At 39.0% G+C, this 72089-nt stretch overlaps 2 non-coding genes and 1 pseudogene across 2 annotated transcripts; all 3 read right to left on the reverse strand.

The window, feature by feature from the left end:
* Positions 1–5665: 5665 nt before the first annotated feature.
* Positions 5666–5772, reverse strand: LOC126008402 (U6 spliceosomal RNA). The gene has a single exon (XR_007495735.1). It is a non-coding gene; the product is annotated as a U6 spliceosomal RNA (small nuclear RNA).
* A 9805-nt stretch (positions 5773–15577) lies between these two features.
* On the reverse strand, positions 15578–38565 carry LOC126007215 (nucleophosmin-like; annotated as a pseudogene).
* A 10701-nt stretch (positions 38566–49266) lies between these two features.
* On the reverse strand, positions 49267–49429 carry LOC126008012 (U1 spliceosomal RNA). The gene has a single exon (XR_007495454.1). It is a non-coding gene; the product is annotated as a U1 spliceosomal RNA (small nuclear RNA).
* Positions 49430–72089: the final 22660 nt, after the last annotated feature.

Below are 72089 nucleotides of genomic sequence, written 5' to 3' on the forward strand. Positions count from 1 at the left end.
TATTCTTGAGGAAAAAGAATTATTTAACATTTTCATGTACAGTGACAAAAATCTAACAATTATCCCTTTCAGAGAGGGATAATCTCAGGGTGGAACCAGAGCTGGAGAGACAGTACAGGATGTAAAACAGTTGCCTTGAAAATGGCTGAGCCTAATTTGATCCCACTATCTCATATGGTTCTCAAGCACCTCCAGGAGCCACTGTCCAGGAATAGTCACTGAGGTATGACCCAAACTTTCCCAGCCCCAAAATAAAATCATGGGCTCACATGAAAATCCAAGGGGAAATCTGCCAGGCTTCAAACAGAGGGACATTATTTTTTTTTCATCATTCACTTTGTTAGACCTTATGTCTAAAGACCTCCCTGGGACAGCAAAATGACTGTAGGCAGTTTTGAATTTACAACGTCTTAGACCTCCTCTCCTGACATCTGTGTCAATCAAAGATCCAGAGGAACTGATATACCAATTGCCATCACTCTGCTGCCAGGACCAGCTAATCAATCAGATTGGATTATGTGTCTGCTCCCCTTAACAGATATGGTGACCACCCTCAATTGGTAGGTTGCAGGGAGTGCAGGAAAGGGAGTTCTGCAAAAAAAAAAAAAAAAAGGTAAAACAAAAAAAGTAACAGCATTATATCTATGTAACAGGAAATTGAAAACATGCGGGGGAGGTGGGATTTTGTCCTCACTTTTCTGAAGCCGGGTCAATGTTTTCCAGACAAATCCTCCTAGCAGCAGCAGACAAAGGGCTCCTAGATGCATTCCATATAGGTCAATGTTCCAATGCAGGGTACAGAAGAGGTATGTGAACTGAGAAAGAGTCATAGCAGAAGGACAATACCTACACATCATGTGGACCACCAATAGACATTTAATTGATGAAGCCAAGTCTTTCTCTTATATAAGGTCTTTCCTCAAGCATGGACCTCAGGTGGATTATACATACACCCCTCTTCTGCACGCGTGAGTGAACTGGGGGTGTGGGAATATGAGACAACAGGTTCAGAATCTGTAAAAAAAAATATTCTAGAGTTTAAACTTTGCAACCTATTAGTTGTAGGGTTTTGATTAAATGATCAAATTTCTCCGTGCCTTAACTTCTTTGCCTATAAACTGAGCATAATAGTAGTGACCTTCTATAGGCTTTGTGTGCTAGCTTAAATGAAATGTTTTATTAAAAGTGCTTGTTCCAGTGCATGGCACAGAATAGGAGCGCAGATAAGACAGAAGCTGATCCTGTCTCAACTACTCTGGTTGTTGTATTATAGTGGAAACTCCTGGTGATACTTCACATAGCTGGCCTGATAGTTCAGTGCAAAGACCTGGTCACACTGGGACCCACCAAAGTTACAATTAAAGGTCCTGAATATAGGAAGTGGGAGTAGAATAGAGGGCAAGCAGCGCTAGGAATGCAACTCATGCACCCCAAACCCTTTGATCTATTCTCAAAACTCTTTGAGCTAGTCTACAACAAAGGGATTCATCTGTCTCCCAAGATCAGGAAATGTTGAAAGCCAATCTATTCTAATGTCAATTTTAGTAAGAATACAAGCAAGAATCTATCTCTCTACATATACCCAGACTCGCTAGAAAATCAGACCCCATATGGCCCAAGCCCACATTTTAGGGGAGCATGAACTTCAAAGGCAGTGATGGAGACACTGGCATTTCCTCACATGGGAATCAGGTGATGCTTGCTAACTTCTAGCCTGTAATTGTCCCCAGAATAGGAAAGTATATTCTACAAATAACAGAGAATTACTAAATTATTTTTTCCAATTACAAAATATGTAAGTCTACTTAAGTTGTGATAACAATATCATCAGTTGAATGAGTCAAACAACAGAAATTTGAAGTCTCATGGTCCAGCTGGTCTGCTTTTCTGAGCGCTTTCTTCTGACACACAGGTGGACCTCTCCTCACCATGTTCTCACATGACCTGCCTTAGTGTGCTAGAGTAGAAAGAACACTCACTCTCTCTCCCCTTCTCCTTTTTCTCCATCAATTATTTCCTAGGGATCTAGGTTTCACTGAAATGGGGCCAAAGATATTAGGAGACCCAACTGCTAGTAAAGCCTAAAGATAACAGTTGTCCTCATCTTGTCATTTCCTCAAAAGCCTAGCCCTTGCTTTGTTTAAGTTTGCAGACTTAAAGGGTATGCCTCCAAGTACAGACCCACAAGGGAATTTATTGATCATTGTCATAGCCAGTGGTCTACAACATATTATTTCCCTATTTAAAAAAGTGCCACCCTTTTCTTTTTGTTTGGAAAAACCACTTCTCATGACCATGCATGCAAGATGGTTTCTTTGAGGACCCAAATCTGCAATCCTTCAATGTGCTGGTTTGTTACCAATAAAACTCTTTCTAGACTCAACCTCTGAACTAAACACTTGTCCCACTTGTCAGTGGTTATAGAACAGGATCTTTGGGGTTACAGTCAGATTAGGACCATGATGATCTCATTCAAACTTCTGAAAGCTTTATCTACAAACACAGCCACACTGGGGGTTAGGGCTTCTATTATAGATTCTGAATAATAGAAATGAGTTCTTAGTCCCAAATGATATAAAATTGTTGTTCCACAAGTCATCCAACTGTTCTAGGTTTTTCATACACTCACACAATATTTCTGCTTATCAAAAAATCCGCATTAAAAGCCAGAAATCTTTCCACAGCAGTAACACCACTTACCAATATATACATTCAATAGAAACGTGTCCATATACTCATAATGAGAAAGAATTTCCAGGGCAAAAATGATAATACTATAGGGAGGGTGCTTGCTTTACATGTAGTCAAACTGTGTTCCATCCCTGGAACCCCATATAATTCCCTGAGACCACCAGGAGTGAACCCTGAGTGCAGAACCAGTAATAAGCCCTGAATTCAATCAGATGTGCCATACAAATGAAAATACTGTTCATAACCCAAACAAAAATGCATTTACAGCAGATGGTAAACCAATATTCTTACAACAGAAGAGCACAGCAGAATGTGAATGAATCTCATAACCTAATGGAAAGAAGCCAGACAGCAAAAAGTACATATTGGATAATTCTATCAATGCCAATGTTGGGCAGAATTATGGTCAAGGATTCAAGATAATGGTTGCTCTTGGGATAAGCTATTATGACCAGCAAGGGCATTGAGGAGAAGGTCCTGGGATTCTAATAATGCTCTAAATTTCCATTTTGCTGGTTGTATGGTCATGCTCATGCTGGAAAAAATTCCTCATTCTGAATTTATAGTTGATACTATTTTCTTTTTTTTTTTTTTTTTTTTTGGTTTTTGGGCCACACCCGGCGATGCTCAGGGGTTACTCCTGGCTGTCTGCTCAGAAATAGCTCCTGGCAGGCACGGGGGACCATATGGGACACCGGGATTCGAACCAACCACCTTTGGTCCTGGATCGGCTGCTTGCAAGGCAAACGCCGCTGTGCTATCTCTCCGGGCCCGATACTATTTTCTATTTGTCTATTATGTTATATACATCCCAAGGTTCTTTGGCTGTTACTATAGAAATGGACATAAGGCCAAGGAAAAATTTTGGCTTTGATCGCATAGGGGATTGCAGGAAATTCCAGTTTTCTGTTTCTTCTCACATGGTCACCATTGGCTGCATTTCCTGTGGGGTCATTTTGTTTGTTTGTTTGCAGAACCAAAGAAAAAAAGAACAAATAGGAAAACACAAAGTATTGCATTAACCCACAGGAGTTTCAGAAGCTCCATATAAACAGAATGGTAAAGTAGAGGGAGAAATCAGTAGGGGAGCATGGTTGGAAGAACTATGGACTAAGAGCAAATATTGAGCAGCATAGGGAAAGACTATGTTTGTTTCAAAAGCAGATGATCTGGACTAAGTTGAAAGGAAAGAAAGGATTTGGTAGAATTATTTTAAGCTTCGAATATGTACATCATGGGATGTGGGGAGGGTGAAAACCAGGTTGGTTCATGGAGAAAGAATACAAGTAAGTATAGGCTGGCTTTTGCATTTGAACATTTCCATGAAAACATTTCCATGAAAAAAGATGCAAACATTTCATTCCATCCAGAAGATACTAAGACTAAGATATTAAAAAAAGATAATAAGATCTGCTTTTAACACTAAAGGATGAGATATTTCTTCCATAGAGTACAGCTACACTTTAGGCTAAACTGCCCACCAAGCCTCAACCTTTGTTTAGATGACAATCTAGAAATGTTATCCTTGTCTTTATATGCATAAGTACCAAGAAATAATTGATAATCTTCACAAAATTGGGTTGGACCATGTCAAATTGTGAATCCTGCCTCTAATACCTATTTAGAAATAAATGTGACCTGTTTTATACTTCCCTAGGAGCTCTGAGAATTTCATTTTATTATCCTAATCAATACTATATCCAGATCACTCACTAATCATTAGGCATTATTTTTATCAATCTTGTATGCATAATATACAATCCTTACAGCTTTTATGTTTTGGTGGGGTTTTTTTTTTGGCCACACACAGTGATGCTCAGTGGTTACTCCTGGCTATGCGCTCAAAAATTGCTCCTGGCTTGGGGGACTATATGGGATGCCGATGGATTGAACTGTATGGTCCGTCCTAGGCTAGGGTGATCAAGGCAGATGCCTTACCACTTTGCGCCACTGCTCCAGCCCCTTTGAGGGTATTCTTGATAGTGCTCGGGGGCTATTGTTGATTCTGTACTTGGGGACCATTACTAGTGGTATCCAGGGGACCATACAAAGCTAGGACCAAATATGAATCTCCTGGAGAAAAAGCATGAAGTGAATCCTCACAGCTATTTTTATTTAATAATATTTCAGAGTCATGTTCAAAGGAACTTAATAGCCCCTTACGAATACAGAGCCAATTTATGAGAGACTCATAAATTACATCTATGCACTGTGCTCTACACTTTCTGAGAAGGAGTTAAACTTTGCAGATATTGGCAAGATCAAAGTGAATCTAACAAAAGAAAAATCCCATAGGAAAGAAGTGATCTCCTAAAGGAAAAAGGCAGAAAGAAGAGTGAGATTTCAAATATTCTACTCAAAGACTTCTCTGCTCTAGCTGCCTGTGAAGGAGATTGTGAGGACTCTGAATGAGTTACAACCAAGAGGAAAGTTGGGCTTAAAGAGGTGTTTCCAAGAATCTTAATGATGTGTAATATAGTTGTTTCCTGGAACTAAACCCACTCCAGCTAGAACAGAAAAAACAAGCCCTAGAAGAACATTCCAGTAAATAGCTAGCAAGTCCTGCCTAAGACATTCACCCATCATGGGTGTCAAGCCACAGATATCTGCTTCAGAAAGTGCAAGATTAGGATGCTTCAGAATGTTCTGGATCATTAGAGATAATGAAAGGATCCTAGAGAGGATGGAAGAAGTAATCCAAGAAGAGACAGTAAAAAATGAATCTTGTGATTCAAGACCTAGCAGCAATTTCACATCATGAAGTTTGGTGATAGTTTAGAATAGAAACTGTCCAACTTATATATGGGCACAAGACAGATACAGACAGAGGCAGAATAGTGGAGGTGGAGAACCCCACCCCAAAGGCTCCTATTCAAGAACCCGCAAAGGATATTTACAATGTAATCAGGATTTTACCATTGGAAAAATTCCAATTAAGTTAATGGAATGCATTGACATCACTTCTCATTTTTTTTTAAATATGGAACGCTTCATGAATTTGTGTGTCATCCTTGCACAGGGGCCATGCTAATCTTCTCTGTATCGTTCCAATTTTAGTATATGTGCTGCTAAAGCAAACACCTCATTTCCTTTTTTAATGAATAATTATTCCATGTAGAAGTAACTCCCAGAAACAAATCTGAAATTCTATCAAGGGGTCAGGGACCACCCACGGCACTATGAACAAGTTCTCTAGTGTTGGAGGAAAACATCTGAATGAAGGAAAAGAAATAAACTCTAAAATGTTTGGAGTCATAGTGAATCTAGAAATGTTCTTATCATCAAAAGAATAAAACTGAAGTACAGGATTTTATTCTCATTAATGTTTAGTTAGTACTGGAAAGATAGCTCAACAGGATGGAAGGAATGCTTTGTATGTAGAAGGCCCGGGTTCAACCACCAGCACCATGTGATCTCTAAGCATCCCTGTATTCTGCAGGGAATAACCCCTAGAAGTCAAACCAAAGAGTCACCCCTAAATACCCTTGATTTCATCCCTCTTTCCAAAAACTATAATGAAAAACAAAAACAAAAGCATGTCTAATAAAAAAGGAAGCTCTCTTTTGTCAGGAATATATAATCAGTAATACAATATATACAACTATTATTTGATGTATATGTTTTATTTTTTATGAGAATTGCATGTAATGTATAACCCAAACCTAAAACAAAGTCAGGGTCAGCAATATGTCTATGTATGAAGTTGATACCTTTGAGCCAAATTATACAGCAGTAAGAAATCATTTCTGATGCTCCATGGCAGAGGAAAGATAGAACTGCTCTTTTCTCTGTAGAAAATATTGTAAAGTTTCCATCACATCAATAAGTGATTATAGAGTGTGCAGCCAAGGACTGAGGATGTGGCAAAGGTGATAGGGCACAGCCAAAAACAAGAAGTAATTAAAAAATAAAGAGTAAGCCACTCTAAAATTGAGTAAAATCAATGTAAAAATGTTATATAAAATTAAATACATTTTTTAAATTATCATTTTGGGGAGGTAGAGTTGAGGAACATCCAGTTTGTGCTCAGGGACTTCTGGCTCTGTGCTCAGAAGTGAGTCCTGGCAGTGTTCAAGGGGTAGGACCATATGTAGTCTTAGGAATCAAAACAGGATGGATTGAAGTGGCAAATGCAAATCAAATGTTTTATCTCCTATACTATCTCTTTAGTCCCTAAAATGTCACTTCGATTATTTTATGATGCTTATAATATCTGTTTCTAGTTAATCAGGGCATGCAGTACAAACTTGAAGTTTCAGTGTTTGGACACAGGGGTACTTACAGGAGATAAATTTTATTCCCAGTTCTGCTGGGGAGAATGGAATATGCATTTTGTGCTAGAGATGGAACTTGGGAACAAACAAATGTACAAGACATGAACATCAGTCCTTTGAACTATTTCACCAACACCCAGAAAACTTTTGTAATAGTATATATTTTATATCCTATAAAATATACAACAAGCTAGATACAGAGGGGACCTCTTATACTAGCAGCCTGGGGGGTAAAGGAGGGGCATATGGGATGCAAGCTGGGAATGGGAGTGGAGGGAGGACAAATTTGGTGATGTGAATCCCCTGATTCAATGTAATATGCACTTAAAATATTATTGTGAAAGATATGTAATCTACTTTGGTCAAAATTAAAATTATTATTATAAAATTTTAAAAATGCATATATAGCACATATCTGTCAATATAGTGTTCAGACTAAATTTCAAACAAAATGTCACAAATTTTATATATTAGATGTATATTTATACTTGTATCAAATTTTACAATTATATTTTTATCTTTATTTCTATAGAAAGTTATCTCAGATTGAGACAATTCAAACTTAATCCTCTTTCACTCTACTAAGACAGGCTACAGGGGATGTATTTGCAGAAAATTCACTCTGGTAAGTTTGTGAGCAGGAGCCCTTGATCAATCCAAAAGGAAAGAAATATGTCTGTTGGCTGACTCCCCACAGAGCAAGGCAGTTCATTGGTGGCTGTTCCTAAGCCTCAACTATGGCAACAGGCCAATTAACCTGTGAAAACTTTCCATATAATCTCTACTGATTTGTAGATTTCAGAAAGAGGTGGGAAAAAATACTTGAAGCTAAACCAGGCCTCATTTCCCAATAAAGAAAGTGATAGTTAAGAAAATTTGAAGAGTAGGAGATCAAACTTCTTTTCTAATATTATGGAGAAATCTTTGTATAATCCTATGGGGCACTGGCCTTTTAGTAGCTCTAAATAACTTTTGTTCTCAAGCTTAGGGATTTATTCCTTCCAAATTTTATCACAGACAGACACACAGTGACAGCAAGAAGAGCATATTGTAACCTATTATATCTTGACTTCCCTGAGAATTAGTGCTCAGGAACAATTTCAAATTAATTTTCTGACTACATTATGGTAGGATTAACCTTTAAAATGCAGCCAAAGAGCATACTTGGCATGATCTATTTAGTTGTTTTTAATAGTTATTATTTATAAGGCAAGTGGGAAGAAATAAATTACTGTTTACAGTTTTTCATGAGCATCAGGCTCAGCTCACAAAGAATAAAATTAACTTTATCTAAAGTATAGGACAGTTCAGGTATGCAAAGCAATAAATTAAATTACAAGGATAATTAACAGCCCTTCCCAAATATTTTGTCACATGAATCCAAAAAGTAAAATAATGAATCAATGAGTCCACCTTTTTCACCCTAGGATCCAAACAGAGACATTCCAATCTGATAAGCCCTTATGAGATATTTGGCAGGTATGTTTAATACACATTGAGATTGTTTGTTGAAAGATCTATCAGGATATATCTAAAATAGAAGGAATAGGCAAAAGAAAGTCAAATAAAAGTTAATTGAATTCTCCTAGCTTAACATTTCTTATCTAATTTTTTATTTGTTTCATTATGGACAGGACATTAAATATGCTTAAAAATAATACACTGTTAGCTCTTCCCACATTCTTGCTTTGGGGGCATGTGAGTTGGAAAAGGTAGAGAATGGAGGCCTCAGCCGAGTGCAACACACATTCTACCACCAAGCTCTGTCCTGGCCACTGATTCTGCTTTTAGAAGAAGCTAAAACTTAACAACTGAATAACTGGAATGTCTCTTCCAAGGTCTAAGAAACCTGTTGCCTCAGAGCTGTTATGGGAAAATTCCATAGAAAAGTTCTCAGAGAATGATTTTAGGAAGAGTTACCTTAAGCAAAGTGACCTTTCTGCATCTGAAAATTCTGAAAATTAAGATTGCACCAAGGGAAGATGATGAATGACAAATGGAAAAACAAATTATGTCATATTTAATAGCCAGTCATTTAATTTTTTTATTTTTAGAACAGTAGAGATAGTATAGCAACTAGGGCATATACTAGCATGTATCCAAGCCAGGTTCAGTCCCAATACTATCCCTGGAGGCTGATGAGCACTGTGGGGGTGACTAGTATGATCACTGGCACTAAGCACTTGAGTAGTAGCACATCCTCCAACTCTTTCATTAAATTACCAACACAGTGGCTGAGAATTGTTGATAGGACCTCCCGAGTCTCCTGAGTACTATTCTAAAGAGTCACCCCCTCCAAACTAGATTTTCTATGAATTTTTAAAACACAAGATAAAAGTGATTCTAAGAAGAATGGGGAGCTCAACCTAGTGAAGCTGGTAGTGAATGGAACTGGGACATGGGAGCATAGAGAACTAGGATTCATGTCCAATTGCCATTAACCACATGACTCTGAGCAAAAGCACACTATTTTTCTGATGGCCATGATTGTCATCTACAATTAAGGCCCATGTGGCATGCCAATCACAGCAGTAAAGTTACATGTAAACACAGCCCCACATGTCTTTGAGATTCAGTCTTACTGGCTGCATAACTCTGAATAAGGCATTTACACTTACTAGCTTCAGTTTCATTATCTATAAAATGGAGAGATCAGTAGAACCTACCCCACAGGACTGAGGAAACAAATGTATAAAGCTCTTTGCTCATAATGCTTGATGCATCGTACAAATTAGATCAAAATTGGCTCCAACAATCTGTAATGCAAGTTTTTATGCCTTAAATACAGAAAACCCACAGTTGGACAACATCATAATTGATAAGTCTGTAAACTGTCAACTCATAAAAAATATACATATATAAACATGGTAGAGGGTAGAAGAAAGAAGCTGGAAAGAATTGTACTCAGCGGAACTGTTCTAGGTTGAAATGAGGGGTATATTGGCAGGCAATAGAAGGAAACCATCATTGAAACAGTTGAAATGTTCTATTTGCCTTTCTCTTCTAAAGTGGTTGGAGAGTTCAATACTCATTTAATCAGAAACTGAAACTCTATGAAAAGTGGTTTTTCTGCCCTTATTTCTCCATGAAATAATCCCCAAGAAATAGCAATTGCCATTTACGATTACAGTTAGTGCTCTAGGGTCCTTGGAAAGCCATCCTGACAAAGTGATGAATCTGTTGTTTTGTAGCTCATCTGTAGCTCCTCATAGAAATCTTTTCAAAAGAGAAAGATGGTCCACTCTCTTCAAGGGATACTGGATGAACATTCTTCCTCAAGAAAATGTTCCTATTAGCTTTTCTCCAACTCAGCCTCAAGCATTTTTTTTAAAAGCCCATAAAAGAAGCCCTTCTTCATAAATCACATGGAGACACTCCCCATCAAACTTGGACTGTTTACTTCTTGAGAGTTTTAGTGGAGAAAGAGGACAAATAATCCTATTGCTTAGAAGTAACATGAGGAAGAAAAAATTATCAATTGAGTTAACAACAGGCAAAGTCACTTTCTCAGTGGCTTTAAATGCAGCTTCCTAGGTTTCTGTCTTCTAAATTAATGATCTCTTCACCTCATCAGGGAATTCTAAAGACCAAAGTCTCTATGATATCCTAACTATAGTACAACAAGAGCTTAGCCATTGCTTTTTAGATCCAGGTCAATGGATAGGGCTCTGTGGTCTCTTGGAGTTTTATAACAGCTCCAAGAAGGAATAACTTCTCCATGATCTAGAAGAAGACAAAGAAACTGTGAAAATATAAGAAACTTGTCGAAAGTGATGGCATTGATGAACATCAATAGTAGGATTTCAATTGCATTCCACTTGGCTCCAACTCTTCCAGAACAATGGTGTAACTCAGTGGTCCTCAAACTATGGCCCGCGGGCCACATATTCTATTTGTATCTGTTTTGTTTCTTCATTGCAAAATAAGATATATGCAGTGTGCATAAGAATTCATTCATAAGTTTTGTTTTTACTATAGTCAGACCCTCCAATGGTCTGAGGGGCAGTGAATTGGCCCCCTGTTTAAAAAGCTGAACAGTTAAAAAAAAAAGCTGAACAGTTACTCATGATGTCATTAGATACCTCACAGCTCCTAATTAATGAGCCATTTTTTCCAGAGTGGGTACCTCTTTCACTAAAAGCTTGATTGCCTATTGTATGCCCAGTATTGGGAAAAGTTTAAAAAGCCTTTGTATGTTCAGATTTACCACTCTCCAAAAGGTATGTCTTTGAGTAAAGTTAATGGACAGATGAGGTTTTTAAAAAGTTGAGTCCAACAATTGGAGAGATAATACAGGGGTAAATTTATCTTAAATAATACAGGGGGCAATTTATCTTGTACACAGTTGATCCCAGGCCTAACCCAAGCATCCTGAATATGGTCCCCTGACTGTTGCCAGGAGTGATTCTTAGGCACAGAGCCAGGCGTAAGTCAGGTGTGGCCCCAAAACAAAAACATAAGGAGTCCGTTTCTAGGGAAAAGATCCCTTTAAGAAGTAGGCCAGAGGATAAAATAATCCAAAACCAGAGTGTGTTTGTGTATGTCTCTGGAGAAAAATGTGGCTCACTTATTCCACAAAATGCCATCAAAAAGATGAGCAATATTAAGGCGAGAGAAGTCTATAGCTATTTATTCTCCCTAAAGAAGAGAGTTGGAAGAGATTCATTGGTGTGACATTCTCAATCCTCCAAAACATTTATACACGAGTTCTTGAAGATGAAAAAAGGGCCAATCCATCAGGCACATGGCATTTGAAGCTATCACACCATCCAAATCTGTAATGAGTCTGTGAATGCAGTTGCTTACTCCCCTCTGCTTGACATGCACCTACCAGGATGAGGACAGTGCAATAGCTAAATTCAGGATATTATAGGCGAGCTTCTTCAGCCTGAGGGCCCTTTGAAATCAGTATGTTCCTGCTCCAACAAGGGTGTTTTCTCTTCTTACATGTGAGACCAGCACTCCTCTGTGAAGGACAGATTTCTCCTCTTTTCAAGGGCCACTTTTCCTGCTGTTATTAACCGCACAGAATTCATAATATGATGTTGGAGACAAAGGCTTCCCCCCTTCCCCCATGTCTAATTGAGACTCCTATCTATCTTGGAGCTATGGAGGAATGTGCCAATTAAGTTTGAGAGAAAAATTCATATTATCATGCAACCAGAACATTATCCTTTCCACCCACCCCCAACTTGAGCTCTGCCAAAAACTTGTCCTGACCTTAAGATTAGTGATGCAGGAGGCAGAAAAGTCTTTTCCTTTGAGAAAGTGACTTATTCATATAGATCTGGGGCACTCTGTTCTCAGCCTGAAAGTCTTGTCCCCCAGAGCCCTGAAAGGAAACAACACATTTGTTCCTATCGTCTAGACTCAAAAGAGGAATAGAACTGAATTCAAACCTTTCCATTTTGTTTCTTACTCTAGTCCTCAGAAGACCCCAGAGTACCCAGGGCTTCTCCTGGTAATACTTGGCCTAGTGTTTCCCAGGTCTAGCTACCCAAGGGTCCAACAGAGCTAATGCAATGAAACTGGGGAAATCTGGAGGAGCCACATAGTGCTAGTAATTGAATCCACACCTGAGATATATCCGACTCTCAAGTCTTTGAGGTTTTCCCTAGTTTCTCTCAATTTCTTTTATTTTTAAGTAGTTTTGAAAAATTAATTTGTACTGTTTAAAGTCATCTACAAGTTTGCGAGCCCAACTGCACAGTATTTTATATATATATGCATATGTGTGCATACTTCTATACATGTACATATATGCCATGCTCCATGCCCCATTAAAATTCTAGTGTCTTTTCCACTATCAGACCAACTCTATTTACTCGTCCAACCTGATTTCCTTCTTCCCCTGTGGTGACCACTATATCTTTCAGAGTTATTTTTGTGGTGTTTTAACAGTTCACTTGCTTTATTTATGTTTGTTTCATATATGAGTGAAATAATTTTACTTTTGTTGTTCCCTTTCTGGTTTATTTCACTTAATACAATCCCCTTAAATTTCCTCATGGTGTTTCAAAAGTTAATTTGTTCGTTTGTCTTTTGGTGGCAAGAATTAAACCTAGAACTTTACTCATTCAAAGTTTTCCGGCACTAACAATAATTTCTAAAATTAGCTGAGCACTATTCTATGGCACATATACACAATAGTTTCTTGATCTAGCCATCTTGTTGATGGGCATTTAAATTGATTTCCTGTTTTGACTATTGGGAATAATGCTGCGATGAACAGAGAATTGTAATTATCTTTTCAAATTGGTATTTTCATTTTATTCAAATATGTAGGCATGGGTTTGCTGGACCATATGATTTTCTTATTCTTTAAATTTTTAAGGATTCTGTTGTTTCCATGGAGTTTGCATTAATTTGAAATCTCATCAACAGTATCTTTTTTCACACCTCACCTTCACTTGATGTTCTTATTCTTCTTCATATCAACCCTATTATAAATGTGAGGTCAAACCCTCCATTCCTTCCAGGCATCAAGAACTATTGAGAGTCTGGGGGAGTGGACATGCCTCATATTCAGAATGACTTGTTTACATGCTCAATCAGAGGTATTTGGATTCTGTTGTCAGGACTGGTAGGGAGAGGAGACTCTTCTCACTTCATCCTTAAAAGGTGTCATGAGAACATTTGAGGTGCAACCAGGAAGATTCACCAAATTTCTCTGGAAGTGTCACTTCTTTTGTTAAACAGAACGCCCCTCTTCTGCTGCTTACCTGGAAAAACAATAGAACTAGAACAGGTGTTGCTAATGCACAAAGAAAGCATGTCCTAAAGTTCAATCTAAAATTTTTGAGCAGGACTTGGCACAAATTAAATACAGAAAAAGGGCTGGAGAAATAGTACAAAGGTTTAGGTGCTTGTATTGTATATGCCTGACTCTAGCATGTAGTGCCTAGCACTACACACACACACACACACACACACACACACACACACACACACACACACACACACACCAACACACACATCAGAAACTTCAGAAAATAATTGATTAGTGAATTAGTAAACAAGGTAACACCTCATCTGTGGTTTTGACAATAACAAACTTGAATTTACCACATATTCTTCACTTTTTTGTTTGTTTGTTTGTTTGGGTTTTTTTTTTTTTGGAAGGCAGCTATGCTTACCACTATACCACCAACACAGATATTTTTGTTTGTTTTTTTTTGTTTTTCTGGGGTCACACCTAGTGACGCTCAGGGGTTACTCCTGGCTATGTGCCCAGAAATCACTCCTGGCTTGGGGGACCACATGGGATACTGGGGGACCAAACCACAGTTTGTACTAGGCTAGCATGGGCAAGGCCTTACTACTTGTGCCACTGCTCTGGCCCCTTCTTCACTATTTGTAAAGTCACTGTTTTCCAAATGCAATCAGTCATGAAGCACTCCCCATGGCATATCTCCATCTGTAATTATATCAACTTTAGATTTGGATTCTTAAATTATCAGTGTGGTCATTTAACTCTTTTTATTTGTGGAAACCAATATAAATGCAAACTTTTCCTCTAAAGCTTGGAGTGACTCATCAGAATGTTTTGGCCTGAGCTCCAGCCTTACTCTACTTACTGGTCTCTAAGAGCTAGAGGGATTTTTATTTGTTTTAGTGTCAGTTCCATGAGAGGCTTTATCAATGTTTTTTGACAAGATCTCTCCAGCCTTCCCTCCAGATGTACATCTAATATCAATTGCCCACTAAAATTAGTAGGAACATGCATTTTCACATTGCATTTTTTTTTCAGCTTGAAGGGCTATGGCCACCCTACAATTTTATGTGCTATTTTTTCCCCTGATAGTATGAACTCACTTTAGTCTCTGCATCACCTTTAATTAAAGAATTTAATTTCCCCCATAGGCATAATGCTATATTGTATTACTTAATAGTCTTCAATATCTATACATGCCTTCAGAAACTGCCTCCTCAAAGTAGGTTTATTGCCTTGTTGTGGATCTGTAACAGAAACTATGATATCTCTAAAAGGTGCATGGTTACAGAGACAGGCCAACAACTGTCAGAAGTGAGCATGTCTTCAGAGAAGATTAGGATTGGGGATAGGAGATGAGGAACAAAGATGTGCTCAAACATGCAAAGAGAAATGTGACTTGAGTCTCCTGCATCCAAGATGCCTGAGTGATGCTGGTGACATAGGATGAGTGTAAGGAACAAACTGGAAGGAAAGTAACAGGCTGCTTGAGCCCAGACTTTCCTCAGATTCATCAAGCTTTGCACCACTGAGGGCAAAGCCACAAGTCTGCAGGAGCTCTGAGTTCCTTTTCAGAGGGCACTTCATCTGACTAACAGTTGTTGGGAGAGTAAATGTAGTCACTGATGTGAGAAAATTATTTGAAAATTCTAAATCACTGACCCAGCACAATATTCTCTTCTCATTAGAAAATAATTTTTTAATGCTAGAAAGCTGTTTGGGTTTTCATATGAATTCTACCAGGCTATGGACATGCAGCTTAAAATAACACTTTGTAAACAAGAAACAGGAAGAGTCCTGGTCAGGTCCTCCTTCTGAGACTGCATCCACCCAGAAGGGTGAACCCTTCTGACCCCTTTTTCTCACCAAAGCTGAAAAGGAGTAAATTAATTAATTTAGCCTATTTGAGAATTCGGCCAAATTGAGTATCTGAGGCCGGTTGCTTCTTAATGAGAGTGGTGACATAGAGCTGGTAGCTGGAGTTTTGATTGGCCATATAGCAGGGATTCACTTACCTTCCTCTGTACTTTATTGTTTCCTTATATGTGAGATGGGAGGCTTTATCATCCTGGAAGGACTCATACCCTCTTTAAGGATGCTTCTGTTCTTGAAGATAGGGATAGGGTGGTGGGTGAGTATGTGAGGGTAAGACTAGAAAATTACTGAAGGAGCAAGCAATGTACTCTAGGAAGGGACGGTAAAAGGGGAACAATCAGGGAGAAAGTCCAAATGTTAGAACGCATGCCTTACAGGCACAAGGCCCTGAGTTCCATCCCTAGCATTGCATAGCCCCAACTACTGATGAGTCTACCCTTAGTGGCCCCTAAATTAAAATGTTCCTGTGACAGCACTCCAGGAACATTGGGTTCAGTATCAAAACCAAGAAGCCCACAACACTGCTGGGTCAAGAATCACTGGCAGATGGAGTTACAGCACAGAAGTGCAGGGGCTTGTCTTGCATATGGCCAACCCTGTTCAATCAGCACCACATATGATTTCTAAAGCACCACTAAGAGTCACCACTGAGCATAGAGCCAAACAGAAGCCCTGAGCATAGCTGGGTGTAGCTGCAAAAAAAAAAAAAAAAAAAGGTGGAAGTGGCCTCAGGCTCTCCAGACATTGCTGGCTATGGATAGCCCCATTAAACAATATGAAGGAGATAAATGACAAGCACATCTAATCTAGAGCTGATTGAGACTACTCTCCATCCCACAGACATGGGGACAGGGCCATCTCTGCCTTTAGGGAGTTTGTTCTAACTGCAAAATCGAGCAGTAAGCAGATCTTCCTATGAGGGGCAGGTGTGGACATGGCAGAATGCTGAGACGATAGAAAACACGGGGAACAAACACCCTCCACATTTCTCGTATCTGTGTCTTGTGCCTTCCTGAATGTTTTTTTCACTCTTTTTCCTGAACATGTTCAGCAATCAAAAGTACTTGGAGCTATTTGATCTTCCATTTTGAGGAATATTATGATGACCATTAAATGTGCCTGTTAATCGCACCCTGCTAGTTCAGAGATGGGATCTGCACGACCCTCTACGGACTCAATGGAGCACCTAAAGGCTCTTCCTTCTCCCATTTCACTTTAGGAGAGTGGCTATTGCTACCCAAGTATCTGTTGACCTCACTTCCAGGACACTGTCCTTGTCTTTCTTTACCCTGTCTCCTGCTGGGCTTTGGTGGCACCTTTCCCTGGGTATTCAAATTTTGTTAGACATTTCCCCCTCCATTCTACAGTAGATCCAAGGATACAGACTCAATGCTGACAGAGAGACAAATGATCAACCACCTGCTTAGATTTTATCAGGAGCATTTGGTCTGAAAGCTAATGAGCATCTCAGGTGGTAATTATAGGATTTTTCAAACCATTTACAAGTTTCCTGAGCTTGCTGTTTGCTATAAAAATACAAGGTTGCTTGCTTTATTTCTAAAATGCCCTCTTTAAACCTTCAAGAGTTGGCTATTTAGAATCTTGTTTCAACGTCCAGGCCTCCATCCAAATCCTTTGTTGCTTTTACCCATCCCTTTTGTTTGTTTTTTTTGTTTGTTTTTGTTTGTTTGTTTGTTTTTGGCCACATCTGGCAGCACTCAGGGGTTACTCCCGTCTCTATGCTCAGAAATGGCTTCTGGCAGGCTCAGGGGACCATATGTGATGCTGAGATTCGAACTACCATCCTTCTGCATACAAGGCAAACACCTTACCTCCATGTCATCTCTCCATCCCCTACCCATCCCTTTTTAATGGACTGGGATCCTGCTTTTCCCATTTGCCCGTCTTTATTTCCTTGTTCATGTCCCTGACCTTCTCCAGTTGGCAGTGCAGGACTAGGAAATAGAGCACTCTCAGGTGGAAGCAGGTGTCATCTGGCTAATCTTCCAGGACCTACCTGGATGCAACAGCTGCATTCAGCTCATTCTGGCCACACGACCCCATGTTACTGTACAAGCAAAATGAACATCTCTCAACTGCGCTTTTTTTCTCCATTCACTGATGACAGACACCCTCCCAGGTTCTCAGAAAAGGAACTCAGCCAGACAACAGCAGTTTCTAGTCCCCAAGCTACTGTTTTCTCAAGGGCAAGTATCACAAGTTAAAATCATTTCAATCCAAATAAGTAAATTCACATCCCCTTATATGCAGTGCACGGACTCTGACAGACGGACACCACAGCTTCGGTGGAGACAATCCAGTGGCTGCATCCTGGAGCGCAGCAAGCAGCTTTCCATCACTGCCAGGTCCTCTGATTACAGCCCTGAAGCACAGCTGCAGAGCGCAATTTCCTTCCAGACAGCAGGGGCCTCTGTCTCCATGAAATGAACTGGATTGATTTTATCAAAACAACTTCAGCAACAATATGAGACATTCCATTTCTTTGGTTCCAATGCAAGACTTTCCCATACAAAATTTTGACTATAATGTAACCTAGCTGTACCCCCCTTTTCTCTTTCAACACAGACTCATGTGTGTGGGTCCTGATCTTTGGACATACACATGTCTATTTCATTCATGTGTGACTCTTCCACTATACAGAGCTCTCCCCATCTCTGTATTTATGTTCCTATTCATAAATGAATTTCTCTTGCCTTTTCTCATTTACTGTCTCACTCATTCTCTGTCTCTCTCCCTTTATTTATCTACCTATCTATCCCGACCTTCCATAATTCTCTACTCCATCTCCTCTCTTTCATTTCCCCCTACTCCCTACATATTGATTTCTCTTTATCTCTATGTTCCTCAGTTTCTGCTACTTTTCCTCATGCTTAAAATCAAAAAGTGGGCTGGAGAGATAGCACCGTGGCAGGCTGTTTGCCTTGCATGCAGCTGATCCAGGACAGATGGTGGTCTGAGACTCGACATCCCATATGGTCCCCCGTGCCTGCCAGGAGTGATTTCTGAGCACAGAGCCAGGCATAATGGCTGAGCACAGCCGGATGTGGTCCAACACCCATCCCTAAAAAAAACCAAGCAAGATAATTCCACTTGACAAAATTAACTTGAATTTGAGATGATGACATCATCTCTCTTCTCACTACATTACAGAAATTTGCTTGACCTCCAATAACATTCAGATCATTCCTTGGGGCTCTGATGGCAATAGCAACTGCCCGAGAAAGCCCTTTTGTAGATCTTCTCCTCCTGCCCCTGCAATGAATGACTTTGTTCTTGGAAGGGCATTCACTCTGGTTTGCATTTGCTTGAAAGGTTGTTTTGGTTGGTTGGTTGACTGGTTTTTTTGGTTTTTGGTTTTTTTTTTTTTGAGGAGGGTACTTTTCCATGCAGTGCTCAAGAGACCTATAGGTCCCTCCTGCCAATTTTTGGTTAACTAGTAAGCAATTCAATGCTCATAATAATATTTATTATGACCCTCAAACCTTGCCTTATCCGGGATTACCTAAACTATTTTGCAGTGCTCAGGGCCCTCCATGGATGAACCCAGTGATATTCAGGAACCCATCTGAGGTTCCAGGGATCAAAGTAGGTTTACCTGTATACAGGGCAAGTGCCTTAACCCCTGTGCCATTTCTCTGGTCCCATGAAAAGTTGTTTTAATATATACTTAAAAGGACATGTAGCATAAGAACAAGAGTAGAATGTTGGGCTACTGACCCCACCCTAATCAATAATTGTACTCCACCCTAGGGTGTAATTTGGTGATAGTTTATTGGATTATTATATAGTATATTATAGTATATAGTATATATTATAGAATATACTATATTATAGTATTACAGAATATAGTATATTATATAGTATATTGGATTATCCCTTACTTGGTATTCTTACCCCACCCTAGGGTGGGACCTGGTTCTTGTCAATAAAAGAAGGGGTTTGAGGAAGGCAGGGGCTCATTCTTCAGTCTTCTTCCACTGAGGTGCACTCCATTCTAGGAGAAGAAAGTTTGGGGGTTTGAATTCCTTGCTTGAGCACTGGATTTCCTGAACCCATTCTTGTACCTCTTCAATGTGTCCCCTAAATGGGACAGGGGGATGGGAATTCCATTTCCTGAGTAGGAGCTCGGTGGAATCAAATCTCAACCAATCTCCTAGAGAATGTGACTTTACATAGAATATAGCTATAAAAACCAAACTGCACCAAGCTTTCCTTTTCTCAGTTCATTAAAACTTGTGATGCCCTAAATTCCTCTAGGCAGACCATTCACAGCTACACTGGGACTGATTTTTATTATCACAATGCTGAGTCCTGCAAATACTTTCCAAAATATCAAAGAGCATATAATTAGAGTCTTAGGAGGCATTTTTGATATTTTATTGTATGTTGATTTTTAGAAAACCATTTTGTGTGGAAAATGTAAATATTAAATTCTAATTAATCTGAATATTTTATTGACCTAAACCTTCTTTTCTACTTTTGTCACATGGTAGAGAAGCCCCAAGGAAATAACTGTACAAATTCCTTGTGAACCATATTGCGAGATAATGCAGACAGAAGTCTAAATGTCTCTGCATATCATATTGGAAGATAATACAGAATGTGTGTAAATGTCTCTAAGTATCATATTGGAATCTGATCCAGCAGTGTGGGTAAATGTCAGCAGACCTTCAATAACATTCAGATCATTCCTTGGGGCTCTGATAGCAATAGCCATCAGAGAAGCCGGTTTGTAGATCTTCCCCTTCTGCCCCTGCAATGAATGTCTTTGTTCTGGGAAGGGCACTCACTCTGGTTTGCATTTGCTGCTTGGCCTTTCAACCATCATGCCTTCAGGTCTCTGCTTCTTGGCTGTATGTTTGCCATTTTCATTTCCCTGAGTGTGGGTGATGCCTCTGTCCTGTATACATTTGAACTGAAAAGGTTCCAGTGATCATGAATTATAGAAGCATAAATCTGAATGCAACCGCCACATTGTCTACTCCAATATCTCATTTGACTAATGAATGGGGTGACTGCTTTGTCTGAGAAGTTTCAATTTATGCCCCTTGGTCTGATATCATTATTCAATAATTCCCTCTTCTACTTTCCAATGTCCTTTCACATGGACAATAAATTTTGAGGTCTCCCTGCTAATGAGAAGTGACTTCATAAGAGTCTAGTACCCATACCCAGAGAGACAGAGGTGTTTTTTTTTTTTTAACAATTATGATGCTCTCGTATGCCTTTCATTCAAATACCTCTAGATTAATCCTTAATCAAAATCACAGAGTCTTTGCCAATACAATACCTTGGCTTATAAATTCTCAAGTCAAAGTCTGTAATTTGTCTCAATCATGTCTCCAAGACTATCTTAATGGACATTTTTATTTTGGAATCACTACTTAAAGAAAAGTATTTTAGAGAGCTTACTACAATTCCCAACCCCTAAAATGCATCAGTTCAGTACAAAAATTTAGTCAATCAGTAGTTGTACCTCAACAATTCCTTCCTGGCCATTACATTTTTATTTTTTCCATTAACAGAAAGATTATTTGGTTTTATTTTGATGCCTAAGTAGAAAAACTATTTTTTCTTTTTTTTCTTTTTATTGTGGCCAAAGTGAATTACAAATCTTACACAGTGATATTTAAGGTACACAGTGACAATAAATGAGGGCTCTTCTACCACCAGTGTTGTCCTCCCTTCAACCCTGTTCCCAAGCATATATCCCTTATATCCCTCCTTTATCCCCCAGAATGCTAGTGTAACTAAAAGCATATATGTTATCACTAATGTAAACCTTTTTTTTTTGCAGTTCCAGATATTTTTACTAGTGGTTTCTTAAAAATTTAGAGTCAAAGGAGCACTGTAAAAACAATGTTAGTGTGGCAATTATCATTTGCATGGGCCCACTAAAGTATGGGGGTCATGGAAAGGAAAAACTTTGGCCTCAGTACAAGAAGACCCTACCCCTGAAGTTTCCTGACATAAGACCATTTCTAGGCTCCAGGCAAACTAGTTTGTCCAATCCCGGTCATTGTCTGTAGTGCCCATATTTTTCACAGTCTCTGTTGTTGGTCTCATGTTTCTGTGTTGAAGGTCCTGGAATCTGTATATCTTACATTGAAGTAATGATGGTGTGGAGCTGCGTCTAATTTCAACTCACAATTAAAGGGCAATGCAGAAAGCCCTGTCCAGTACACAGGTCGTTGTTGTTGTTGTTTAAATCTTCTCAGTGTTAAGGGAAGACTCTTTTGAGTAAATCGATGTCAGAGCAGCAGTAGGGTCTTCCCTGGTAGAGGATTGCTTCCAGGTGATGTCATAGACAACTTTGAATGTTTCATAGATGGCTTCCCTGGTTCAGGGGTGAAGGGAAAATGCCCAAACCTCTGAGGCCTGTGCCAGGTCATCATGTCAATGTTCAAGATTTGTGTGTTCCTATCTCTATTAGATAAGAACTTATTTGTATGTATAGTATTTTCCATTTTAATGACCCATGCAAACAAGGAATAATGCTACCTGGCGTTATCAGTGCATAAGGGGGCCACAAGAACAAGTCCAACAATCCCCGTGACCTGGTTCAAACATAAGCACTAAACTGAGGGACTCATTCACCAAAATTTCTTATTGAACAGTTCACAAAGAGAAAAAAAGATAAAAAGTGGGGAAAATAAACAATCTAACTTAAGACAGTGGACACAATTGTCACCGTTTAAGAAAATTTGTGTGTTCCCATCTCTATAAGAACATGTTTGTATATAATTTCACATTTTAATGTATCTATGCAAAGGAAGAACAGTATCACATGGAGAGATTGGTGCCTATGGGGATGCTAGAACAAGTCCAACAATCCAATTGACTTGGTTCTTATATAAACATTAAATGGAGGGACACTTCTACAAACTTCCTTATTTAACAAATAACAAAAGGAAGGAAGGAAAGATAGAGAGGGACTCTTTCACCAAAATATCTTATTGAACAGTTCACAAAGAGGAGAAAAAATAAAAAGTGGGGAAAATAAACAATCTAACTTAAGACAATGGACTCAATTGTCACCGTTTATGGGAAACAATCAGAAACCTAGTATGGTAGCAACCACAGTTACACAATGAAAGAAGGAAGAGGCCAAGAGGCCACTGAGAGTAAATAAGTAGGTAAAGAGTACTGGCCTCTTCCCAGCCTGAGAGTCCATCCCCTCATTTTTATTTTGAAAATATATGGTACCCCCACTTGAACTGGTCTCTTCCCAACCTGAGAGTCCATCCACCCATTTTTATTTAAAATACATATGGTACGTGCCCCTGCGCGGTTTTTGAAATGGAGACCAATGAGAAAAAAAAAATACCAGTGAATGTCACGACAAAATATCCCAACATACACCAGTGCTGCATCGGCCTGCCATCCACCGCATGTGTCCCCCCTCCTTAGTGTTGGGAGAGAAACGGTGATACATTTTTATTTTTCTCTTGTTTTTGTGGTGCGAGGATACAGACCAGTACCTCATAATTTCAGAGCATTTTCTCTATCTCTGAGCTTCATTTAGTAGGCCCATTTTGGGTTTTGTTGTGCAATGTAATTAGCAAAAAGGATACCAAGGAGCAACTATTTATTTTATTTTGGATGTTTTTGTTTTTCATTTTAGCTTTGGGTGAGGCACACCCAACTATGCTTAGTGTTTACTCTTGGCTCTGTGCTGGTGCTTGGGAGAACATATGTGGTGCCAGAGATCAAACAGGAATTACTACATGGAAGGCAAGCACCGTATACCCTGTACTATATCTCTAGCACTCTTCAGAATTGAGTCTTTTTGTTTTGTTTTGTTTTTGTTTTGTTTTGTTTGTTTTTTGGGGCCACACCCGTTTGACGCTCAGGGTTACTCCTGGCTATATGCTCAGAAATCGCTCCTGGCTTGGGGGAACCATATGGGACGCCTGGAGATCAAACTGTGGTCTGCTAGCACTTGCAAGGCAGACACCTTACCTCTAGCACCACCTTCCTGGCCCCAGAATTGAGTCTTTCTTGCTCTTACCTTTCTGTGTTCCTGAAAGCAGATGTCCAAACGTGGGATCTGATGGATGCTTTTTTGTGCCCTAACAAATGCATCCCAAGCTTGAGCCTATATCAGACCAAAAAACTATGTTTGCTTCCACCAATGTAAAACTGGAGACAGAGTCAAAGTCAAGAATGCTGTTTCCATTTATCTAGAAAAAAAATACAAAAAAAAAAAAATAAAATAAAAAACCAGCACAAGTGACTTCACGCCAGGAAGGAGAACGTGAAACACAGGTGGAAATCAAAGTGAAGGAAGTGCAGTGATTAATCAGCGCTGGAAAGCCATTTGCTTTCCTTGGCTGCAAACTGCCTTCCAGCAGGACTAACTACAGATGCTTGAGCTTGAGTTAGATGCTGAAGGAGGGACTGTGTTCTCCGGGCTCTGTGAAGGTGTAAAGATTCATCTGCTGCTCAACTGGAGATGGGGAAGAAAATGCTTTTGGGGAATAAAACTGGTAGTTCCAACCATCAACATACACATATCTGGGGTTTTTAACATTGACTTTCTTTTATTTTGAGTTTTATAATTTTTTGAGTTTATATTTTTAGACCACACCCAATAGTAAATAGGGTTTACTCCTGCCTCTGTGCTTAGGGATCACTCTTGGTCAGGGTCTGGTGACCATATGTAGTGCTGTGGACCAAACCCAAGTTGACAGCTTGCAAGGCAAGCACCCTATCTACAGTGCTATTCTCTGGAGTGCTATTCTCTTGAGTTTGGGTTTTATGGTTTTGTTCCACAAATTGGGAGCCTGATGGGGTGCTGTGAACTAAATTGTCCTTCCTCCATTCCTATGTAGAAATCCTAGTTCCAAAGATGCTGGTATTTGGAAAAGAGTCTATCAGAGTTAAGCAAGGTAAAATGAGATAGTTTGGACTGGCCTTTGATTGGGTTATGTCCTTATAGGATATGGGCACCTTCATTTGGAATCCCCAATCTTCAGAACTGTGAGAAATAAATTTCTGCTATTTAAGCCATCTAGTCTAATGATCTTCAATCACTGATCCACTAGTCCATAGATAGAGAAAGGTTGGAAACTAGTAGTCTATTTCTTAGTTATAACTGCTGTCAATGGTCTAGTAAATTGACCAGGTGCTGGTCTAATGAGTAAAAAACTTGAACATGGTTCTATTGTATAGTATTTTTTTATAGCCAGGGTAGACTAATTATGGAGATTGATTAAAATTAGAAGTTGGTTTATTGAAAAAGATGCAGGTGGGTAAGTTTATGATGTAAGATGAATAAGGCACTGTGAAAGAATTAGCAAACTTTGAAGATTGCTGCCCCCTTTTTCCATAAGAAAAAGAAGAATTGGGACTACAGAAAGTAAATGGGTTAAGGTATTTGCCTTGCATGCTGCTAACCCAGCTCAATGCTCCATACATATGGTTTATCCCCTGGCCCAGCATCCTAGAACATGACAGGGTGTGGTTCCAGAAGCCCCCAAGCATAGGGTTATCCCAGTACCAGGATCTCAGGGTCTGAGCAACACAATCTTGCACTGACACCTGGCCTCTTGGTCACATATTTTCAGGAGAGCTCCTGGTCCTCATAAGCATCACTTGGGAGGACTACCCCTCTGTCTGACCCAGTAAAAAGAAGAAGGGACTTTTTAAGGTGTCTGGACAAGATAACATGGGATTGGTAACATCAAACATCGTTCAGAGCAGGGGAAACTGGGTGCTGCAAGCAGATGACTGCTTGTTTGCATCTGGAACTGTATGATCACAGCTCTGCACAGACCCTGAGCCCTGCTCCCAAATGTAGTCATCAGGGCAATCAGTGTAGAGGATGGATTCTTTTCTGGAGAACCTGAGAAGCCCTAGATATATGACAGATTAATTATGAAAGTAAAGAACATAGTAATGGACAAATTGCATTTTCTCACATACCCTGCAGAAGATACTCCAATTTGACCAGTTTCACCAAAAGCATCAAGTTCAGAGTCATTTATGATTCTTCAGTATTTAATATGAGTGACAGCTAAGAGTTGGGGAGAGTGTAGAATAAAGATATTTTAAATGCAACTCAAAGGCTTTGTCTCCCACATACAATTTTTCAAACTCCTACAGTCTAGGGCCTGGAAAGTGAAGAAGGAACCCCACAAAGAGAATGTTGTTAAGTTCAAACAAACAAAGCTACAATATGATATAGAGATAATTTTGTCAAGCCTAAAAAGCCTAGAAAGCCTAGAAAATAAACTTTCGCAGAAGAAACAAAAATGATGGAGGAGAAGATGAAGCAATAGCACTGCAGATAGGGTCTTTGCCTTGCATGTGGCCAACCTGGGTTTGACTCCCACCATCCCATAAGGTTCCCTTGAGCCTGCTAGAAATAGTTTCTGAGCGCAGAGCCAGGAGAAATATCTTTGCACCACTGAGTGTGCCCTCCCCCAAAAAAGATGGAGGAGTAGGGAAGGAAAATATTCACAGGTGGAATATATTGATAAATAATCTGATATATTTCAGTGCTTATAAAAATATTATCTAGCTATGTGAAATAGATTTAAAACCTTAGGAGGGAAATGTAGGATTAATACATATATAACTAACCAGATAAAAAAAATTAGGCAATTATAGGGGAAAATAATGAGAAGCCATAGTAAGCACCTATTTTCTAGAAGTATCCAGTAATCCCCCACTTCTGGGTTTTTCTTCTTTGTATAATCCTCTCCCATATTTAATAGGATTTATCAACAAGAGTTATGTGAGAATGATAATATATGAGTTTTAATTTTTGAAGAAGTTGAGAATGGGCCATACCCATAACTTCTCTGGCTCTGTGTTCAGGGGACCATTTGTGGTGCCTGGGATCAAAACTGGCTGACTCCATAAGTCTTGTGAATTGTTCACTGTACTAAAATGGATACTTGTGACTTACTCTGTTAGATCAATTTCTTTGGAGGAAGTCAGTTTCCTGGGTGATGACACAAGCAGCTATAGGTCCAAGAACCTGTCACTGCTGGCAAAAGCTGCCTATCTAGTGAAGCCTCATAGAAGTGGCTCTTCCAGCCAAGTCTTCAGATGCTCACCATCTCCAGTCAATATTTGATGGCTAGTTCCTAAGTTAACATGAGCCACAGCCACTTGCTGAAATGTCAAAGTCCTTATTCCCTGAAACTGTGCAAGATAACTGCACTCTCTTTGCAACTTTTAGGTTCTAGATTTTGGAGTAAATATGGACTATCAAGATTTTAGTAGCTGGAACTGGGATATAGTTATACAAAATTTAAAAGTGTGGGTATGGATCAATGAGCAGAAGGTAGAAGGTGATGAGTGTATCAGGAAAAGCCTAAAGAATCTTAAAATTTTTATTAGAAGAAATTTAATGGTGCGTGAGGTTCCTGGAAAGGGCTTGAAAGAAGGTGAGAAAAATGGTATTGACATGGGAGAAAAATGAGCCTCTTATTGAGGAGTGTTAATAATGCTGTTACCCATGACAATGTAGAAAATAGAAAATGTACCTAATGAAAGAAATAATCTCACTCAAGGGATGCAGGGAAAATGTTGAAGGTGAAGCATTTGAGACCTTCAATAAAATGTAAGAGAGATCAGGATTTTTTTTTATTTTAAGATGATCACCTGAAAATTCTTAGCATCTCCTAATGACAAATGATGGTGAAATTTTGAAATGTTTCTCAAGTAGATATCAAAACAAGGAAACTGTTAGAGCAAAAAGATGAAGCTAATGTTCTTATAAACAGCAAAGATAAACATCAGAAGTGTCTAAGGCAATGTTGACTCTGTACAATAAGGCTTAGTAGCTTATGTAAAACGTTTAGGAGTCTTGTTTCAGGATAAAAAGAAGAGGTGGGCTAGAGATGACATAAAGACAGAAGTGGAGGGCCTGGGACACTTTGGGGGTGATGAAGGTACAGTCACTTTGTTGACCAAAAACATGAAAGTTAACACTATTGTAATCAAGTTACCTAAGTTACAATTTGAAAGTGTGTTGATATGAGGAGGTGAGAAATCACAGGGAGAGAGGTGAGGTTGATAGAAGATGAAGCTGATAGAAGACACATGCAAACAAGCATGCAAATGAGCATGTCCTTAAAGTGACATAATTGGATGAAAGAAAACCTAGTGTATGGCAAACCATGTACTTTATATATAATATCTTGTTTTCATTTCTTATAACGTGTTTTACTTATGTTATTAATCTTAGCATTTGTTCATTAAATAAGCTCTATTTCACACTTCCTTTGTAAGATATCCAAATAAACAGTAGCATTACTGAGTGTTTCTATGTGCCATAATGTTTTAAAAATGAGGGTCTTCCTACATCTTAAATTTACTATTGTATAAAGAGCCTCTTGACACCTGATGTTGATAAAGCAAGATGAGCCACTTTGTTGTAGAGGCTTAAGTAAAACCATGTGGTACAAATAGTAAGCTTGTTTGTGTGATGAAAACCTAGGGGAAATGTGGAATTATATTTAAAAAGTGTTGTCCCTCAGCCATTGCAATAAATGTTCCAGTAGTTAGGAACTGAAATATATTTCTGCGTGTGGCTTTTCTCTACTGTTGAGTCCCAGTAAGATTCACAGGAGACCTATAAAGTTTTTACAAGCTTGTATTGGCAAAATACCTCCAGTGTGACTTGAAAGGAACAGAACAGAATAAATTATAAGCAGAAAGTTTTGAATCCTCACAATTCTTTAAGTAGAAGAAGGATAAAAATTTTACAGTTGCAAAACAGACTATCTTTTATGAAAGAATGATTCCAAAAACAGGAGCAAGAGCACTGAGGGTGTAACTAAGATCAAAAAAGAACTCATCCCAGTCTTTGAATAATAATAAAGGAACTGACAGTTAATGGACTACAAACTTATGTGTGTGGCCTTTCCCATGTTTTTTATATGAGATTGTTTTGTAGTTATAATAATCCTGGCCCATCAATTTTGCTAGATGTTGGGAGTCTGTAGACATTTTGTCTGTAGACAAATTCACAGCTCTTCAGGCCTATTTCTAGGAAATAAAAGTAGAGAAGAAGATAGGAATTTAGGATCCTCCTCTGGTGAATAGTTTAGTAAAGTGATTATTTTGAAGGCCAATGAGCATATAATCACTTAGTAAAGATAAAATTGTATGTAGGGAAAGATTTAATGTACATTATAGAGACTTGGAGAAATAATGAAAGCATGAACTGCAGTGAATATGGACTTTAAAAAAGGAGAATAACACAATCCCTAATGAATACAAATCCTGAGAGAACCCAAATGAATGGGAGAGAAGGCGAAGAGGTCAGAGATAGTGGTTGGAGAGAATTGGTATCTCTTGGGGGAGGGATTGCTATAGTGTTATGAAACTCTAAAATAACAATTTTCTTCTGAAATAGATAATAGCTCAATAAAAATTTAAATAAATAAATAATGTTAGAATCTAACATTTTTGAGAGACTCAGAATAGTTTGGTTCTTGGTAATCTACTCTTCATAAATACAAATTCTAAAATTAAAAAGTCCTCTAAAAAAAGGATTAAGAGGCCAGAGCAGTGGCATGGAGTGGTAAGGCATCTGCTTTGCTGGCACTAGTCTAGAATGGACCGTCACAATTCGGTCCCCCAGAGTCCCATATGGTCCCCCAAGCCAGGAGCGATTTCTGAGTGCATAGCCAGGAGTAACCCCTTAGAGTCACCTGGTGTGGCCCCAAAAAAAGGATTAAAAGAAAAGGGAGGAAGTTCTATCAGGATCTGAGGAGTAACAAGTTTCCAATCTCCTTTCCCCTGAACTACACATAAGGACACATTCCTTGGCCACACCCCCACAATCCCATCTATTGGTACATTTTAATGTTAGTCAACAGCCTATGCCAAAAGACCCCCTTCCAAAGGAGATTCTATGGACACTTGCTGGAAGATACTGGTTTGGGAGAACTTACTTAGTAGTAGAATTTCTTGTTCAGCAAATATGGCAAAAACCCTTCTATTATGAGCTCACCAGCACCGTCATTCAACACTTTAACTCTTTTGCCTTTTTCACAACAGTCATGCTCCATGTGGTATTTCTCTCTTTCTCTCTCTTTTTCTCTCTCTCTCTCTCTCTCAAAGTGGAGAAGCATTGTCAAATGTTTATGTGCTGTGCAACTGCAAGTCCCTCTAGCCCCCTACTCTGACTACTTTCACCACCAAGATGGTTATTTAGTACAGTGCAGTTTTCTAGATTTTTCTTTTTTTTTTTTTTTTTTTGGTTTTTGGGTCACACCTGGCAGCGCCCACTGTTTACTCCTGGCTCTATGCCCAGAAACTGCTCCTGGCATGCTCAGGGACCATATGGGATGCCGGGATTTGAACCATGACCTTCTGCATGCAAGGCAAACACCTTACTTCCATGCTATATCTCCAGCCCCTTTCTAGAATATTTTTAAGTCCATTATTATCCTGGAAAAGACTATTGTTTTTTTTTTTAACATAGAAACCATATCCAGTAGTTCTTGGTGTAAAGGGGTGCTGTCCACTCCTACTAATGCCCTGCTCAATTGTGCTGGGTGTGATGGTACAGTGCTGAGGGTGAGTAAAGAAGTGTTGCTATAGTTTTGTGTATTGGGGTCACCAGGACCACAGCACCTAGTGGTGCAGGCAGGTGGAACAGGGGCAATGCCGTTTCAGGAATCTAACTCAGTACCTTGCATTTGCTAAGTAAAGATTGCTAGGCAATCTTCTTGACCCCAAAATCTTAAGAGTTGGAATTATGAACCAGAGAGATAGTACAGGGAGTAAAGCACCTGCTGATTTCAATTTGATCCCCAGCATCCATAAATAGTCCCCTGAGCACCACCAGGAATGATCCTTAAGCCATTAACCAAAAGTGAGCCTTCAGCACAACTAGGTGTGGCCCCTAAACCAAACATTCAACACAACAGAGTTATATGTAATTTGACAGAATGTGGATGGAACAAGAGGGTATTATAGAGTGACGTCAGTTAGGAGAGAGACTGACACAGAATAACTTTTATATGTGAGATATAAAAAGCATAGTAAGGGATAACAAATGGCCAAAGGTGACAAACTCCAAGAATTGATCTATAGATCTAAATCTATACCTAAGGAGGGGTAGGTAGTAGGATGGGAACAAGGGGACATTTTGGTGGCATGTGACACTCTGTTGGTGAATATTATATATGCCTGAAGCTCCATTATTAATATTATTGTAAGTCACAGTGCCTAAAGAAAAATGGAAGAGAACAGGGTCACTACCCCTGCTTCTGTCTAATGAAGCAAATATGTGAGAGTGAAGAAAACTGACAAATGAGGTATTTGTGATTCTATGACTCTGAATCAATTTTTGTTTCTTTCTCTTGCTTTTCTTTCTTTCTTTTTCTTTCTTTTTTCCTTTTTCTTCCATTCTCCCTTTCTCTTTCTTTCCTTCCTTCTTATCTTCCTTCCCTTCTTTCTTTTTTCTTTTCTCTTCCTTCCTCCCTCCTTTCTTCTTTCCCTCCTTTCCTCCTTCCTTTTCTTTTTCTTCCCTTTTTTCTTCATTCACTCCTTTCCTTCTTCCTTTCCTTCCTTTCTTCCTCTTTTTTCTTTATTTGTTTCTATCTTTCTTTCTTCCATCTTTCTTTCTTTCTTTCTTTTTCTTTTTTTCAGTCTTTCTTTTACTCTTTTGTGCCAGGACAAAACTCAAGTTCTCAAACAATGAAAGCAAATGTTCTACTGCTGAGCCGTATTCTGGCCAATCTAGAACTTCCTTGAATTTCTTTAGAGTTGAGAACCTCCCTCTGTTCCTACAGCTCATATTGCCAATGCTACTTCACAGTAGCTATCTAATGCTGCCCTCCATCAAACTTTCAGGCAAAACTTGGCAGCAGTCCTTAGAGGTTCTTTAACCATTGTATGGCAGAACAAAGACAAGACTTTGCCTAGACAACCACAAATTAGCCTATTTTTATATGGCAACAAGCCTTCTAGCACTTCCTAGATTTGCCTCTGAAATCTTCCTAAAGAGGAAAAAAATGAATCTAGGATCTGAAATAGATGGAATATGGTTTCTAGAGCTGAAATTCATTCCCTGTCCTGCACCTGCTAGTGTTAGTGGTCCACCTTTTTACTGGATGAAATGCCTTGAGGTTTACTGAGGGGAGAGGAAAGGCTTTTATGTGCCACTGAGTACACAGGGCTCCCCTTTCTCCAGTTGTCAGCTCTCTTCTGGGAAAGGTGATAATTTACATATTCCCATCCCATCTGTTTTGCTCTTGTTTCAGAGATTGTCTAGAATATAATTCTCATCCAAAGGGCAGGATGATACCTCATGAGCCTCCAGAATATATCAAGAGGGCCATAGATGAAAGCTTCATAAATTTGGGGCCACTTTATGAGACTAGAGATCAATGAATAGGATAGGGGATGGGGTGCAAGCACAGGAAACCATGTCAGAAAAGGGGCACAGCCAGAAAAAGTAAGATGAGATAAATTGGTCTAGGAGGTTGAGTCCAAACTCATCTGTAGTAATCAATGAGGCACTGAAGAAAATGAACTAAAACTAGAACTTCTCAGAGATTAAAAATTAAAGAAGCTTCAGGTATTATTATATTACATCAGAGAATATTTTCTGTTTTGTAGATTTCCCATTGTTCTACAAAGTGAGATTTAGAAAAATATTAAAAATACAGACCAGGGTCTTAAATTTTAAAAGAGAATTTTTGCTGTTTGAGATTTATACAAAAATATAATGGAGATTTATACAAAAATATGAATGAATTATCACACAATCCAAATCCATGAATGTGTGATACTCATATAGGGGAGATAGCACATTTGACAAATAGGAATATCTACAAATAATCAGGACTGAAGACACTATTGAAGATGGGACTGGAACGATAACACAGCCGGCAGGGCATTTGCCTTTTTGCGGCCAACCTGGGTTCCATCCCTGGTATCCCTCAAGCCTGCCAGGAGTGATTTTTGAGCCAAGAGCCAAGAGCAACCCCTGAGTGCTGCTGGGTGTGGCCCAAAAACAAAATAAAAATACCCAAAACAATATTGAAGACTATTGTAAAATAAAATGCATGCTAACTCTGATCTAATAGGTCTACTGACCTTATAGCTACTCAAATGTTAATTAGACAGCAAAGGGGCAGGGGCAGGAGTGCAGAAATGTGTTGTATTCTGGCATACATGAATGCAGTGTTCCTTTCCATGGAACATCCTAGAGTCTGACTCACATCCTAATTTCAGCACCTACTACTTAGCTAATCTAAGATGTTGGAGCATTTAGTCCCTAAGCTTTGATTTCATTACCTGTAAGTCTAACTTAAAATACTGACTTCGTAGTAGAGTAATTCTGAGAATTCGTTGAGATAATGCACATGAAGGGCTTTCCACTATAAGTGAAACATAGTAAACACTTGTAAATGCAGCTGTTGTAATCCTCTTTTAAACTCCCAATTCCAGGGCTGGTGAGATCATGAGAGTTAAATCTCTTGACTTTAACACAAATGATCATATATGTTTCTCTGAGTATCACCAGTAGTGATCCCTGAACACAAAGCCAAGAATTAACCCTGAACACTGTTAGGTATGGGCCAAACCAACACACACACACACACACACACACACACACACACACACACACACACACACACACACACACACACCCTTCCAATTCTAAAAATGTCTGATCTGCTTTCTTTTAACCTATAACATCTAAGTGAAAAGAGATGTCCATACAAGCCATCATGAACAGGTTATCTTTCTTGGACATCACAGCCAGCATGGATTGAAAAGTATTGTTCACACTTTTCAAACCACACATAAGAGCCATGAGATAAATTTAAAAAAAAATCATATGGGGGCCAGAAAGATAATAATGGGAATAAATTTCTTGACTCTTAATTTGCAAATCAGCTGACCTCAGTTAAGATACTAACACCTAATATGTCCCCTGAGCAGCCCCAGGGGCCACTCCTGAACATATAACTAGGAATAGCCCCTGAGCACCACTGGATATGGCTCAAAATCAGATTACATATCTCCAAAATTCACTTCTATGTTGTTGGTGGATTATTTCCTCTAAGTTTATTAGTTCAAGGATATACATCAAGAAGCAATGAGATTTGTTGTGATTGTTTTTTTCTCATCCCTCCCTGAGAAACCATATATTTGGATTTTATCTCCCCCCCCAGTTAGAAAATTAATTTGACCATAGAGCAAACAAATGCTACAAAATAAGAAATTTTATTTTTTATTAATTTTTATTTTTAATTCTGAGAACAAAAATGCAAAGAAAGAGGACAAGGTAGAATTACAGTGGAAGGGCAATCACCCATAAACAGAATTCTCAGTAGTCCCATTGCTGATATCTTAACTTTGAACTTTCAGCCAAAGAACATTAAGAAAAATAAAACAGAACCCACGTACAATTACTTTGTCCCTCAAGTTCCCAGATTGTAGTACATAATATTTCTTAGCAGCACACAAAGCAATCTAAAGCCATAAAACTTATGTAACTCCTTAAATATTGAAAGCAAAGTACATTTTTACATTTTCATGCACATGCATATTAGTTTAAGTTAATATCAAAAGTTTAAGTGGTTTTTTTTTAAGGTTTAGAGTCAAAGGAGCACAGTAAAAACGATGTTAGAATGGCAATTATTGTTTGCATAGGCCCACCAAAATATGAGGGACATGGAAAGGAAAAGCATTTGCCTAAATACAAGGAGACCCTACCCCTGAAGTTTCCTGGCATAAGACCAACTCTAGGCTCCAGGCAAACTAGTTTACCCAATCCAGGTCATTGTCTGTAGTGCCAATACACTTTTATTTTTCACACAGTATCTGTTGTTGGTATCATGTTTCTGTATTAAAGATCCTGGAATCTGCATATCCTACATTGCAGTCAGGATGGTGCAGAGCATCTTCTCGTTTCACCTCACAATTAAAGGGCAATGCAGAGTACCCTGTCCTGTAAGCAGGTCGTTGGTGTTGTCAAGTCTTCTTAGTATTAAGGGAAGTCTCTTTTGAGCAGGTCCATGTCAGAGTAGTGGAAGGGTCTTCCCTGGTAGAGGATTGCTTCCATGTGTTGTTATAAAAAACCTTGGATGTTTTGCAGATAGCTTCCCTGGTTCAGGGGTGAATGGAAGATGCCCATTCTTCTGAGGCCTGTGCCAGGTCATTATATCAATATTCAGGGTGTAAGGTCCCATTGCACTACAAGTTTTGTGTGTTCCAATCTCTATTAGATAAGAACTTATTTGTATGTATAGTATTTTCCCATTCTAATGTGCCTATGCAAACAAGGAACAATGCCACATGGCGTTATCAGCGCATATGGGGGCCATAAGAAAAAGTCCAACAATCCCCATGACATGGTTCAATCATAAACATTAAACTGAGGTACTCTTCCACCAAAATTCCTTATTGAACAGCTCACAAAGAGAAGATAAGATTAAAAGTGGGTAGAATCTTCACAGTAAAAGATTATTTAGAAAGAGTTATAGCTGTTAAAGAAAATACACATAAAATATTCAAAAGACATATGTATTCATTTTATGTCTTTTGAAATAGTTGGGGGTTGTTAAATCCAATGCATGACTTTGGTCTGTGATTAGGATTGTAGTACTGAAGTTAAAAAGGGTAAATGTGGGGTACTAATGGTTGGGGGTGAGAGAGTTAAGGAGTAATAATGAGCTTTGTAGGGGTGTGCGAAAGGGCAGAATATGTTGGGGCAGGAGGTCGGTCTTGGTGCCTAACAAATTAAAGAACTGAGGGTAAAGAGGGTTAATTGAGGGGAAGATAACAAATCCGGATTGAAAGATGAGGGCGTAGAAGGGGCTCTGATGTGGGGGAGGTGAAATATATCAAAGGGGCTATATACATTGTATAGATGAATTGTTTATGGATTTGGCTTGGCAGTCAAAGAGGACCACTGTATAGGAAGTCACGTCTACATATACACTGATTTTAGAGACCTATTTGAATATTATCCTCCAAATCTAGGGGATTCTATTTTTTTTCCCTAGAAACAGTAGAGAATTGAGAATATTTTGGGGTGTTGTTAAAAAGTATTCATGCGCCCATGCGCTTTTGAAAATGAATACTAGTAAGAAAAAAAACTCCTGAATGGGGTCCAGTATGCATAGGGGAGGGATTTCTCTCCCCCACCCTCCCCCCAGGGCCCGATTTACCAGGCATGGCCATGAAGACCAGTCTGGAATGGGGGGATCTCAGTCCCCTGGACTAAGTTTTCAGCCCAGGGGGCCTCTGGCTAGCTGTCCTGCCCAGAGCTCCCAACATACCAGTAGAAGATACCCAGAAGTCCTGGCATGTTGAGTCTTCTGAGCCCAGCCCGTGCCTCTGTAGTTTATGTATGCAGAGGGGAGGGATTTCTCTCCCCCACACTCCCCCCAGGACCCGATTTACCAGGCGTGGCCATGAGATTTGTTGTAATTTTTTTTCTCATTCCTCCCTGAGAAACCATATATTTGGATTTTATCTCCCTCCCCCCCCCCTGCTAGAAAATTAATTTGACCATAGAGCAAACAAATGCTAGAAAAAAAGAAATTTTATTTTAAAATGTATTTATTTCTTTCTATTCCCTTGCCCTTCCATCTACTCTTTGTATTCATCATTGTTGCTGCAATGACTGGATTAGCACATGCAACTAAGAAAGGTTTTCTTGTATTATACAGCTATTGACTTGAAAAGTGTATCTGGGTAATGTTTTGTAACTCATAGCATAACTTCACAGAACTAAGAGCTGTAAAAAATGTTTATAAATAAAGCAAATAGGAAGGATGCATCAACAAGAAAAAATTGTTTTGTTTTTGGGCCATATACCACTTTACTCAGTGTTTACTCCTTGCTCTGCATTCAGATATCCCTCCTTGTGTTGCTCAGGGAACCATATGTGGTGTTAGACATCAAACCTGGTTTGAACTTTCAGGACTGGTGATTAAATTTCTGTACTATCTTTTTGGCCCATGAGAAATAATTTTTAATAGGACTTTATCTTAAAAAATAGATCTAGGGGCCAGAAAGATTGCATGGAGGTAAGGCATTTGCCTTGCATGTAGAAGGACAGTGGTTCAAATCCCAGCATCCCATATGGTACCCCGAGCCTGCCAGGAGCAATTTTTGAGCGTAGAGCCAGTAGTAACCCCTGAGCGCTGCCGGGTGTGACCCAAAATCCAAAAAAAAAAAAAATAGATCTTATACCACTAAATCTTAAATCCATTTTCAGTGGATTTAGGTAAAACTATTTTTCTTTAGCGTACTTCACTCAAAGTACAGATCAATCTTTTTTGTTTTCAAGATTAACTTTTGGGAACTCCCATTCTTTTGTCCCACATCATCATATTCCCCTATAAGATAGGAATTGGTCCTGTTTCACATCAGTTTATCTCTAACTCTAGGTGGGTAACCTGCAGAGCCAGAACCTGCCATTCAGGGGCCGGCATTTGCCTTGCATGAGGTCAACTCAGAGGGACTTGGTTCAATTCCCAGCATCCCATTTGGTCCCCCAGCCTGCCAGAGCCGATTTCTGAGTGCAGAAACAGACATAACCCCTAAGCACTGCTGGGTGTGGCCCAACAACCAACCAACCAGCCAATCAATCAATAAATAAAGTTGTTTTAACTTTATTAAAATGCTGAGTTTAATTCACATGTGTATTTTTGACTCCCCAAATGTCTATCTGTCTGACCACCTCTACTACTATTTCCTATCATAACATTTCATACATACTTAAAAGCAAGTAAAAGAATGGAGCTCAATCTTTAAAAACTAAACAGTCATTTTGGACAACACATTCTTGGCAATGAAACCTGGACATTTATCAAACATGTCAGGGGAAAGTTCTCACTCTACATTATATAAAAGACAGCCAGATATTATGATATAAGGAAAAAAATTTTAACAAACTGTTTAAACTTTTCTTAAAGAGCTTCCTCCACTGCCAGAGATCTTAAATAGCTCCTGGTCGGTCATACGGAAGCAGTTTTTCATGTAATTGATAAATTTGGCTTTCAGTTTGGGAAGAAAACCACCGTTTTCTATACTTGCTTACATTTTTGCCTTGATGTCTTCTACTGAACTGGGTCCTTTAGGAGTTTTAGGAGTTTTTTCCTATTTTTTGAAGGATTCTTGACCTTTTAATCTTGGTGTTGACAGTTTTGAGTTTTTTCCATTCTGGTTTGATTTTTGTGAAAATTTTTACCTAGAGTATCTCTTATAGATTTCTTTACTGGAGCTTTTGCTTCAGCTTGTCATCAAAATCTTTATCATCATCGTCATCATCATCATCATTGTCTTCATCATCTTCATCTTCATCAGCAGTAAGTTTTACTTTTTTCAGTGAAACTTTACTGCCACTTCCAGGGGCAGACCGCTTTCCAGATATGCTTTAGGGTTTCACATCCTCCTCCTCTTTGTCTTCTGACTCTGCATCTTCCTCTACAGCCACCAAACACTGCCCACTGATGCACAGGCCCAGAACCACACTTCAACTGCAGAACCAAAGGGATGTGATCTCAAAGCCCCCAAGTGAAACTGTTGGCTGTACAGACATTTTCTTTTCTTCTCTTTTCTTTTTTTTTTTTTTTTTTTTTTTTTTGTGTCACACCCGGCAGCACTCAGGGGTTACTCCTGGCTCTACGCTCAGAAATTGCTCATGACAGGCTCGGGGGACCATATGGAATGCCGGGATTTGAACCACTGTCCTTTTGCATGTACGGCAAACACTTTTCCTCCATGCTATCTCTCCGGCCCCCTGTACAGACATTTTCAAAGTTGCCAGTGTTACTTTAATTGAACTACCTTCATAATTCATAGCTTCTGCTTCAATAATGTACACTTCATCCTTTGCACCAGCCCCTAAACTAACCATTTTCAAAGACAAGTGGTGCTCATTTTCATCATTATCCACTTTAAAGTGATAATCTTTGTCTGCTTTAGTTCATAACAAAAAAGATAGTTCTGGGGTCTCAAGGGGCTCGTGCCCATGTCCATCAAATCTTTCATGGGGTGGTAGCAGGCACTTAGGTGGGCGAGTGCAGACAGAGACAGGCAGCAGTTACAGAAAAGAAGCACTGCGGACGACAGAATCATATCAAGCAAATAAATAAAGTTTTAAAAAAATGAACCTGCCTTTCCCTCCCCTGAAACCCTAAGCAGCCACATGCCTGCAAGCCTGGGAATGATAGAACATCCATGCAAAAACATCACTATATTTATCTCTTATGTTGGGGGCAGGGAGATAGTGTCACTCCTATTTCTCAGAAAATATACAACCTTAAATATAAGTTAAGTCAATGAAGTAATTAGTTGGCAATTCCCTGGACATATTCAAATAACACTGCATGGTAAGGAAAAATCACCTGAACAGCAGATCTCATTAGTAGCTTAATGGTATAAACAACAGTGCAGATCAATTCTCCAGTAACTGGGGATAAAAACCTTCACCATTAACACTCACAAAATTCAAAGAACAATGAGGAAACTAAAGAACTCATCTGCAGTCACAGATAGAGATAGAAACTCCAACAAATTGCCAAATCCATCAAAACACTTGAGTCTGGTTAACGAGGACCTAAAATCAACACTCACTGAAATGGCAACAGAAATTAAGCAAGCACTTGCGAGAGAAATTAAGCAATCACTAGATGAGAAATTCAAATAACTTCAAGAAGAATTTTTTCAGAGGATGAGATTCCATACAAATGTAATTGAAGGAGTAAATAATACACTAGCAAGCCATAAGATCAGAATCTCAATGGAGTATGAATCGTATAGATGAACCTGAGGACAAAATACAAGCTAGAATTGATAAATCTAAAAAGAAAAGAGAAACAGGGCTGGAATGATAGCACAGCAGGTAGGGCTTTTGTCTTGTACAAAAAAATTGTTTGCTTTTCTATATATAAATAATCAATGAGGAGAAAGAGATCAGAGTATATGCCATTTAAAATATATCATGCTGTGAATGATTTGTAATCCACTTTGGTCAAAATAAAAATTATTAATAAAAATAAAATATCAAGTACCTGGGAATCAGCTTAACAAAAGAACTGAGATAGAACAAAACTATACCACATAAACTTCAAAACATTTATAAAATTGAAGAATAACTTAAGAAATAAAAATATATTCCATGTCATGGATTGAAAAAATCAATATAGTCAAAATGATCAACTTACCTAAACTATAATATAGATTCAATACAGAACCCTATTCAAATTCAGATTGCATTCCTCAAAAAATTAGAAAAGTCAGTTATAAAGCTTTTTGGAATTATGAAAGATATTGAATAGTCAAAACGTAACTGAAAAATAAGAAACTGGGTTGTATCTATTACTTAACTTGAAACCGTACTACTAAAACAGCATAGTACTGGAATAAAGACACTATCTGACCAATGATTCAGAATATAATGTCCAAGAATAAATTCCCATAATTTGTTTAGCTAATTTTTGACAAGGGAGTGAAAAACCTGAAATGGAATAGAGAACCTTTTTCAACAAATAGTATTGGGAGAATTGTATAACCATGTTTAAGAAATTAAAGCTAGATCCATACCTCACACCTTACAAAAAAAATCAACTCAAGTAGATCAAAGACCTTGAAATCATACCTTAATCTATAAAGTACCTTGAGGAAAATATAGGCAGAATGCTTTCAGACTTAGTCCTCAAAGGAGACTTCAATAATATGATGCCATTGGCAAAGACTACAGAATCAAAACTAAACAAGAGGGACTAGATCATACTAAAAGATTCCTGTGTGGTAAAGAAACACAGGATAAAACTAGAAGAAAGCTGTGTGGGAGAAAATATTTTTACTCAATACATCAGATAAAAGACTGATATTCAGAATATATAAAGTACTCAGAAAGATCAATAACAGCAATACAAATACCTGAAAACCCCATCAAAAACTAAGGAGAAAAAAATAAATAAGTGCTTTTCTGAGGAATACAATGGACGACCAACAAACATGAAAAACACACATCATAACTTACTATTAGGAAATTCAATATAAGACAACAATGATTTTATACCATCTTATTAGAGTGGCACGTATCATGAATACTAGTCTGTGTTAATAGAGATATAGTGAAAAAAGGAATTCTCATCAATTGCTGGTGGAAATGTTATCTGGTCTATCCCCGATAGAAAACAGTAAACTTAGGTTCTTGGTAAACTCAGAATTGAGCTGTCATATGATCCAGCAATTCTAATTTTGAGTATCTATCCCCAGGACAGAAATACATTCACTCAAAAATACATATGCACACCCTTATTCATTGCAGCACAATGAGTGTTAAGCTAAGATTGGAATCAACCTAGGTGTCCAATGATAGATAAGTGGATCATGAAGTAGTAGTATATATAAATAGTGGAATTGCACACAAATATAAAGAATGATAAAATAATGTAATTTGCTGCAACATGGATGGACCTAGAAGATATCATGTTAAATGAAGGAAACCAGAAGAAGAGGTAGTAAACATGGGATGTCATAACTATCTTATGTGTGGTATTTAGAGTAGCTGGATGAGGGAATACAAGAGAGGATAGGGCCATGATATCTCTTGGCCCCAATTTATAGAGAAGAGAAGAAAAGAAGTAGAGTGGAGAGGGAAAGAGGAGTGGAGACAGATGAGAAAAATTGGGGACAGGGTCAAGAAGATTCAGATACATTGGCGAAGTAAGGACAAAGCTAAATATTCAAACTACAGAAAGAATAACATGATATTATAAATCCAAACTTGAACAAGATGCCTACCCAAAGGGCAAAACTGGGGATAGTTAGTCTGGGGTAGGGGGAAGTTGGTATATGGGAGGAAATCTGAGAACATGGCTAAAGAGAATTGACTTTGGTAGTGGGATTGGTACTGGAATATTTTATTTCTAAAATTCAACTATGAATAACTTTGTAAATCATGGTGCTTTAATAAAAAATTTAAAATAAATAAATTTAAAATGCTTTTAAAAGACTAATTTTTTTAACCTGGGTTGGCAGAGTGCAAGGCAAATGTCCTACCTGATGTATTACTGCTCTAGCCCCCCCAAGAAGATTAATTTAGAAGGTGCTCTGGAGATTTGCATAATGTTTATTAGTGATACATTCTTATTCAACTACTGTTTTTCTCTATGTTATATCTGAAGTCATTTTTCTATCTATACCCTTTGTTTTTTTAAGGTAATATATAGTAGGTTAGGTAATGAAATCACAGAGAACTTTCTCCATAGACATTTTCCCAAAATGTTCATCACTTTCAGAAGCAATTGTTTTACAGGTCTATTTTATCTATTTTCAAAAGAGTGCAAGACAAATTTTCCTCTAAATAGAAAATAGGCTGCATGCATCTTTAACTTTTGCTTTTTATAAAAACAATAACTCACTTCCAAAATGCCAAGCAGCCCAGTGGGCTATTTATTTCATTTTGATGGGTTTACTTTCACTTATATATCCATTCAAAACATATTGTAATACCTGCCTCATGCCAGGCCTTGTGTTAGTATTTGTTCAGATTAGACACATTTCCACTCTCAACCAACAGCTAGACAAGGCAGAGAGAAGAGGAGCTCAAAGGAAGCTTGAAATAAGCCTTGAAGAGAAAAAACATTTTCTGGGGAAAGAGAGATGAAGTGCCATTCCAAGCAATGAAAGAGCCTTTAGAAATGTTTGAAGGTGCACAAAAGAGTCTCAGGAGATGAGAGAATTAGTATGCTTAAAAAGTGGCCTGTCATCATTGGATGAATGAACACTTAGCTTTGCTAGCAAATTGGTAAAAAAAAAAAAAAAAAAAAAAAAGATTGCTTATGGCCCTTTTGGCCCATTTTATAATCTTACATCATCTCCAGGACTCTAGACCCTCCTGCACAACAAACAGGTTATTCCAGTCACCATGCCCACCATGGGGTTACTTTCCTCTCCAAATTCCCCATGCACTAATAAAAATGGTGATTTAGCTACTCTAATGGCAGAGGAGCAGGAAAACTAAGGAGTTTAAGTCAAATGGTCACTTGCTGGTGGAAGACTCCCAACAACCCTTGACTTGGCCTCTTTTGTCTCAAATTGAAAAAAAAAAAATCTATTAGTTTTATTTCCCCCTTCTTTTAAAATCTGCAGATAAGGAAGTAAAAATCTTGCTGTTCTTTTGGTCTAATGAGAAATATCCATGCCCTTCTAATTTTTTTCACACATACCCACTAGTATTTCTTTTATACCTGACATTTGTTCATAATTTGTCTTCTAATCATGTGATGTAAAAGGCAACTCGAATATAAACATCACCTTGATTTTCTCCTCTTTGACCTCTTCCCATAGGTTCTGTTCCCAAGTTTCCTTAGGTTTGTGACTCTCCCAGGGCAGGCAAATATTTCTTTATATGTCTATCACATATTTGGCTGTCTTTGAAGAAAGGCATCTCCATACTAAAATTTTATTAATTGTTCTAGGTTGAGGTAATCAATATACCAGATTGTATTTTCATATTATGTACACTTCATTCCAAAACTTTGCAGATCAGTATACAGACTCCAAAACTCTTGCTGCTGTTTCTATCTCATCCAAACCTACTCCAGGATTTTTCCATGTGGGTTTCCTGACAAAACTTTTATTCATCTAGACTTGAGAACTTTATCTCTTGCTCCTTTATATTCCACATAAGTCTTTTCAAACAACTGCTATTCTGCAGACAAATAATGTCTTCCCATTCTTCATGCCTACTCAAAGAATCATCAGCACAACTTAAATGATGCTTCATAGATCAGAATTTTAATTTTTACTATCTTTTTCCTAGTGGACTTTATCCATTCTAAAGTCTCAATTGATAAACAATCCTTGATTATTCAAATTCCTTATTGTTGTTTTACTATGAAATAGTGATGACCACATTAATTGATGAATTGATCCCAACTATCCATCAACAGCCAAAATTAATACTTTTACAATCATCACCTTATGTTATGTAAAAGAGTTGTCATTTTTATTCTCATTTTATAAATAAAGCCATGAATCAGTGTTTGAAAATCAAGTGTTTGACCTGTGATCACTTATTGTAAGAAGTAGCAGAATAAAGATTCAAGGTCACAGTTTTCTTAATTCAAGATGCACACTATTAACTATTAGATTCTACCTCCTTGCCTAAAGATATTTCCAAACATAAAGTTTTCTGAATATTACATGCTGTAGATTAAATAATTATCCTTGTTTACTCACCTTGCTCTCTGGCTGAACTCTGGCATGGCTTCACATGGCTAAGATGCTCTTTCTTCCTCTTGACTTGGAGCTTAATATTGCGACATGACTTGGCCAATGACATATAAATAGAAATTACAGGTGTAGGTCTTGTACTACTTTTTATTAGAAATTAGTGCTTAAAAGGACAGAATTTGGTTCTCTCACAATAACATAGTCCCCAAATACATATTTAGGAAGCTCATTTGGCTGATACTTTCAAGCATAATTAGAGGTGGAAGCTTGTCTGTGATTTTTCACCAAATTCCATCGATTAACTGTAAATTTTTCATTGCTTAGAATAACTGATAGAATTACTCCAATAAGGATCTCTGTCAGCCCATGTATGATGTATATGTGAAATGCCTTTATCCTATGTATCTATATCAGACCTTATCTCACCTCAGAAGGACACCAGTAATTGGATTAAAGACAACTCTAAATAAGCATGATGTCATGTTTCACTTGAGTACATCTACAAAGTCCCTATTCCCAAATTCATATCCATAGGTAAGAGGGAGATGACTGAGATTTCTGCATTGACTTTAGAAAGATCCAAATCAATCTACAACAGGTCTTAAATGGCATTGTTTTTTCTGTTAGTCTCCTAGTATATCTGCCATCACCAGGAAAAGACCTGCCCTAGTTCTCTTTGTCCGTCATCTTAGCTCTGAGATTCAATACCAAAGAAACAATAACCTCTCCAATCTAATAAATTCACAGCTCAGAGCAGAAACTCAGAGGTCTGTTTCCAGCCTCTAACCCACAGGAGAATAGGAGGAAGCACACTTGTTGTCATGAGTCACTGTGTAGAGTTAGTTTGTTGTGCAACATTTTAGAAGTGATACCTAATTAGTGCAATAAGTCTCCTATTCATTAGAAATTATTTACTACAAGATATAAGATAGAAGAAAGACTAATATGCAGTAGCAACAAAAGCCATAATGTGCCTGGATCTATTACTTAGCTTTATATTGTTAGCAAACACTGATTTTTTTCTAATTAAGATGCTTACCTGGGACCTAAGATAGTCCTTTGAGATGCATCAGACAATGTAAACTTCTCAATGAACAGTAAATAATGCAGGTAGGGAGGAGGAGAGATATAAGCCAAAAAAGAACTTCTGTGGGTTGTTGCATGAATTATTAATTATAAAGTTCTAGTGGTGCATGGATGGATGGTGAGGCCTTTCTGGGCCCAGCCTGGCAGGTCTGTAGGTATAAGGATGATGGCAAAGAAATGATCCACAGTCAGTCAGATGAAGTTTCAGGAGACATCAGCTTTATTACAAGTCCCTAACTGCCATGTGCATATTCTTCACATAGCCTTTAAACTAAGTTGCTTTTTTCTTGCTCCTGCATTCAACCTATCTCTGAACTGTCCCTCTGCTGCGTCTCCCTCTCCGTTTCTGCATTTGCCTCTCATCCTCCTACTAGACCACCCTTAATTATGAACACAAACCCCCTCCCAACTGTGGGAGAGTCTCACTATCCAGTTAAAATAGGCAGAAAGTTAGGGGAGGGGTAACAGTGGATGAAAGGGATAATACCCTATTTTTTTCTGTGTAAAATATATATTTCTTGCTCTTCTGAGTCACTGGATTTCTTCTGGAGGGTGGCAAGGGCAAGAGTTAGATTCATACCTGGCAATGCCCAGAGGCTACTCCTGATCCAGGAATGACCTCTGACAATTCTCAGAAGGCCATTTTCAGTGCCAGGGAGCAAAGCATAGTGGGTTCCATGTAAGGCAAGTGTCTTAATCCCCTGAACTATGTGTCCAGTATAAGGTAGTAGTTTTCAATTTCTAATCCACAAGCTAGTATAGGTCCTGAAATTTCCTGCCAGCCTCTGAGAAATTTATTTACTAGTCACAAGATACACCTGGATCATGCAGCAGTGATAAATGATATATGTTGATATATATTCTTCTTAGGAATCATTTTTCTTATTTCAATATTGGCAGTCTATAAAATGCTTCTCATTTTTTCACTTGTCCACAGGTATAAACAGCTGAAAAAATCACTGCTCTAAGGTATTTCTGCAAAAAAACAAGTCAGCTGTTCATGTATAAGGCCCTTGATTCAATACCTGATATAAAACACACATGCGCACAAACACAAAATATACACACAGAAAGGAAGAAAGCAAGCATACTCATGCCTAGTCAAACCTATGTTGGTGAGGCCTCAAATTTAAGTGATCACAGAAATTCCTATCCCAGGGGTGCTTTCTACCTAAAGGGTCCCTGACTTGCTCATGTCACTCACCCCTTTCCTCTTTAAAGGTTTCTAGGTCCTGATCAACCCAAGCATCTTCAGGGTGATTTTTCACAATGATAATTAGGGTTGATCTATTTATAGCCATTTCTTTTTCCCATCAGACAAATCTATCTCAGGCCAAGATTCCTTTTGAAGTCTGAAGAAATTATACAGCCTGGAGGAGCAGAGCAGTGCTCAGAGAAAAAAACCTCAGGGAACAAAATTGCAGAAGGAGAGATCATCAGCACTCTCTTCTGCACAAAGTAGATCTCTTTGGAAAATCTTTGGTGGCAAATGTCAGGAGTGATTACCTATAATCCCCTAATTAATCAAAGCAAGCACTTAGTTTGTGATTAGCTGCTGTAATTCCTATTAGATCTCTCAGGTTTCTTTCCTCTATAATATAAAGGGGTCAGACTGTACTGGGTGGAAGGCTCAGTCTCTTGAGCTGCTTTCTCACTTTGCCAAGCTCCTGGGCGATCCTGCATGAGTCATTGTTCAATGCCGAGAATTTCTAATTCAGTTAGCAGAAAGCCACAGAATGTTTATCTTTCAGTACCAACTACTCAATTTCAAAATGACATCTATGCACAGTATTCAGTTGATACATGGCTCCACAAACCCTTCCTTAGAACAATTTGTTCTCTTAAGCGAGAAGCTAGCAAAGTACATTAGGCCAGGCACAATCTTATTGTTTCTCTGGAAGACAGATGCCTGGGAAATACACTGTGTACCCGTTGCTCATGACAAAATTTTGCAGCTATGGGAAGACAGGTGTATTTTACAGCACCTCTGAGGGATAAATAGCAAAAGAAGTGAATTCTCAGATTTCAGTTCATCTGTTAACACTCTCTTATCATGAGTTTCTTCATCTCTAAAATGAATATAAGAGGCCAGAGAGATAGTACAGTGGGCTGGTGCTTCCTTTACATTTGTCTAACTATGCCCACTCCCTCATACTCAGTATGTTCCCCTAAGCCTGCAAGGAGCAATCTTTAATTTCAGAACCAGGAGTAAGCCCTAAACACTGCCTGGTGTAAGAGAAAGGAGGAAAAGGAGGAGGAGGTAGAGGAGAAGGAGGAAGAGGAGGAGGAGGAGGAGGAGGAGAAGAAGGAGGAGGAGGAGGAGGAGGTGAGAAGGAGAAGAAGGAGGAAGAGAGGAAGAAGAACAACAACAACAAGAACAAGAACAAGAAGAACAAGAACAAGAAGAGGAGGAGGAAAGGAAAAAAGGAAGAGGAAAGGAAGAAAGAGGAAATAACAGAAGAAGAGATAAAAGAGAAGTAAAAGAAAAAGAGAGAGGTAGAGGAGGAAAAGAGTGGGCAGAGAAAGAAGAGAAGAAGTAGGAGAGGAAGAGGAAGAAAAGGATAAGAAAGAAAAAGTAGAAGAAAAAGAAGATGATGAAGGAAGAGGAAGGGATAATGAGGAGGAGAAGGAAAAGAAGGAGAAGACATGTTCATATCACAGGATGATTAATGGAACCAGTTCAGATTAGTAACATAAACAATGTTTATTAACTGTTCTATTAATTAATTAATGGCTTCTATATACCTTCTAGCAGCTGAAAATCTAAAGTAAATTAGAATTACTTGTTGATTTCTTGCTTCTATTACTATTCTTTTGCTCTTGTAGAATTCTGTGGTGCTCACACATTCTTTGTCATCTCACTTGCTCGGAGTCACACATCAGGTTGTGGTGCTTAGATATTTAGCCATGCAAAAATCACATTCAAGAATCACACTCCCTGAGCTGTGATTCTTATACAGCAGTGTTCACACTCCTGGCTCAAGTGCCACATGTCTTTTTAGATGCAGTGGTTTCCAGGGATCACACATTTTCATTATGATCCTTGAGTACATCAGGATGTGGTATAGTCAGAAATCACTTGCAGCATTGGAAGTTCAGACAACTGCCAGGATCCACTTAGTCCATACAATGGAACCTTGATCAAACTTGCAGCCTCACACTTATAAGGGTGTGGGCCTTACAACCACTGCACCATCCCCAAGCATCTAACAACTACTTCTTGACTGGATGATAATTTAATGGTAAGTAAAATACTTTATACAATTTGTAAAAAAAAATCCATACAACATAGTATAGTGATGATGATGTCAATGGTGATAATAGTAGTAGTAGTAGTAATAGTAGTGGCAGTAGTAGTAATACTAACAGTGGTAGTAGTGGTATAAGGAATGATGGTGGCAGTAGTACTGTGGTTGAAAATACAAAAGGTAAAATATCAGGAAGAAACTTAAAATTTCTGTAGTTTTGCCTTCACTTTAAACCAATTGAATTCAAGACAGATAAATGACTAGTTCATGGATTTACAATTTGTAAAATCAACTATTACCTATTAATATTCCCCCATTCTAAGGATGACTCTTAGAAAACAAACAGTAATAGCTAACATGATGGGCTAATTCTATACACAGAAGTAAAGCCACATAGAGATGGGGACAAACACAGGAAGCAGACTGGTAGGTTTGGGTACTTATTTTATCACTACTTAGTTAACATTGGCAGGTTACTTAACCTGTGTTCCCTTTCCTCATCTGTATCATGAATATTAAAATACAACCCAAGTTCTCAGCATGTGCAGAATAAATTGATTCATATGCAGGATATTAGCACAACAGAGTCTGACACAGGACAGTCTCAACCACTGTGGTCAATGACTGTGATTTAAGCAGAGGGACAGTTTGCCAGGGTCATGGTTTGCACACAAGTTTCCTGAAAACAAGATGATGAGGAAGACAGAGGGCAGCATTCCAAGCAGCAAGGGCATGAAGAAACTGAACCAGAGGCATTACCTGTAGGCGATATCTCTCCTCTTATGAAGCTGTCAGCTGACTAGCAGAGCCTCAGAACTAGCCTGTGTGAAGGTTGTCTTTCAGGGTACTCAGTTGGGCTCTCTCAGGGCCAGCTCACAACTACAGCTGTCTCTGGGTTCAATTAAGGCATTGGGGGAGGTGGGGAGGGCTGCAGAGAGTGTTGGTTTCTTTGTCTGGGCGCCATAATTTCCGAAGACTTTAATAAAACTTTAAGGCAAAATGTTTCATCTCCAAACCCAGCACTAACATTAGCATCCTCCCACCAATGACCCAAAGTTTCTTTTCTCTCCCCACCCAGCATCCATAGCAAAATCTTTTTTTTTAACTTATAAATATGTGGGTGACTTGCTTACACTAGTGTTAACTCTTTTTTTTTCCTTTTTTTTTTTAGGGGAGAGTGAGAACGCAGTCTCCCCCACTACCACAAATTATGCAGTCGAGTTTCCCAGATTTGGGGAAATCGCAGGGGTCGACACAACCGGAGTGCAATGGATAAGCCTCAAACTGGGAAAACCACCTTCCTGATTATGTTTCCCCTGACAGGTAAGTATACACTAGTGTTGACTCTTAAGGTTATTTTTTTCCTTTGTTTATTTTGTTTTGTTTGAGATCTACATTCTGCAGTATAGGTTTTACTCCTGGGTCTATGATCAAGGGTCACTCCTAGCAATGCTCAGGGACAAAGGATGTGCCAAGGATGAAACTCCATTTAACCCTTAAGGTGTTTTGTTGCTGCTGGTTTTATTTTAGTTTGGGGGCCACACCGAGCAGTGCTCAGGGCTTATTCCTGGCTCTGCATTCAATAATCACTCCTTGTGGTGCTCAAGGGATCATAAGGGATGTCAGAGATCCAACCTAGGTAGGCCACAGCAAGGCAAGCATCCTATCACTCTGGTCCCAGATTCTTATGGTTTTGATGTACATCATTACCTTACCTCTTCACAACCAAAATGTCTGAGACTTTTAAACAACGCTTTTGTTTATCATCAGTTATCATTGTTACCTCCTCATTCCTCCTTATTCCACCCCCTTCCCCTTCCTTGAAAAGCAGCCATGATTCACAGAGAAGAGGCAGTCCCTGCTCTGAAAGAGGCATTGATCTAGCATTATCAGCTCATCAGTTTTAGCTGCCCAGAAAGACCTCTTACAGGTCAAATTTGGGACTGTGTTTGGGCTCACTCACAGTTGCAGGGAGCAGGCCAGGTGCTGTGGAACCAACCTACAGTAAGGATGGGTCTGGAGGTGTCTGTTTTCTGGCCTTTGTGGATAGGTCTGTGGGAAATCAAGGTCAAAGAAAAGGGAAGCTAGAAGCTAGTTCCAGAAATGCACATGCTAGAGAAAGAGCTCCTGGTCACTCAGTGAGCCTAGATCACTGCTGTGTCCAGGTGGAGAGGGAGCCAGAAATCTTCCAGTGTGGCTGGAGCAGGTGTCCGGCCCTGAGCCCTCTGCTCCCTCCATGTGCAGCCATTTGGGGCGGGGATCCCAGGATTCATTTCTCATTCCTGCCGGCTGTCCGAGCGGGCTCCAGATCGCCAGCTGTCTGTTCATGATAATTTGACTTCCCACGTCGATTTCCCCACAGGGAGAGCAAACGTGCTAGACATAGAACTGGGTCTGATCTCCAGCCGCTTATATCTGTCACTGTGAATTAATAAGACGGCATTTTGATTTACACATCTGCCTCCTGTGAACTTGCTGAGGATGACGGAGGGCCTGATAAGCGGGTCTTACCTCCGTGTGCTGACAAAACCAATTTCCTCACTGTGGCAACCTGAGAAAGACAGGGCCAGCCAGCCCCGGGGCTGTGACTGAGTGAGTCACTCAGGCAGGCACACTCAGCTTTAAAGTGTCTGGCAGCCCGACAGCCTTTCCTCTGAGCCCAGCAAACCCCCTTTCTCTCTGGACAGGAGTCTTTGAAGGTGAGCATTTAGGGTTCAATACCCAACTGGAAGTGGGTCCTCCCCCTAGGGGGGCTATTCATCCATATTTTGACATACCTTTGAATGTACTAATCAAAAAGATTTCCGGTAAGCCCATGATATCTAATAGTTTACACATTATCTGTTCAAAATGATCGTTCGTTTTCAACCTAAGCTTTCCAGGCATAACAAATGTATTTGGTTGTTACCGTCATTGTAATGAAGGGCCAGGTATGTAACTCAGTAGTATAGCACCTACCTGCCTTGCATGCATAAGACCTGGGTTCTACTCCTCACATGATCAAAAGAAAAAAGTTTTAAATGAGTAGATTTTAAGCAGTCAGGGCTGAGGTTCAGTGATAAACTAGTTGTTTGGCATGAGTGCAGCCCTGGGTTAAATCTTCAGCACAGCCAAAACAAAACAAAACCAATTCTCACCTGCAGAGAGGCAAGACTAGGATCTGCACCCATACCTCTCACCAGTCTGTGAAGCTCACACACTCAGGCATGTATTTCTCTTTTCTGATTCTTTTGTCTCTCTCTAATTGCAGTATCTTTATATTAGAACATTATATAGATTTCAGATGTGACCACTAAAATTTACCTGTATGTTTCTTTTGCTCTAATAAATGCCATCCTCCATCACTCCTTCCCTTACCACTGATCTCATTGTGCTTTCTTTTGACCATACCCAGCAGTATTTGGGGGCTCAGTGCTTGAGGAAATAACTCTGCTTGTAATTGAAACCAGGGTTTCCACATGAAAATCATGTACTCCAATCCTTTGAGTCATCTTCCCAATGTACTGACCTGTTTTTATGTCCTTATTTATTTTTTGTTTTGTTTTGTTTTGTTTGCTTTTGGGGCCACACCCGGTGATGCTCAGAGGTTTCTACTGGCTATGTGCTCAGAAATCACTCCTGGCTTGGGGGACCATATTGGATGCCGGGGGATTGAATAGAGGTTTGTCCTAGGTTAGCGCATGCAAGGCAAACACCTTACCTCTTGTGCCATCACTCAGGCCCCTATCTTTGGTTATTTTTTAATTTGTATTTTACAATAGTGCCAATAATATTATTTTATACTTACTGCACTATCCACCACTAGAGTGTCAGATCCCTCCCTCCACCCTCATCTGAAAGTCCCTTTCTCTCCTTCCTCCAACCCTCAGCACCCTCAGATCACAGTTCTGTTGACCAAATTTCAGGGTTCATTTCTACTGAGAATTGTCTGATACCTTGCTTGTTTATATGTCACACATGAATGAGTCCACTGATACTTGTCTTCCTCTTTCTGACCCACTTCCCTTAGTATGACTCTCTCCAATTCCATCCAAATTGCTGCACATGATAGAAAACCTGTTGTTTATCATAGCTGAACAATACTCCATGATGTACAGATATTGCAGCCTCTTCATTCACTCATTTTTTGCCAAACACTTGGGTCCTTTCTATAGCTAAGCTAATATAAGTAATGCAGCAATGTACAGAGATATACAATAGTCTTTCAGATTAAAGTTTTTATATTCTTGGTCTTGCCTATTATTAAATGTGGGCTCCCCTTGAATTTCTTTTGAGAGAACCTGGACTTTGCCAGCTGCACTGCTTTGAGGGTGCAGCAATTCAGGAATACCATCTCTACACATCCCCAAAGCTGCTCCCTGGCATCACAAGGTGACACACAGCATGAAGTTTAATCAATTTATTTCTGCAGCCAAACAACCAGCCATTAAAAGTATAGAAACTGGGAGACCTAGGCTGTAGAGACAGCTTAAAGGACTGTAGCATATGGTTAGCATATGGAAATTCCAGGTATAATGCCTTGCACCAAATGGTCCCCTGAACACCAATGGGTTTAGCTTAGTGATGATGCCCTTAGTGAAGACTGCCAGACAGAACACCACTGCATAGTCAGGCCAACTATCAGCAGGAGTGGCCCTTGTACCTCCTTAGCATATTGGAATCCCTTCCAAGAATTATTATATTGGGAGTTCAGAAGAAAGGTTTGTCAATGGCTTAAGTATTGGTGACTTAAAACACTTACCTAGAAAGCAGGAAACCACAAATTCACATCCCACTGTGGGGATGGGAACCAGCCTGATAGCCCCATTGTTTGAGACCCCTGGTAGGATGAGGAAAGGAAGAAGCTAATCTTGCCACAGGATCTCTCTTTAGTTTACTGAGGCTGAGACTGAACAACAACAAAAACATAAGAGAAAGATAACTTTGAAAATATTGTAATACCATCTTCTAGACATGAGCTAGATGAAGAAATTTTGATGACTATGAGTAACATAAGCTGTCCTTTGACAAGTCAGACATCAAGCAGTGATTGCAAAGGACATGGGAGATCAATTAATCAATAATATGATGTCAAAACAGACTGGCAGAAGAACTAGCCTCCTCATTCATTCTCCAGTGGCAGTTAAATCTATCAATCTAAAAGTTTCTCAAAATGTCAGAACAGACCCAGAGCTAGATTCTGGTCTTCTTCAATCTTCTCACCTACATTTAGAAAGAATTTTAGTCCACTCATCTATGGGTTTTAAGAAAAATAAAAGTAATTTTTGCAACAATCCTTAGAGACAATGAGAGGAGGGCTGGAACTTCCAGCTCACTTCATGAAGCTCACCACAAAGAGTGGTGAGTGCAGTTATAGAAATAACTACACTGAGAACTACCATAGCCATGTGAATGAATGAGGGAACTGGAAAGCCTGTCTAGAGTACAGGTGGGGGTGGGATGGGGTGAAGGGAGATTTGGGACATTGGTGGTGGGAATGTTGCACTGGTGAAGGGGGGTGTTCTTTACATGACTGAAACCTAATCACAATTATACTTGTAATCAAGATGTTTAAATAAAGGAAAAAAAAGAATTTTAATTCATATTAGTCAATAGGCTGCTTACTGCTGCAAAAGGGGAAAAGGAGTTGCAGAGAAAGCAAGCCTGTGGTATTTAAGAGTCGCTAGTAGAATAAAAGCAGCTACCTAGATCAAAAGAACAGAACTGAGATCCCAAAACCAATCCACACATAAAGAACTAATCACAACAAAGGAAACAATACAGACAGAGGAGCAAGGAAAGTCTCTTTAATAAATGGTGCTTGGAAAACTGAACAACCAAGTGCCAACGTATCCTCTGTAGCTCCAAACTCCAAAGTGAATTCAAATAGATTAATCTTGTATATTCCAGAGCTTGAAAGAAGCTACCTCTTTAACGGATGATATTTTCGTATGAGTTATAAAGAGCTTCCTCTTTTCATCAAAATAGTGCCAATTCAGAGACCAACGAGGGTAATATCACCTAACAAGCCTGGAAAGTTCTCTCTTCTGATATAAGTACTTGTCATTGTGGTTTCGTTTGATAAGTAAGAAATGGCATCTTTTGTTTACATGAGTGACTCAAAAACTCTAGGACTTGTGATGGAGTCTTTCATTTCAAGATGCTATTGGTGCTAAACTTGTGAGTGTCCAGACTGAGGCACTGTTTGCAGGCTGGGCAATGGGTATGATTTACATCACAATACCACAGTCCTGCTTGTGGCCATGTTTTCTTACATTTTCCAAATGTTAAAATAAGGGGTTGAAGAAAGAAATATTTTTGGAGGAGACTTTTGGAAGCCACGCCTATCAATAATAAATATGTAATATGTATTTTATTACAACTATATATTTTATTTTTCACATCAGATAAGGCAGTTTTATATCACAGAATCAACTTCCACCTGTCATAACCTTGACCACTGTTTGATCAAAATAGCACAACTGAGCCATAGAAAAAAATAATACGTCTGAAGTAAACAAATCTTTACTGATAGATGAGTAACAGTTATGCAAAAAAATGTCCAATATTTCCAAGGACTGGAAAGTTCTTACTGTGATACCAGGGATAAAAACTTTCTGGAGGCGCAGAGCTGTTTCTGACAGGCAGCCTTCAAAAATTTGACAAAGAGCTTCAGAATCTTTAAGACTAAAATGCTACCTGACCTGCCCAGGCCTTATCATTGTTCCATATCTTAGTCCATTGTATAGCAGGGATAAAACTTGGCAGCTTATTATAAAATAAAGATGGTCCTGAAAAAACAGTGGATGTACTGGAGTAAAGAATATATGGGATTCTCTGAGTTATTGTTAAAGTTTCTGGTAGTTTTGGAATGATTTCAACATAGTAAGTTAAATAAAATCTATATAGAAAGACATTTCTCTTTATGTGTATGTGTGTGTGTGTTTGCTTGTGTGTCCGTTCCTGAATAGCTCAAGAACTCTCTCCCCTCTCTTTTAATTTCCTTTCATTTCTCACAGTTCTCTTCAATGAAGAACACTATTTTATATTCCTATTCTCCTCTTCATCTATGACTAGATAAATCTCTCTCCTTGATGATACTTTATATTTCATCTTATTTTATTTTGAGTTGGCTAAGAATGAGGAGCTTTTCTTCCTAGCTGACAAATGAAAAATTAAAAAATAAATCTAGAACTGCTAGGAAAAGAGCCTCTTTGCCAGGAACTGCGCAAGGGGGAGGGAGGGAGAGAGGATGTGAAATCTGCACTTGGACTTTATGGCTTTTTGGAGCCCACAGGGTCATAAGTGGTGGCTTACAGGAGGATGTGAGCCCTGTGGCTAGAGGAGGCTCATGGGTCTTTATAAGCAGCCCTGCTGCTGTAATGGGCTTACTACTTCCTGAATTGTACCCCAGAGCACAAGGGGTCTCATTAAAGAGGCAGAGCCCAGAGTTCAGCCTTTCAGCTTTTATTTAGACCCAGAGAGGCCATCTTTCTCTTTTTCCTAACAAATCCCACACAATGATAATTACAATGATTTTTCGTAGACTCATATTCATTTCATTAAAAGTGCACTTCACTAATGATTCCTAGATCAATCTGCTTCTGTTTATAATCACACCTTCCCCTTCCCAGATTAATTGAAATTAATTGTTACCCAACAAGGCCTAGACCTCTTGTATGCCCATATGATTGTCTGGCATTCCATCTCCTTAACTTATAGCTGTAATTAAATGGTGCTTTAATTAAGTAAGCCCTGCCCTCCACTTATAACAGTCCCACTCAGGCAATTTTCTTCAGGTAATTTTCTTCATTTCTGTATAACTATTCAAGCCTACTGGGGGGAAGAGACATATGCTTATAGACACAAGAGGCGATTTATGCTGTCTTAGACTGTTATTAACTACCTTGGCAGCAGTTGTCATTTCTACAATTCTATCAAATCTAATTCCATGTTTTCTGTACCTCCTCCTCCCCCCCATTAAATCTCTTCTTCAGGGGAAATAGAAAAGCAAGTCCTTCTGTCAATTTCCTAGGGAAATGTAATCAACATATGAACCACAAAATTCTTGGGGAAAATGGATATTATAGCTGCTGCTATTTCACATAAAAAAACATGGCAAACTGGAGGATACAACTTGAGTGCCTTACACAAAGCTACATATTGTGAAATTCCTCTGATCTCTCTCAAGTTAGAGAAAATATAAAACATTTGGTATAATTCTACTTACTCCATGTAAGTCTTGCAAACATAAAATACTAGTGTGTTTTTCAAAGCTGAGTGACCTACGCTACCATAATCAGGAGATGGTCTTGCACCGAGTCTCAGACTTCTGAAGGTAGCATGACTGAGCCCATACTCCAGTGACTTCCCTGTCTCCCAATAGGAAGACCATTTCTGTCCAATCTGTTAGAAACAATCCAATAACTACAGGACACAGGGAAGCCAGCAGTCTTGGTTTGGCCAATACTAAGAGGCATCCTGGAGCTCTGGACTTTTGATACTAAAATCAGGAGAGTTATGAGAAAACTTGAACAATATTCACTCCAACATCAAGTTTCTAAATAAATAAAGGCTCTTTTCTAATATCCTATGTCATGGTCTTCATTAACTCAGCCAAGTATCTTCTGTTAAGATTGAATGATTTTCACCACTGAACTACATTCAATGATTAAGGACTTTTAATTCTATAACAGGAAATTATAGAAAATGTACTCTTTCTGCTTTTCATTAAAGAGTGAACCTGCTCAAGCAAAGAGGATTATCCCTGTTATTTGTAAGCAGAAGTAATCAGTCTAATTCTGACTGAAGGAACAGTGACTATGTAAGACACCTACATGAGAGAATGATCAGAAAGACTCACAAGAGAATCAAGAGAGTTTTATGTTTAAAAAAACATTGTGGGAACAACACAGAGCCCCAAATCCAGAAAGATTCAATAGAGCTGAGCAAAATCAGATTTAGATTCTAAGATGAATATTCTGATCTATAATCTCAAATTTTTGAAGTCATCAAGGGTGATTATATGGTGTATATCATATGATATGATATCATATCATAGGGTGTATATGATAATACTAATTAGGAGCAAGTGCTTGCTTTACTAAGTGCTTTTTATGACTTTACTTCTTGTTTCTGGGAACCAATCCTCCTAAAAGGTCAAATAGGCTTTACTTAATCAGTCCAGAGCAGACCTTTTCCAAGTGTGCACTTGTTATGTAGAACTAAAGTCGACTAAGGTCCTTAGGTCTTGAAAAGACACCTTTTTCATTAGTGAAAAAAAGCAGATCAAGTGGCTGGAGAGAGAAATGACACTTGGCTTGCATGTTACTATTTCAGTTGACCCTGGTTCAATCTCCAGCACTATACATGATTTCTTAAGAACCACCAGAAGGTCACTCCTGAGCATAGAGACAGAAATAGCCAGGCCCTGAGCACCAATGGGTGCTCTTGGTATTAAGGTAATGGCCACAAAAGCAGAGGAAAGATAAGTAATTATCACCAAGACTACACAAATATTAATGTGAGGTTCAGTAATGATCAGAGCAGCTACTTTGTCACGGCTTCAAAATTCTTTCTTGGAGAGTCTTATTTTTTAATCTCTTGAAATACAGATTTCCAGGGCTAGAGAGAGAGATGGTACAAGAGGTAAGGTGCTTGTCTTGCATGCAGTTAACCCTGATTCCAGTCCAAGTACCACAAAAGTCTCCTGTACCACCAGGGGTTACTACTAAGCATGAGCATAGTGCCAGGAATAGCCTCTGAGCACTACTGATGAGTCCAATTCCCTTCCCACCTGTGTCCTGTCCAAAAAAAATATGGATTTTTAAGCTCATGCTTATGTCATAAATTCAGGATATGATCCAGGGACCACATTCCAAATAAAAGCCTAAGTGATTCTGGAGAAGTGAGAGGAAATATCCTCTTCCCCAGAACATCTACAAACAGTAAGTATCCATGTATCATGATTTACCTGGGGATCCTGGCCATGAGTGGGATTCTGGCAACTGTTCTAATTATGAATACACCCTTACCCAAAGTGATCTACCCTCTTTGATAGCTCTATCAACACTATTTTGTGAAGAGAGTAGGATGGAGAGTACATGATCTCAGTTGGAATGCAGGAGGCAGTGGCTTCAAACATCTTCCTTTGGTAGACCACTAAATCTTCTTGATGAGAAGAAATTGCAAGCCCAGAGAATTCAGGAGAATTGCATAAGTACCCCCAGCACGATGACTTCTAACCCGGAGATAAGATATTTATGAGTGAAAACGTGACAGTAACACATGTGAACTGACTAAAAAAAAAAAAAAAAAAAAGAAAATGCTGACTAATTTAGTAGACAGAGCTAGTCACCCAAGGACCACCTGGCCTGAGCAGTCCCATCTGAGAGAGGTGGAACAGAAATATATAAATCACTCGTTCTTTTTCAATTGCAGATAACCAGACCCCCTTTTTGTTTTAAATGGCAAATATGTATTCTGTGACACTGCCCTAGCATGCCTACATTTGCATTTCATGAATGGCAGGTCAGGATCACTGTACTTTGAACTGTCTATTGTGGTCCTCCTGGTATTTATGGTGCTAAAGACTTTGTGTATGTGGTGTGTGTGTGTGTGTGTGTGTGTGTGTGTGTGTGTGTACGTGTGTGTGTGTGTGTGCGTGTATGCAGACATGAGAATCAGAGAAGTACAATAGCAAAGACCTCTTTTGCTCTGATCTGAGGTAAGTGAAGTTCAAAGCCCATTTTCTTTCCCAGTGGTCATCACAGTTTACATTTTGCCTTTACTTCCCCTACCTGCATACTGGGGGAATAATGTGTCCATGACAGATGCTGGTTTTTCTCTCCTAGCCCTTGTTCATGGAGATTTTTAGATAATACGGCCAACACCAGATTGCTGTTCTCAGTCACAGCTCCCTAGATTCTCTGAACAGTGCATTCACCTGCCAGCTAGCCATGTGTGTGTGTGTGGGGGGGGTGAGTTAATGAGTGACTTGAACATCATATCTATCCACACCCTTTCTTCTCCTAACAGGTTTAGCAGAAGGTGCTTCCTGCTGGGATTTCCCCTTTTTCTTGTGATCTGTGGACAAAAGAGGGAAAGTAAGAGCAGTGATAATGAACATCATTTAAAGGTGTGCAACAAGCAGAGCCCTTTTAAGTGATGCTGAAAGCATTGCAGCCCCACCATTCCTTGGGTCCCTGGCTGGTCTGGCCCAGATTTCTGGTTTCAATGACATCCATTCTTCAGTCTGGCTATTGTGTGCTGGGCTCTTCTCAAATGACAATACCCAAAGAATAAAACCTTTCTGTCTATTTTACTTTTTGTCTTGATTTTAAGGGCAATCCCTGGTCCTTTTATTCAACTGTGGAAAGTTGGCCCTGCTGGACTAAGATTAACCATACATCAGTATATAGATAAATCTTAAATAGTGACCTGGAATGTTTTTACCTATTGTAGGTGAGTCCCTGTTTAAAACTACTCACTCTGCAGAAACCCAAACTGTTAACAGATTACCATAGCATTTGTTTAAATAAATTTATACTTTATAAAGAATTACGAACAGAATCCTCCTAAAATTGATTCTTATAGGTAGTTGCTTACATGCTAATTAAGGTGGAAAATTGATTGGAGAAGAGAAATTAATTTGAAGAAAAATCTAATGTCAAACTTTTTTATTTATTTTTGGGTCACACTGGCAGCACTCAGGGATTACTCCTGGCTCTACGCTCAGAAATTGCTCCTGGCAGGCTTGGGGGGCCATATGGGATCCGGGATTCAAAACACCATCCTTCTGCATGCAAGGCAAATGCCTTCCCTCCATGCTATATCTCCGGCCCCAATGTCAAACTTTCTGAACAATTAAAATTAAGATTTCTGAGAGCCAGAGAGGTTAAGAGAGTTTACTTGCATGAGTCTTTATATGACTTGCTTTAATTCCTGTTGCATGAGCACTGCATAGGGACCCCTGTGCACTCAGGAGTGCTCCCCAAGTTCAGAGTCAGGAGAAAGTCCTGAGTATAGTCAGGTACTCCCCTTGCCCAAAAAGCACCCCCTATAGCAATTCTTCAGAAAATTAATGTAAACTTCTCAGAAATGTAAATCAAACTTTGGTTTATAATGAGAACTGATGCTAAAATCACATCTTTGTATAGAATTTTAAAATGCATTTGATAAACATGAAACTCTGATTAAATCTGATAAAATGAACAATTAAATTAACGCCTCATCTCTAAGTACAAGACACAATATGTCCATCTTTATTACAAATGCACTTGCTATCAGATGGAGGTGGTGGGCGGGGACCACTCCATTCTCACTCTCTTTAGAAAAAGGCAGTCACAGAGTGAATCACACACACAAAAATCTCCAACTCCCAATTATCCCATAAAGGAAAACCCTACAACACCTTGTTGTTATGATTTGTAATTTTCTATCACAATCAATGAAAAAAATTTCTGGTCATCTCTGTACAGTTTTTCAGATTTTTCTTTTCTATGATTCCCCTACATTATTATTTGGTGTCCTTTTAAAAAAATTCTATAGGTACTATTTCTATGTTACAGATCTATGATCTCCAATATAAAAGTTACAAGCCACTTGTGAGTGTTGAACAACTGCTTCATGAAAGAAGCTTGAGGACATTATGCTGAATGAAACTAGTCAGTCCCAAAGAACAACAACAAAAAAAAAAAAAAAACACCATTCCATTCACAGGAGGTCTCTGAAATAGCAAAACTCATTGAAGCTGAAAGTAAAGTGGAAATTGCTAGGGATGTATGTGGGGTAATAAGATAAGGGAAAATCTGAAATTACTGATGGTTTGTCCCCAAGCCACAAAAACAAAATAATGCTGCATTTTTTTAAACGAGCTTTATCGACACAGACACATTATGAGTTGGGAAGCATGTCTACCCAGTACACACTATAAGGAAATTTTCCAAACAAGGAAGTTGGGGTCTTGTTTTATGCTGAGTGGCTTTTAGGATGATGTGGTTTTACTATGGCAGAAATGTGGTCAAGGAGGGCTCCTTTGCACAGTCTCAACTGACCAGAGCTACCCTGCCTGGATCTGGAGTCCTTATGTCCCAAGCACAGATATGAAAGCACATCATTTAAATTATGAGTCTCGGTCAGTTTGTTCTTGAAGTTATGATTATTTGAATCCAGGATAAAGTTTTGGCCATAAGCTGTTCAGATGAGAAAAGCTCTAGAGTTCTGCTATGTAGCCTTTATTCAGTACTATACACATAGAGATTTGCCAGGCAGTAGAGAAAAAGCTCAATATACTTCCTGCATGTCAAGCTATGCATGCAGGAAGTCTATAACCAGTCCCTGGCATGGCACAGGGACTAAACACCTACCTAAACACCATCAAGAATGACCCTGAGCACAGTGCTAATGATTCGGGTGAAAGTCCATGTGACTTATATGAAGTGGGAAGGAAAGAGGCATCAGCCTAAGAAGGAAATCTGCTGCTTTTTCTTCTCTACCTAGACCTTCCTATAAAGTCTGCAATTCACCATTGCTCGGGGAGCCATGATCTCAGGCTGGAGTGAGGTGCTGTGGGAAAAGAGCATCAGTCTTAGATCTTACCCAGGGATTTCAGTCCACCACATTCCCTCAGAAAAGAATTTCAGGAGGAAAATAGCAGTGAACTAAAAATGGGCTTATTTGAAAATACCAAGGAAAGGATGGGAGAGGAAATGAAAAAGAGAGAATAACGATCTCAAGAGAGACCTTAGGCTTCTCCAAAGGTGAAGAGAGCGCAGTATACAACATAATAACTTTGAGTACATTTTAAATATTCATTGCAATAGGGGATTCTTCCCTCTCTGCCTGCTTCACTCAGAGTAGCCTTTAGCACCAATGGGTATATCTTCAAAAAACTGATAAGAAAATAGATCTTGCGTTCCTTGTTTTCTTTTATCACAAATGCAACAAAATATACCAGGGTCTGGGAGATAGTTTAGAACTTAGGGCGTAAACCCAGCATGTACTCAATCTGGGTTTGTTTCCTGGCACCACATGACCCATCAGCATCCCAGAGTCCTGAAGCATAACGAGGTGTCCCTGATGTCCACTAGTACTGTTAAGTGACTCAGAGCCAAATCAGCATAGTATACTCAGGTTCTTTGCTTTGAAGTTATAATCCAGAAGTCCAAGTGGGGTTCCTGGACCTCTTTACTACCACTTGAGAGACCACACTTACCCCAGAATTTCATACCAGATTTGTAATTTTAATTGATTTATGTTCTGCAAGAAACTCATATTTTGTCTCTGCACATTTTTCTGACTTTTTTCTCTCCTTGTTCTTTGTTCAGCTGTCCCTGATGCAACACACACACACACACACACACACACACACACTTTAGTATAGTATAAGTGTTGGTGCTTTTGAAGCAGGCAGGTAGAGAAGGCCACCACATAAATCTCCACCCTAATCCCATGGCAATGAGGTCTTAAAATATAATGAAAGTTCTTGAGACATAATAATATCAAGAGATGGAATTTGAAGTTCCTTTTGTCCCCAGCACTAAGGTTACCAGGATATACCTTGTAAATACTGGTAATAAGGTCTGATAAGAAGCTCCATCAGAACAAAAGCCAGGATAGGAAGGTCAAAAAAGATCAACTGATCCCAACTCTTCCCATGGCAACCACAATAGGACCCTTCCCTAAGTAGAAAGCCCCATGTGAGGCAGATTAGGAAAAACCCTACATAAACCAACTTGGGACAAAGGGGAGGTGCTCATGTGTTCCCTTGGGCCCATGAACATGGTGTTCATTTGCATATGTGTTGCCCAAGTCTTCCCTCATAAGATATTGACTTTTCTTCTTTTATGCTAGGTTGTGTACTGGGCTCTATCCACCTTTGGAGAAGCTTGGGTTCTTTCTTGAAAGTGTTTTATGGAAGGCAACAAACCTGAAACCCAGTTAAGACCTCTATAGACATCACTAATAAATTCAACTTTCTTTAGGGCTTATACTTTTCTCAGTTCAGATTCTGTTCTAGCTAAAATTATCTGTATTGTGTCTGGATCAACTTCATGTTTATTTTGCAAGTCAATAATTTTTATTCTATTTACTGTTAAAAACAGGGGAGTAAAAAATCCGAAATTGAATCTTACAAATCAGGCTACACCCAGATTCAAATGTAAACTAACTGCAAAGCCAAGCTTTTTCAGAAGCATGATTTAAAACCAACTACCTATAGCTTCTGTGCAGTAACTTCTAAGTTATCAGTAGGTTAGTCTCTCCTAATCATTTGCTAATAACCTCACCCCAGTTTCTTTGAACTACAAAGCACTTCAATTTGATCCAATCTTTGCAGGCCTTGCTGTTAACTGGACGGATTTACTGCTGAGGATTCATGAATCTTTTAGTCAAACCAATTAGGCCTCTAAAATTGTTTTTATTTTGTAGCAGGCACAATGCATCCTTCCCTTCAATGATTTATGAAACAACCCCTGTCATAAATTAATTTTATATAGTGCACATAGATATGTTTCCAAGCTCTTATTCTCTACCATTGATTGGTCTATTTGCTCTTTCTGTCAATGATTTCTAGTTGATAAGAAACATGTATTTATCATAAATTTGATCCTTTCAAAACACAGATGAAAATTCTCCCACTCTCTTTTAGTTCTTCTATAACTTAATAGGGCAAAAAATAAGTTCACATCAGACATGAGAAACAATCAAATGAATAACATGCACTGAAAATTTACGTAATTATAAATGCTCGAGTATACAGGACAGACCAGGGGCTTTTATTTTGTGCTAAGAGGTCCAGGAGAAAGGTCTGGTGAGCTAAAAAGGGATGGATAACTTCATATGACAAAACCTTTCCTCTAAATGTTTGCCCTTTCTTAAGAGATTGTTCTAATATAAAGGTTGGAATTGGTAGAGATCCGAATAGCCAACTTCCTTTCTTTTATTTGGCCTCGTTTTTATGATAAATAAAATAGAGGCACTCTCGGGATCAGTAGGTATTCAGGGCCAGTGGTTTTATCACTCATCCTAATCAGTACGGTGAGTCAAGCAATGTCAGAGATTGAACACAGGACCTTAAACATGCTATTCGTTCTACTATTTGGACATCTCCCTGTTCCTATAATATGCATTCTTTAATGTTGTGAATGCTCTTTAATGCAAGGCCTGCCAGGTTTGGAATAGCCTTAGTTTGACCTACCAAGGTGAATATTAGAAACTATTCTGGACTTCTTGGGAAATGTCTATCTGAAAACCCATCTGCCGTCTTTCTCCCCATTTCTAGTTCCCAGTTTACAAAAAAAACTTGGAAGTGTTGAGAGTAATGAAGATGCCTCTTGCATTGTTAATGATAAGATTATAGAGGGAGCAACTCAAAACCTCATGAGCAGTTGGGGCGGGGGGGGGGGGGGGAGAAGTGTGCTACTAGTTGCCTGCAGAACTAGCTAAGTGATTGGAACTTCCAGTGGCAATGAAACATCTGGGGAAGGAAAAGGAACTAAACATTGAATTTAGTTACCAATGGCCAATGACTTAATAAATAATGACTATGTAATAAAACTTTCATAAAACTCATGTTAGGGTCTTTGGAGAGGTTTGGGATTGGTGAACATGTAGAGAATTGGTGAACATGCTGAATAATGGACCTAGAAAAGAAATGGAAACTCATACTCTCTTGCACTTTGTAATATGGCTATTTTTGAGTGACAGCACTTGAAATAAATCTGTCATCTACTGAGTAAATAATTTTTCTGAGTTCTTTAATCTTCTTTAGAAAATCTATGGACCTTGAAGAAGAAGTTCGAGAACCTCTGATTTTTCAGCCAGTGAGTTAGGAACACAGGTAAGAGCACAGGTACCTGAAGCCTAAGGAGTAGGTCTTGGGAACTCTGACCCAGTGTAGCCAGTGTTAGAGTATGAGCAATAACTTGGCCCATGCCTCGCAAGTAAAGTATGAAAGCAGGAAGGGATGGGAATCATGCACCATGATATTCAGCAGTAAAGCACTTGATTTGAGTCTCTCTCTCTCTCTCTCTCTCTCTCTCTCTCACACACACACACACACACACACACACACACACACACACACACACACACACACCATAGGAACAAATCTGGGAGATGGAGCCTTTTGCCTCCAGAATCTAATGCTGTCTCTGAATAGTGTCAGAGTTGAGCTGAACTCTCATACAGCCTGGTGGTCCAATGTCAAGCATTAGTTGTGCAGTAGGGAAACTTCACATATGCTCTCATTGCAGTTGGATCTGGAGAGGTCCTATCATCACATGACACATTGTTTTAATTGTCTTGGCTTTGCAATTATATCTTATTCTTGCTCCCTCACTTGATCTTCCTTTTTTGGTTGCTATTAAAAAATTTCCATTTGGGGGTTAGATTCCTCCAGGTCTAGTGGAAGAACAGAGGATTTTTCAAATAGCTGACCCTGTTGTGCATCATCTTCATAGCGGACATATTTTCAAACCCTAAACTGAATTACACATAGCAGAATCTATTTAGCTGTTGACCTAAAACTAGCAGGATATATATATACTGCACTAAGGAATGAGATAGGGGGAGGGGCTTCAGGGAGAGAAATAAGATGGTGACTTATAAGATGAAGAACTGATGCTCTGTAATTCCATTTACCCTTCCCCATAGATAATTTTCTCTGAGCAAACAATGAGATCTGGCAACCCTAACTCTAGATAATATGCACAATTTTCACTTTTTTGTGTAGGGGAAACCCATGCCCATCATTTCTGAAGGGTTACTTCTGGCAGGCTTAGGGGACCATGGGATGCCAAAGATCAAACCAGGGTCTGCCATGTGCAAGACAAACAGTTAACCTCTGTGGCCCAATTTGGCCCAGGCCCTAATTTTTCCTCTTTTAAGTAGTACAGAAAATGGTTAAAGTTTTTTTTTTATGAGACTTCAGAGCCTTCATTGACTTTTCTGCTTTAATTCATCTACAGATTAAAGTGATGTATCTTGAAACAACTTGTATTGAATATCTTGGGGAGGTATATTAATTATTATAAGACCTCATAGCAATGGTTATGAGGCCCCCTCCTTCCTACAAGAAAGGCAGAAACTGGGGAGATAGGGAAATAAATTGGTTTTGACTGATCAGAGCCAGTCACAATTGGCTGAGGCCATGCCCTTGGCTAATTCAAACAAAATCTTGGTTAGGGTCAAAGAGAAGGCATGGAACATAACTTGCTTTTGGATTCAGCTATACCTGCAGTGAGTTTGAGTCTCCAACATCCTGAGTACCACAATAGATACAAATAAATATTTTTTTTTAATTTTGTTTTTTATATGGCAATAGACAATCATGCTGGGAGCAGACATTTTGGAGTAAAGCCAATGAAAACCCAAGTCCTAAGACAATAAATGAGATCAGAGAGCCTAAGGTAAGTTGGAAAAACTCCACTTGAACTTCTTATCCTATTCCTAAGTGCAGGTTGAGAGGGTTGCTTTATGTACTATTGAGCTGAATGTAATGGCAAAAGATTTAGAATCTTTGATTTGTTGGTAACATTTTTGTGCAGTCCCCTATTTTAAAAATAAATTGTATTGTCTGCAAAATGCTTTGGATACCCTGTAATCTCACAAAGCACAGAAGGCTACAAATAAGTCTGTTCTGGAGGGGATGCATTCAGAACAGCAATTGGGCTGGCCTGGAATGACCCTACCAGCCAACAGCACTCTATCACCAGACACATGATGATTCAAATTGCCAAAAAGTAAAAGTCTAGGAGTCATTCTCATTATCTGTGTTGACAATTAGTTTTAATGGCAACTCAAATAATTAGGCAACAGTCTGTAGCATATAGCTCTTGGTTACAAGAGAAATTCAAAAACAGAAAAGCAAGTTTACTGAGTAGAGGACTCTTTCTTATGAACCATAGCAGAATGGCACAAAGATTATGGTGAGAAGCTAGGAAAAATAGTCGCTGAATTCATTAGCAGAATTAATGTTCCATGTGGCATTCAAGCTATTGCTTTACAAATTATCTAAGGCAATTAATAGAAAATGTGCTCAAATAATGAATGTTACTTGCTAAATTCTTAGCCAGTTTTGCTGGTTAAGATCATCAGTATTTAATAGTACAGTGTTTTGTTTGTTTCTGCTCCTGAGAAAGCATTTTGCCAGTAGCTTGACTATATTTAAAGTCATTGTTTGTTGACTTTGTCAGAGTTAATGAAACTTTTATTTGCCTCTCAGTCACTTAGTATAGAAAAATACCAAACCTGTAGAGAATTTTAACCAAGTATTTCTCAATAAAAAAAAAGGCATTATTGGGGCCGGCGAGGTGGCGCTAAAGGTAAGGTGTCTGCCTTGCAAGTGCTAGCCAACGAAAGGACCGCAGTTCAATCCTCTGGCGTCCCATATGGTCCCCCCCCCCCCCCCAAGCCAGGAGCAATTTCTGAGCGCTTAACCAGGAGTAACCCTTGAGCATCAAACGGGTGTGGCCCGAAAAACAAAAACAAAACAAAACAAAACAAAAAAAGTCATTATTATATTGATCAGGGGGCTGAGCTCCACATTATAGAGCATTTAGTGGCCTGTTCTCTGGGCACTAAATACTTGTAGCTCTCATTCATTTTCACGACCTCACATATTCCCACACACATTCCCCAGAATTCCTCCTGTCCCCCAGTTATCCTAAGTGTTAAACATACTGATATCTATAACTGTATTGAAATAAAAACACAGGTATCTCAATAAAACCATACACCTCCAAAGCTTTGAGCCAGTTTATCCAGCCTTCTAGACATTAGCCTTGAAATCTGCAGTCTTATCACTGAAGCACAATACTTTGAAGTCATTTGATCTTAGTGGTAGTGCTGCCAAAAAGGCAAATCAAGAGAATCTCTTAAGAGGTTATTTTTCTCTTGAATTTGAAAGCCACTGTTTAAACACTAAGATCTTTCAGCAGAAAATGATAGTCCCTTTAGCACAAGCAAGAGATCATTTCAAGTTGCTTCCCTCTTTTGGTTACACTCTCAGAGACAGTTTCTTTCCCCAAAATGAATGTGGGCGATAAAGCTGTAGTACAATAAATTTCACATTATTCGCTTCCACTACTCGTAGAAGGGGCATGAGCTGTAATTCTGCTGAAGCTACCATACATTGGCTACTCATCTCTGCACCCCCTCATGGATTCCTCTCTTTTCAAAGCGATCAGATAGGCCTCTCAGGACAGTCTATTGTCTTCCTGGAACAGGCCACAAGGGAAAGGGGAAGAGAATGGTTCTATTACTAACTTTTCTATCAGTTTTTATGTGTTCTGCATACATTATTTTATTGAATGCTCCCCCAAAGCCCTGAGAGGGATTTTGGCAATGAATTTTCTTAATTATACAAACATAAGTTCAAAGACTCAGAGATACTCAAGGTCAGCTGAACCATAAAATGCTCTCAGTGCCATCTGAACCTCTCACATACACGCATTTTTCTTCTGGAGAAATCGGGGCATTGTTCACAGCAGGTAGAGGATTTCTATCCTTCACGTACAGGTGTGGGTAGCACACACAGAGCTCAAGACCCAGGCATAGAAATCGCCAAGCAGATATGCCATCTCTGAGTCAGTCACTAAATCTTTTGAAGGCTCCATGCTTCTTATCACAACATGAAGTTGATAAAAATGCTCGTCTCCCAGGAATGTTTGCCAGATGAAACGAGATAATAACGCATGTACTCAATGCAGTGCAACTATGCTTATACATATGACAGGTTTAAATTCATTCCTATTGACAAAGCAGTCCCCATCAGCAGGCGAGATGGCGTCCTAATCAACCCTCTAGGAAGATAGCGAGCGTGGTTTGAATCATGATATGAGCTCAACTCTCAAGGAATACTAATGAGGATGGGATGCATTTGGCAACAGGAGGAGAAAAGGTTCCCTAGAGGTGGAGACATTTGAGTGCAGTTGACAGGACCTGCCAGTCCCCCTGGTTCTAGGGGAAGAGATGTGAAGGATTGCATCACAGGCATAGGGAATTGTCACTTCACACATGGGAGGTTATTGGAAGAGGTGGTAGGACATGCAGCTGGACCTGTATTTTAGAGCCAGAGTGGGAAGGATCTGGCATGCCAAAATCTAGAGTTTGGGTTTCAGTATGGAAGCCATGGAGAGCCATGAGACTTTCTGAAGCAGGGGAGCCACATGTTTTCATTTGCATTTTGGAAAGAGAATGAGGGAGGCCATCTGGATGGTGAATTTAGAAGGAGAGTGCCAGAGGTAAAAAAAAAAAAAAAAAAAAAAAGAAATCTGAGAGACTCTGTAGGACATAGTGAATGAACAGGAGTGTGGGAATAGCATAGAGAGTGGGGCATCACCAAATAGCTGAATGGATGCCTATCAGTGAGGCAAGTCTGTTCTTCCTCTGGAGCAATGATGTGTAGTTTTTCATCCCCCTTTTAGCAGCAGAAGTATGACACCAGGACCAGAGAGATAGGACAATGGGTTGGGCCCATGCCTTGCATGTAGTCATCTCGGTTTAATCCCCAGCAAGGTATGGCCCCAAAACAAAACACAAAACAAAGTCTGACACCCTCAAAATTTGAGGGGACTGATAAAGCAAGAATGGTGTGAAAGACTGGATGTGGGGTGTTCAGGGCAGGGAGCAGACTGTTATGTAATATCTGCAATCATTTTGTGGCTGGATTATCTAATAAGTGATGATGACACTGTTGGTGGTGTTTGGAATTAGAACATTGAATGTTAGAAATTTTGTTATCTTTTTAGTTTTAAATCACAGTGACTAAATTTAAGGAAAAAAATACAGGATAAAATATTAACTAAAAAGAAGGGCAAGGAACAAAACTAGAGATTAGGATCATATTAACATATGTAAATGCAGAGGCCTATGTATGTCTGCCTTAGAATTACAAATGACCAACTAATTTGATGACAATCCCTTTGTTTAAATTGTGTTTCCTGGGGTTATGGTGAGTTTAGACACCTTGAATATTGAGTACTTCCTGTGTCTCCTGTATATTTGGTGCTTCTTGGAGTATCTGCTATCTTAGTATAATAAGATTCCACCTTCTTTTTTCTTTTTTGAGGGTGAGGGAGTATTGAGGGCCCATACCTTGTGACCCAGTATTATCCAAAAACCAATGGTATTCTGGACTTACTCCTTATTTTGTGATCAGTGTTCTCTCCTGGTGGTGCTAGAGAAACCATATGTGATGCCAGGGATAAAATCAAAGTTGGTCATGTGAAAAGTAAGCACTTTAACTTTTATACTATATCTTCTTTATCTAGGCATAAAATATCTTATGAATCTTATCATTCCAATAATTTTCTTATTTTCTATAATTGGCTCAAATATGCACATACAAAATGTTTATTACTCATTTTTTTCTGAGATGAAGTCCTTAGTCCATTCTTTTAAAAAAAAACTTTATTTATTGATTCATTGATTGATTGTTTTCTGAGCTATACCCAGCAGAGCTCTGGGGTCCTCCTGGCCCTGCAATCAGAAATTGCCCCTGGCAAGCTGGGGGACCATATAAGATACCGGGAATCAAACCAGGTCCCTCCTGCGTAGGCCGCATGCAAGGCAAATGCCCTAACACTGTGCTATCTCTCTGGCCCCCTAGTCGAATCTTTTTGCATATGTACAGATTATAATTTTACATGGTCTGCTGGCTCTAGTTAGAATCTGTGACTCTTAATGTAAGGTACCATAGTGTGATTCCTACCTCTTTTGCCTACTGCTCAATACTACTTTCCCTCTGACTATTCATTTGTTCTCCTCTGTATATTTAACCCTCATTAAGTGCTTTGTTAAAACAAAAAAGTTTTATATTGAAATATAAGCAATTCACCTCAAAGAAAATAGTGCCCACGATACAAGAGCCACCCACTGAGTGGGAGAAACTATTCACCCAATACCCATCAGATAAGGGGCTAATCTCCAAAATATACAGGCCACTGACAGAAATTTACAAGAAAAAAAAAACATCTAATCCCATCAAAAAATGGGGAGAAGAAATGAACAGACACTTTGACAAAGAAGAAATACAAGTGGCCAAAAGACACATGAAAAAATGCTCCACATCACTAATCATCTGGGAGATGCAAATCAAAACAATGATGAAATACCACCTCACACCACAGAGAATGGCACACATCACAAAGAATGAGAATAAACAGTGTTGGCGGGGATGTGGAGAGAAAGGAACTCTTATCCACTGCTGGTGGGAATGCCGTCTAATTCAATCTTTATGGAAACTGATATGGAGATTCCTCCAAAAACTGGAAATCGAGCTCCCACACGATTCAGCTATACCACTCCTAGGAATACCCTAGAAACACAAAAATACAATACAAAAACCCCTTCCTATATAGATTGCAGCACTATTTACCATAGCAAGACTATGGAAACCACCAAGATGCCCTTCAACAGACGAATGGCTAAAGAAACTGTGGTACATATACACAATGGAATATTATGCAGCTGTCAGGAGAGATGAAGTCGTGAAATTTTCCTATACATGGATGTACACGAAATCTATTATGCTGAGTGAAATAAGTCAGAGAGAGAGAGAGAGAAAAACACAGAATGGTCTCACTCATCTATGGGTTTTAAGAAAAATGAAAGATATTCTTGCAATAATAATTTTCAGACACAAAAGAAAAGAGCTGGAAGTTCCAGCTCACTTCAGGAAGCTCACCACAAAGAGTGATGAGTTTACTTAGAGAAATAACTACATTTTGAACTGTTCTAATAATGAGAATGTATGAGGGAAATGGAGAGCCTATTTAGAGTACAGGCGGGGGTCGGGTGGGGAGGAGGGAGATTTGGGGCATTGGTAATGGGAATGTTGCACTGTGATGGGGGGTGTTCTTTACATGACTGAAACCCAAACACAATCATGTATGTAATCAAGGTGTTTAAATAAAATTTAAAAAAAAAAGAGCAAAATAAAAAGAAATATAAGCAATTGTTGTAGTTGCCATTCTATAAAGACTGTAAATATAATATTCACACAGATAC

This window comes from Suncus etruscus, chromosome 4 (genome assembly GCF_024139225.1).
Source record: "Suncus etruscus isolate mSunEtr1 chromosome 4, mSunEtr1.pri.cur, whole genome shotgun sequence".
Classification (NCBI taxonomy): Eukaryota; Metazoa; Chordata; class Mammalia; order Eulipotyphla; family Soricidae; genus Suncus; species Suncus etruscus.